General features: G+C 39.5%; 1 protein-coding gene across 2 annotated transcripts; it reads left to right on the top strand.

Annotated features, from left to right (window-relative positions):
- Positions 1-27811: 27811 nt before the first annotated feature.
- ZNRF2 (zinc and ring finger 2) lies at positions 27812-69886 on the top strand. Of its 2 annotated transcripts, none has more exons than XM_031940476.1 (5): positions 27812-28230; positions 48604-48699; positions 59886-59991; positions 62098-62173; positions 63822-69886. In XM_031940476.1, the coding sequence occupies exons 1-4, from the start codon at positions 27822-27824 to the stop codon at positions 62153-62155; spliced, it is 669 nt and encodes a 222-aa protein (XP_031796336.1). In that variant the 5' UTR covers positions 27812-27821; the 3' UTR covers positions 62156-62173; positions 63822-69886. The 2 variants fall into 2 exon arrangements, with proteins under 2 accessions (XP_031796336.1, XP_031796335.1); XM_031940475.1 differs by having other exon boundaries at positions 63801-69886.
- The last annotated feature ends 2203 nt before the right edge of the window (positions 69887-72089 follow it).

Here is a 72089-nt window from a genome sequence, read left to right as displayed (position 1 = left end):
GAGGTCCCTGAAGCTCATATTTTATAAACAGCAGTTAAAATTTTCTCCAGCAACATATAGATCAGTATTTGCTTTCAGACTAAATCAAGACATTGGATTTCCCTCCTTTTCTCACTTTTTCCTAACTCTGATTAAGCTGTCTTTCCATATGATTAATAAGGACACTGAATTTGTAGACACTGGTATAAAAAGAAATTGTTACGAAGAAAATGAACTCTTTGGGCAGATGTGATTTCAAGTCTCTCAATTATTCCCTTTTCACTGAAGGGTAATTTAATGGCTCTCTCCTTTGCCATCTCCCTTTTCAAAAGATCAAAGTGTAGGTTAACCCTATCTGAACCGAATGGACAAGTCTCAGATATCTAGGTCTCCAGATAATGGCTTGTTTTCTAGGCATGTTGTAACTATGCAGGATGGGTTTCCACTTGAAATAATGACAGGTTTCTGTGGGGAGAATGGGAAGGGCAATGGCAGGGGGAATCGCCCAAGAATCCTAATGATTCCCAAGATAGGGCCCAAACCCAAACTCTCAACTTAGGGCAGAGAATGTCAACTGGCGGCTTATCAGTCTAGAAGATATTTCGAGCCCCTTAGTGTCTGGGGACCGTCTATTGGAGCTGGATGCTGAAATGCAGACATCCAGCAGACATTCCGGATTGGGCCATTTTTATCAAGTCCAGGAGGCAGCCCCGGGGCTCTGAGATTCCTCTTACAAATGCCTTTGACCTGGCAACTTGCCAGGTATCCTGAGGCTAGCGTGTCCTGTATCATGCTTAAGCTGCCTGGGCAAGCCTTGTCTTGAAGAGTGAAGACGGGAGAGACGAGATGGGAAGGCAGCTGTGCTCACTCTGAGGATGCCTACGGGACCAGGTGGCAGGAGAGGAAAGCTGGGAAATTAGGGGTGGGAATGCTAGAATCTCAGATCTAATTGAGGAAAGCAGGACAGGCTGTCGCTCTCAGCAGATACCATTCTGCATTCTCCAAAGCCAGTGCGACCTTGAATGGCTATTTCTGCACCAGACATAGCTCCCATCTTTTTTCACACAGACAGATACGCCCAACTGCAAAGTCTTCCATTGCTCCAATGGGGATATACTAATTACTGGCTTTGAGGCTTGCAGGCCCTCACAACAACCCTGTGAAGGAGACTTAAAGGAGAAAAGGTATTTTTCTATTGTCACAAAACTAAGTGTCAGAGACTGAGATTTGAACTTAGGTCCCTTGGGACAGCAGGTTCAACATGCTTATCTATTATACCAATATTCTCCAAACTTTTTGTGTCTATGTGGGAGAGAATACTCCTATCAAAAAAAATGAAGGAAAGAAAATCCTGGTTGATACATATATATCAAGAGTGGGGAAGGTTTTCCCAAGGATACCTATACAGGTACTATGATCTGGGATATAACTACCTGATTAGCCAATGTCTAGTTCAGAAGAGGGAATGTTGAGTGGAGTTGAAGAGAATGGGATTGTAACTATCAAGGGGTAGGTATGGTTGTGTTGGAGAAAAGTCCCATGATTAGCTATCTCACCCTTCAATTGTCTGATCATATACTTTTTGTTGTTGTTGTTGTTGTTGTTGTTGTTGTTGAGGCGTTTGGGGTTAAGTGATTTGCCCAGGGTCACACAGCTAGGAAATATTACGTGTCTGAGGCCAGATTTTAACTCAGCTTCTCCTGACTTCAAGGCTGGTACTCTATCCACCTAGCAGCCCCTCACATACTCTCTAGAATCAAACATGGACCACCCAGATCCAAATAGGACCATTAAGTCAGACAGTTATATTGTACCATGCTCTCCTGTGGGGGAAACTGTGGGAGACTCATAGAATCACAGAACATCAAAGAAACCTTAGAATTCATCAAATCCAAGTGTCAGATAGATGGGAGAGAATAGGAAAAATAGGTAAGTAGATGTTAGGTAAAGATATAAATGCTAGATAAAGAGAATAGGTTAATAGATAGGTGATAGATCTGTAGAGAGATTTGGGGACAGCGAGGTAGCACAGTGGATAGAGCTCCAAGACTGAAATTAAGAAGATCTGAATCAAATCCAGTCTCAGATACAAACTACGTGATTCTAAGCAAATCACTTAACTCTGGTTGTCTTAGTTTCCCTATCTGTAAAATGATCTGGAGAAAGAAATGGCAAATCTCTCCAGTATCTTTGCCAAGAAAACCCTAAATGAAAACAGGAAGATTCAGATATGACTAAACAATAGCAGGTGATAGATAGAATGATAGGGGCTCTATACTATATGCCAAGCACTGTATTAAGTGCTTTGCAAATATTATCTCCTTTGGTCTTCCCAATAATCCCTTGCAGCTTCTACCTTCAGGCTAACTGAGTTAAATCACTCGGCTTTAAGGTTCTACTTGGAGCCACCCTGACTCATGAATGAGTGCAAACTCACCTAGCCTGCTCTATCTAGCCAATCTCAAGTCATGCTTTCATACCTTCCCAACCATTCACCAAGACACACCAGGATCTACTCAATATGAACCCCCTGTCATCCATCTGGCTATTAGCTGTAGACCATCCCACTCCTGTTCACTTTCTTCTCCTGCTCTGGGAACAATAACTAAACCAACTCTGTCTTTGCTTCCAGAAAGGCTGGGAACAATCATCTGCTCTCTGGCTCAGTTCATCTTCCCAACAACCAATTGGTGTTGTCTATCCCATCTGAAGGCAGGAACTGTCTTCCCCTGTATCTTGTATCCCCAGTATTGACACTTAGTGGGTTGAGATACTTGGCTGTTTCCTAGCCTAGACCTCTGGGACTAGAACAAACAGCAATTCCCTGAAAGATGTGCTAGTACTTTGGGGAGGGAACTCTCAGTTTTCAAGTAACTCTGTTTTGTTAGTGATTAAAAAAAAAAAAAATCCGAACTAGGGAAGTCTCCCAAATGTGATTTTGTAACAGATGCCCAGCAAGTGACTCGTAATCAATTGTCATCCTCAAATCTTCTGGAGTGGGACATTGCCTTGGCAGGATTTACGACACCTGTCATGGAGCCTCGTGCAGCCAACAGGGTAGAATGATATGCATTAAGACTGTGTCATTACCATATTTTCAGTAGGTACTAAATTTTCCAGAGGGGTGGGGAGAAGGGGGAAAGCTGTACAGGACTGCTTCTGACTCTGGAAGGTAGATGATGGAACCTAACTTCCCCTTCCTGGTTGAGAAGTGGTGGCCTATAGGTGCAGAATGAGGCACACACTCTCAGACAAGGTCATCGTGTTCCTTTGTTTTCATTAGTTACAAAGTAGGTTCAATTAGATGCAGGGTATTCGGAAATGTCAGTGATGTGAAAAAATTAATAAAAGGTTGTTTGTTAAGAAAGCAAGCTGTTGGCATATGAAGGTAATAGAATATTATTGTTTTATTTAAAAAATGAACAAGCTGATTATAGAAAGGCCTGGAAAGATTTACATGAACTGATGTCAAGCAAAACTAACAGAACCAGAAGTGCATTGTACCCAATAACAGCAATTATGAAAGACTTGGTTCTTCTCAGTGGTTCATTGATCCAACGCAATCCCAATAGACTGGACAGAAAATGCCATCTGCATCCAGAAAAAGTATTATGGAGATTGAATGTAAATCAATACATACTATGTTCACTTCTTTTTTTCTGTTTTTTTTTTATCTTTTTCATGATTTTTCCTATTTGCTCTGATTTTTCTCTCCCAACATAATTCATAATATAACAATGTGAATTAAAAATAAACTTTAAAAAAAAAGAAATCTTACCTTTCTCCCCCACAAAATTTTTTTTTAATTTAAAATTTTGTAAAATTTTTCTAATTTAAAAAAATTAGAAAAAAAAGAAGAAAAACAATAAAAAAAGATAAAAGAAAGCTGTACTATATTATGGTTAATAATATTCTTAATGTCAAGAAAAATTTAAGCTCTTAGCACTGTGATGATCTTCAAGGAAGACAAGAATTGTCCAGGTAGATAGGTATAAATGAATAACTGAAGGGAAGCTCTATTGTGAGATCACAGACCCATTGGAAACTTAGACATTCTCATCTGCAAAGAGTTGGATGATAAACTTTAGTTTTGCTCTTTAGTGATTTGACTCCTTCCCCTCCCCTGTTTTTTTAATCACTTTTCTCCTTTAAGAATTTGAGGTTCCTTTCCTGCAATTCAGGACACATGTCCATTTTTTTAAGTTCTCAAAGTAGGAGAAACTCATGGTGAGCGATTGCAAGTACTCATTGTTAGAGTGACTGACTACCAAAAATGAGTCATGCTCTTGGTGTTCTTCATTATTTTCTGCGGTTGAGGACTGCTGCTGTCAGATCCTCCTCTAAACGAATGCAACCATAAGGTTTCTGATCTGGAAGGACCTCAGAGATCACTTAATTCAATCCAGACCTAAAGAAGAATCATTCCACATCATGGCCAGCAAGTCATTCCAGCCTTTGATCAAAGATCTCTAGGACTCACTTTTTTTCCCGTTCCACTTTTGGAGATAGCTCTCTTATTAATCTAGAAGCACTTATTTAGCACCAATTAAGAACCCAGCCCTACAGATAAAAAGACAAAAATAAAAGGTTTCTATCCTCAAGGAGCTCATATTCTAGCAGAATATGAAAGTTTTTCCTGATATTAGAGAATCTTTTTTTAAATTTACTCTTTTCAGAGCTCTGGTGACACATTAAAAAAATTGTAGAATATAAAACTTGGAGTGATCCATTTGTATTTGAAAAAATCAAAGTTTTAGATGCCCATCAATTGGAGAATGGTTGGGTAAATTGTGGTATATGAATGTTATGGAACATTATTGTTCTGTAAGAAATGACCAGCAGGATGAATACAGAGAGGCTTGGAGAGACTTACAGGAACTGATGCTAAGTGAAATGAGCAGAACCAGGAGATCAATATATACCTCAACAACGATACTGTATGAAGATGTATTTGGATGGAAGTGGATTTCTTCAACAAAAAGAAGATCTAACTCAGTTTCAATTGATCAAGGATGGACAGAAGCAGCTGCACCCAAAGAAAGAACAATGGGAAATGAATGTAAACTGTTTGCATTTTTGTTTTTCTTCCCAGGTTATTTTTTACCTTCTGAATCCAATTCTTCCTGCAAGTGAATGTGGTCAGACCATAGATCCCACTGCAACCTACCTACTCCAGAAGAAAGCTGTTGTGTTAAGGAACATGGGAGCCAGTGATGATGGTACATGGGTTTTGTTTTTACTTTTTTTCATTTGTGATGGAAACATTTTCCTAAAATTTTGAATGGTAAAGTCTATCTTTACATTATAGCAATGGAGGAAATGAGCACTTAAATTACACTTAAATATATTGATATTTTTAAATATATTGATTCTGATATCCATGCTATCATTAAGAAGGAAATTACTAAATTACTGGAGGGAAGAGGAACTGTCAGGAAATTTTCCACTTGGCCACAAGAACTGAACCAGGAACAAAGAGTGAAAATTACATAGTGGTCCATTTAAGATGACTATCAGGAAGAACTTCTAACAAGTAGGGCTGTCCCAAAGCACAATAGATGGCCCTGGAGATAGTGATTCCCCTCCACTGGAGAGCCCCAGGGTAAGGTCAGATAACCACTTGTTTGTTGCATAATAGAGAGCTTCTTTAGGAACTGGTCTGACTTCCCTCTGAGTTCCCTTTCATTACTGCTATTTTGTGGTGTTACTTATTTAGGGTGGTAGAATTCAAATGAATTCTTCCTTAAGAAACCCTTGAGATTCCTGCTTCAGTCGAGATTTAAATTCAAATTCTGCCTTCATCTTGTTCTAGCTTCAGGAACCTGGACAAGTCACAACCTCTCTGGGATAAATGACCTCAAAGGTCCCTCCTAGCTCTCCCAACAATGATCCCATTCTCAAGAAGAGAAATGTGTCTCACGTGGTTATGCTGAGGATCAGATGAGGTCATTCACAGTAAAATGCTTTGCCCTCTTCCAAGTGCTGTAATTCCTAACTCCTATCAGGTATTCCATCAGTGGATTTTCATTTTCCAGCTAAGTTACACAGCCCCCAGAGGGCATTGCCCAGTGCCTCAGTCAATCGGAACAGAATTCTTCTGGTACCAAGAAAGGACATCTTCATAGCTAGCCAACAATGGGTGCTCTCACCTTATAAATGTTATCAGGTGGCAGCTCATGCTTATTTTAAATGGAGTGGGGTCATTGTTTAGGATAATCTCATTTACTAGAGGATGCAAAGTGAGCAAGATAGTCTCACTCCCTCAAGGAGTTTATATTCTAATAAGGAAAAATAAATACTATTATTATTAATGGAATCATAGGACTATTGATACCAGGAATGGTAGTGCTCGTTTGATCCAAGTACTTCCTTCCTTCCTTCCTTCCTTCCTTCCTTCCTTCCTTCCTTCCTTCCTTCCTTCCTTCCTTCCTTCCTTCCTTCCTTCCTTCCTTCCTTCCTTTCGTCCTTCCTTCCTTCCTTCCTTCTTTCCTTGCTTTCTTCCTTCCTTCTTTCCCTCCCTCCTTCTGCATCTATGAAGTCCTAACTGCAGCTGCCCCTTTTTTCATTCATTTTTCCTAAACTTCTGATAGGTAGTTATTTTTCTCCCCCTACTTTTCCCCACACTATTCCTTTCCTCCACATCATTCCTTTCCCCCATCCTCTTTTAGGACAAAAGACTACATTTTTTTGTTTGTTTGTTTTCATTAGCAAATTAGGTTCTAGTAATGTTTATCCTAATATCTGGGTTTACATTTTTCCAGTATTTAGGTTAAAATCTCTCTGTAGGATTGATGCAACAGAAGTACGATTGAGTGACTTGGCCAAAATGATTCTAGAGCCAGCCTTGTGTAAGCAACTAATAGCCACTTCTTGGTTATCTTCAGCTGAATGGCTTGAACACTAGCTTCCACTTTCATTCAGAACTGAAGGTTCCTCTCCCTTTCCCTGGATTCCTAGCTAGCAAGTTTCCAAGGCAGGATTCTCAGCTAGACCTTCCTTTTCTCCAAGGCCAGCTCTCTCCAAGGCCACTTTACTCCATGCTGTCTGCCTCTGCATCTGTGAAGTCCTAACTGCAGCTGCCCCTTTCTCATTCATTCTTGCTTTGACAGGATCTCAGGCCTCTCTGTCCAAGTATTAGGTCCAGAGAGAGAGAAGAGAATGAGATTTATTATTAGTCTGCCATCTGCTAAGAGATATGTTGGAAATACCAGAGAAATGCACACCTAAAAGTTTTCTTGAGCTGTTAAATTTGATTAAAATGATTTCAGATCCTTTATCATCTCTACCTGGCATTTCAATGAATTGTTTATTCCAATATATTCCCTTCCCTGGCTCTAAGAGCCTTTTCTTTTCCTTTCTTTCTTCCTTTCTTCCTCTTTCTTTCTATCTATATTTTTCTTTCTTCCCTCTTTCTCTTTCTGTCTTTCTGTCTTTGTCTTTCTTTTTTCTTCCTTTTTTTTCTTTCTCTTCTTCCTTCCTTCCTTTTCTTTTTTCTTTGTTTCTTCCTTCCTTTCTTTTTCTTTCTTTCTTTCTTTCTCTCCTCCCTCCCTCCCTTCTTCCTCCCTCCCTTCCTCCCTTCCTCCCTTCCTCCCTTCCTCCCTTCCTTTCTTTCTTTTTCACATTCTCACAGCAAGTAAGACACTTTGACCTCCTCTGGAAATGTTGCTACCTTTCTAGAATGAAAATCTGACAGTCAGGGCTGCTTCCTGATCAAGCTTTCTTTTGTCTTTTCTTTAACAACTATACCGAATTTAATTAGCACATTTTTATTCCCCATCTGTCTAATTTAAGATGGATCTGCACGATTTGCTTAAAGCTCATTATTGACACAACTTAAAAGGAAAGGTTGAGGATGTGCTAAGACAAATATACTTTACTGTCATCTGATGAATTTTCTTTGAAATTCTCAAGTCTGCTCTATTTTACCCAAGAGAGAGAGGAGAGGCAAGAAGGAATTGTCACTATACATTTAGTATCTTGCAATCAATCAACCAACCAATCGATCAGTCATTTAACATGTATTTATTCAGTTCCTGCTTTGTGCAAGGCATATACAATTTTAAAAGTGCTCATGGAACTGGAGCTAGGAAAAAACCAACCTCCAAATCTTTCTTATGCAACTCCCTCAATTTACAGAAGAGGAAACTCCAAGAAAAGGAAGTTGATTGATTTACTTAAAGTCATACAGGCTGTGTGACTCTGTAGCTAGAGTACCCATCCAAAGACTACAGATGTGTAAATACATAGTTTATAACAATGAGGAGGAGGAAGGACCACAAGTCTAGGAATTAGGAAAATCCTTTGAGAGAAATTTCAAGCATCAGAGATGAGAAAGAGGAGTATTTCAGGCTTGAGGAACAGCTGGAAAGAGATCAAGTGACAGGGGGCTTAATGTGAAAGATCATGGAGAAAATCAGGGATCAGTATTCACAAGAGAACTTTGGGCTCAGTAATCTATAACTCAGAATCAAATAAAAAAAAAAAAGGGGAGAACATAGAATCACTATTCCTGTCACACAAGTCACTTCTTTGAGAACCAGTTTCCTTAACATATGATTGAACTACATGACACCCAAAGACCTTCCCAGTTCTAAAACACAGGTCTGATTCTTCCATGCTTGAAAGAAAAAAAAATGGAAATGCTCTGAATTAAAAATGTTCAAGGTTTTTTTTTTTTGCCCCAAATGCTTATAATTTATTTTATTAGCATTTAACCTAAGCAAAGTCATTAAAGCATAAATAAAATTATTAATATTAGGAGCCTCAGAGGAAAAAGGATTTACATGTGCAAAAATGTTTGTAGCAGCTCTTTTTGTGGTGGCAAGGAATTGGGAATTGAATGGACACCCATCAGTTGGAAAATGCCTGAATAAGTTGTGCTATATGAATGTTATGGAATATTATTATTCTATTAGAAATGATGAACAAGCTGACTTCAGAAAAGCTTAGAGAGACTTACATGAACTGATGCTGAGTAAAGTGAGCAGAACCGGAAAAACATTATACACAATAACAGGATCAACTGTGATGGACTTGGCTTTTTTCTACAATGTGTAATCCAGGACAATTACAATAGACTTGGGATAGAAATTGCCATCTGTATCCAGAGATTGAATGATGGACAATGAATGTGGATCAAAGCATACTATTTTCACCTTTTTTGTTTGTTTTTCCTTTCTCGTGGTTTGTTTTCTCCTTTTGGTGCGATTTTTCTTTCTTTTTATTATTATAGCTTTTTATTTACAAGATATATGCATGGGTAATTTTTCAGCATTGACAATTGCAAAACCTTTTGTTCCAACTTTTCCCCTCCTTCCCCCCCCCACTTCTCCCAGATGGCAGGTTGTTGGTCTGATTTTTCTTACACAATATGACAAATAAGGCAGTATGTTTTAAAAGATTGTACATGTTTCACCTACATCAGATTGTTTACTATTAGGGAGGAGGGAATAAAAGAGAGAGCGAAAGAGAAAATTTGTAACACGAGTCTTTCAAAAGGGAATGTTGAAAACTATCTTTGCATGTAATTGGAAAAATAAAATGCTATCGAGGAAAAAAAATTAGGAGCATGGTTCTATCATATTTTAGTTTGCAAGGCAAGACCCTCTGCAAAGTTTATTCCCTATAGGTATTTTCTGGGTAGCTTTACATTGATTCTTGCTTAGGAAATAGTGTCAAAAGAATCTTTATGAGGTCTTAAGAAAACCCAAAAAGATTGAAAATATATTTATTTAATCATTAGCAGCAGAATGTGGCTACTGGAAAACAAACCTTCACTTGCAAGTTGACTTAAGTTAGAGTTGGAGCTCCACTGAGTCCCCAACTACTTCAGGGTACAGGTCTTGCGTGACTTCCCCAAATCACACTTTAGTTCCCTAAAAAGATTTAATACAAGTAAAATGTTTTTATTTCATACCAATTTTCTGCCCTTGAAAGAACAGGACATTCTCACACCTGAGTCACTTAACTATTTTTAGCCCCAAACTAGTTAAGGAGTAGGAAAGGACTAGGATTCTCTCCCATTCAGAAAGTTCTTTTGACTCAAACCCTCTTTTATCTGATCTCATGAAGTTGCTATAAATTTCTGATTAGATTAGTTACTCCATTAGATTAGATTGTGAAGTCCTTGAAGGACTGGTTCCGGTTTTATTTTGTTTTTTTCGTTCTTTTCTTTGTATCCCCAGGTTTTGCACACAGTAGGAGCTTGATAAATGCTTATTTGCTTATTATTGGCTGACTGATTACAAATGTTGAAATGGAGAAATTATTACTCAGGTGAAAAGTCAAAGACATTTGAGAGAAGAGGGACCAGGATTCCAGCTTTGTGTTAGAGGCATTGTGGCATAGTAGAAAGAACTGGTTTAGGAACTGGGTCCTGAGTTCAGATTCTAACCTTTCTATTTATTAGATGTGTGATCTTGGGCAATTGTAAAATAAAGGGCTTGGATTAGATGGTGTCTTCAAACTCTTGATGTTAGGCACCTCAGTTGGGTCTGTTACAGGGCAAAGATAACCTGGTTCCCAGTGCACAGACTACCTGGATGATTTGGGTGGGTCTCTTCTTGGGCCTCAGTCTTCCAATCTGTAAAATAAAACAAGCTGGGACTACACGGCCTCTGAGGTCTTTGTAGGGCTCTGTAAGGCAGATTTGTGAGCCACAGATTTCTCTTTGGTGATTCAGTAACAGGGACTTTAGGAATTAATGGATAATTGGTTGTTTCAGATTTGGGGTTTGGGTTTTTTTGGTTTTTCGTTCTTAGCAGTGCAATTTATCATCACTAGATGTCAGTGTGGCCTTTCTCAATAGATACCTATCTCCTGCTGGACTTGCCACAAGGCTGCCCTCTCTAAAAGTCTGGAAATCCATCCCTTCCCTTTACCACAAAGGAAACTGAGAGCTGGAGAGCTGGAGGGTCTTACTCGCTGCCACAGAGGGAGCAACATAGAGACACTTTGAACTCAGGCCTGCTGTCTCCAAATCTATCCAGGTTTACCATTGACTCGGAGCTCATCCCTTCAAACCTAGTGAGTGGCAGACTATTTGCCACCCGGGGCCCACCTCACCTGACCAGGATCTTTGCTCTGGAGGATTATGGCTCTGCTGCTTTAGCCTCCTGAAACCTTCAAGGTCATCTTTAACTCAATAAAATGAAAATGGCAGCAGCGCTGTCGTGAGGTAATGAAAGGACATTCATGATGTTGTTTACTGCCTTTTAAAAAATCAGAAAGCTCTGCAACATGGCAACAGCAGAGTGCCGAGGCAGGAGGGCACAGGATGCCAAGGGAGAACCCTGGAGGCATGGCGCAGGAGTTTAGCTCCTCTAGTGGCTGATCCCATCAATGGAAGCCCCTAAGTGGGCAACTTTTTAGTGATCATCGCATTAAAAGAGCTTATGGAATATAATGTTTGGAGGAGATGAAAGGCAGCATGGAGCAGTGCAGAGAGACGACAAGCTCAGATTCCGCCTCTGACACTAGTTTTGGGCCCCTACAACTCATATCACCTTTTGAAACTATGAATTCAATTATCTTCTCTGTACATTGATTCTCACATCTATTCATCCAGTGCTAACCTCCCTTCTAATTCCAATCTCATTTTTCCAAATGTCTATTGGAAATCTCAAATTGGAGGACCTATAAACATCTTAAACTTACTTAAAATGTCCAAACCTGAACTGATTATCTTTTCTCCAAATGCTTCCCTCTTCCTAACTTCCCTATAGCTTGCAGAGGGCATCCACTTCCTCCTCTTCTCAGTCACAGGCTCACAATAAGGCTGGTCATCCTCCTGTCTACACTTTCTCTGTGTCTGCCTTTGTTCTCTTCCCTTTTCTCCTCTCCTCCCCCCTCCTTTCTATTTTCTTCTCCCTTCTTCTGTTTCTTTGTTTCTCTCTCTTTTCTCCTCTATTTTTTCTTTTCCTCTCTTTCCTTTCCCCTCTCTTTACCTCTCTCTTCCCTCTCCCTTCTCCTTCCACACTGCCACCAACCTGGGGCAGGCCCTCATTACATCTTATACGGACCATTTCAATGGCCTGCCGGTGAGTTTCCCTGCCCAAGGTCTCTCCCTATTCCCATCTGCTCCCCATTCTGCTGCTAAAGAGATCTTTCGAAAGTCCAGGTCTGCCCATGTCACCCCTCTGCGTCCAATAACACCAGGATCCCTGTCAGCTCCAGGATCCATTACAAAGTCCTCTGTTTGACATAAAAGATCCTCCTGCCTTCCCAGCCTTCTCGTACTGATTCAGTCACTCAGCCAGCACCGGACACTAGAGGTAGAATGGCCAAGAGACAAGATTCTGCAGAATCTTCCCAAGATTCCTCCATCTTCCCACAGCAGGCCTTTTGTCTGGCTGTCCCCATACTGGTCTCTCTCTCTCCTCCTTGCTTCCCAGGCTTCCTTCAGGGCCCAGCTAAAACCCCACCCTCCCGAGGAAGCTTTTCCTGATCTCTCTCAAGGCTGGCTCTTCCCCTCTGGGACTCTCTCTAGCTTGTCCTGTCTCCAGCTTGTTTGCAGGCACCTCTCCCATTAGACTGTGAGCTCCCTCAGGGCAGGGCTGCTTTTCTCAGGATCTCCCTTGGCTTCTCCTCTCTCCTGGATGCTTGGAGCAGCTTTCTATTCAATGTCTTTGGCTTCCAGCCTCTCCTAGACCAGATCTCTCCTTGCTACAGCAGTGTGATTTTCCCAAGTGCATGTCTGCTCATGCCCCTGCCCTAATATCTGTTCTGTTGCCTCCCTATTGTCTTTAGGATTGAAAAGAAAATGCTGTTTGGCTTTTAAAGCCCTAAACAACTTGGCCCCAAACTACCTTTTCAAAATTTGTGATGCTTTTCTCCCTTCCCACAATCCTTACTCATGATACTCCCATCTCCGAACCTTTGCACTGACCATCTAACAGGCCTCCGGGTACACCCTCCTTCCTTACCTATTCCTCTTGGAATCCCTTATCTCTTTTCTTCAGCTCAAGAGCCACCTTCTACATGAAGTCTTTGTTGAACTCTCTACCCCCAAATGGCCTTGAATTTATTTATATAATGTATATACACATATATTTAACATAATATACATGTAAACACATACATGCTTATGTGTTTCTGTGTTTTCTCCCCCAAGAAACACCTCTGGAGGCAGGAGCTGGTTTGTTTTTGTCCAGCACCTAGCACATAGTAGGTACTTTGTTGACTAATTAAGAGGCAGCCAGGATTTCTCATGAGCTGTGTGACCTTGTGCCAAGTTAAGTTACAGCCTCTCTGGATCCAAGTTTCCTGGGGATGATCATAGAATTGAGCTAGAAAAAAGAGAATCTTATAGATCACCGAGTTCAGCCCTTTGGCATGGATGGGGAAACTGTGGCCACACAAGTCTTAGGAGGAAGAGCTGGGATCTGAGCCACTCACCAGTCAGAGCAGGGGTTGGCCGGGTTAATCTCTGACATTTCAGGTCTGACATTCTATGATGCTCATCTGGGATGGGAGGAGAAACATCTGCCCCACCCAGCCTTAATATTTGGTAGTGCTCCAGTCTGGCTGGGTGGGGGGCGGTTTAGTATTTCCCCAGAGCCCATCCCTCATAACCTTGAAGAATATTTGCTGCACAATTCCCTCCTCCAGCCCCTGTGGACTGTTAGCCAAGTGCAGTCTCTCCTAAGGATCTCAGCCTCGTGAAGTTTGTCAATCCAAGCCTAATGCCCAGTGGCAGAAAGGAAAATTATCTGTCCTTGAAAAGCTGACTCCTAACAAGCACTTATTAAGCACCTACTGTATACCAGAATCACAGCATTTCTGACATAGAAGGGACTCCATGACCATCCAGTCAAGCCCCCTGGGAGCTCCTTAAGAAAAGGGATTTTACCACTCTTTGTCTTTTTATCTCCAGGGCCCAAAACAGTGTTCTACCTGGACTGAGTTTGAAGAACTAGTGCTTAAAGCTTGAGATGCCCACAGACTGCCCAGCTAGAAAGATATAATTGTAATAAGAGCTAGTTTGAAGAACTAGTGCTTAAAGCTTGAGATGCCCACAGAATGCCCAGCTAGAAAGATATAATTGTAATAAGAGCTAACCTCAAGGTTTATTGTCTACTTAACATGTGTTCTTTCATTTGATCCTTACAAAAACCCTGTGAGGTAGGCTATTACCCCCACTTTACAGAGTAGGAAACAGAGGCCCAGGATCCTATTGCTAGTAAAGTACTTAGGCTGGGATTTGAACTGGGATCTTAGTGACTCCAAATCCAACACTGTCTGCTCTGCCACCCTATAGTCATAATAAATGCTTACTGACTGATTGAAGGAACAAGAATCTTTTCTTTGCCATCCCAACAAATGATCCTTTTGCTTAAAGACCTAAATAAAGTGAAGTGGTAATCTTGTACCTCCCTAAGCAACTTCTTCCACTTTTAGAAATGGAAAGTCCAGAGAGAGTCCAGAGGCTTTGGATTCTACATCCATTATTTTATAATCCTCTCACCTGGGCTCAAAACGACTTCTGATGTTTACTGCTTTATATGACCTTGACTAGGCCACCTGATTCCCCTAGGCAAGAAAATAAGGCAATTGAACTAAGTTCCCTCCCAAAGTTCTTTAGAATCAAGATTTCTATACCTTTTTTTTTGTCTTGGATCCCTTGGGTAATCAGTTTTGGGAAGCTTATTGACTCTCTTCTCAGGATAATTTTTAAATGTATAAATTAAAATATACAGGATTACAAAGAGAGCCAATTAATGTGATACAATTATGTGTATTTGTGTGTATGACACATACGTGCATTTGTATATATATGTAGGCATATAAAATGTTCCTATATCTCCAGGTTAAGAAGCCCTTCTCCAGAGCAAGGATCTTAATGATCAATGTATCCCCACAGGTTTTTTCAACCTTAAAGTTTTATAAGAAGTCAGATATTATTAGCAAACATCTCCCTTATATATCGACAAGCTCTTTTAGTGTCCTCATGCACTATACATGACTCAGGTCTACATTCTGGTCCAGACCTGGACTGCAACCAAGACAGTTGGATTGTGGTGGGCCTGTGGGACAGCCAGCTGCTCATATTTCGGTCATTTGTCATCCTAGCTTTCCAAGTCTTGGGGCCAGGAGGAGCCACATTCACATTCTTATCATTTCCACAATTGCCACAAAGGTCTCTTTGAGGTCTTACACTACGTACCCACTAATAGGAAGGAGCTGACCATCTGTGGCACTCTGGTGGCCTGAGAGAAATAATACTCATCCCGAAGTTGGGAGTAAATGCTGTTATTCTTGGTTAGCATTCATTTGTAGGACTAGCAATTTAAGTCATTGGAAATGGTAAAGGAGAAGCACATATAGAAACCAATGGATCAGACACTGGGGGGGGGGAGGAGGAGGGAGGTTTTTCTCACCCCTAACTGTTCTGTGATCTGAGGAAAACCCTTTCATGACTGGCCCATTGGAAAAGGAATCTCCACTTTTATTATTTTTATTGTTATTACATTATTCATTTTGTTATTCATTTTTATTTATATGACATAGAATATATAATTATATTAAATTTTTATTACTTTATTATAAATAATACCTAATTTGATTTGCACAATAACAATCCTATGAGATAGGGACTGTTTTTACCTCCATTTTACAGATGAGCAAACTGAGGCAAACTATGGTTAAGGCACTTGCCCAAGGTCACAGAATCAGTGTCTGTCTGATTGAATTTATCTTTCTGTCCCTCCCCCCAGGGCTCTATCCACTGTGACCTAGCCTCCTATGGCTCATTTTTCTACAAACTCTATATTCTTTTAAGTAATGGTTCCAACCTGTGGTGCACTCACACCAACCAAATCTTTCCAGAAATATGCCATTACAAGAGGATGGAATGCTTTCCACAGATCCTTGTGGGGGTTGATTTCCCTAAGAGGAAAAACGATGTGAGTGTGAATGATTTGATTTTAGGCCAGAGCTAAAACTAAGGTGAGGCAGCTGGGGGTTTGCCTCAGTGGCTGGTGAGCCACTGGCATTGAAAACATTTAACATCACTTCTGTTTCAGTAGGAGAAACAAGGGAGCTTAGCATCTATTTGTTTAGAAGAGTTAAGCAGTGGAGCTGGGCTTTCTTACACACACACACACACATATAAGCTCCTCCTAATCTGAGCTTCACCCTGCTTCCTCTCCCAGAGACCTTCCCAGCAATCATCCAGCGATGCTCCAAGGTTTTCTGTCTTCCTCTACAGAGGAATAAATTAAGGGGTTTCTTTCTCTAAAATAGACTAGTGTTCTAAGGCCTACAGTCTCTCCTTGAGATGCCCGTCTCCCTTACCCTCCAAACTCCTGAGTTAAACAGTTGATTTGTGGGTATCTTTCCCACTCCTGGCCCCTGATATAAGGAGAGCTATTTGAAATGTATCTGGGCATATTCCAAGGACTTCAGAAGATTTAAAAAATGGGAAGAGTTTGCCAAGCGGAGTGGATTTAATTGAGAGAATACAATAAGAACATTTTAGCTTTTCCTAACACCAAATCATAGCTGCTGACAAGAATTGGGCTATTTTTATTAGGAGGTGCTGACATGGTTTCTCTAAACATTTGGGAGTGAGAGATTATTCTAAGAAGGATGGGAAGAAGGTTGTGGTTCTTGATGTATGGTGATATTTTTCTTTAATAGACCAGAAGTCTTCTATTAAATAACCAGGTTAACATAGGATGCTTTTGAGGTGCACTCGGGGCCTCTTTGGGACACAGAAGCCTTCGATCAAAAAGTTCTCATGTGGATGAATTGAAATAGATGGGTAAAAAATCCTGCAATGGACAGAGTACTAGAAGCGGGGAGAGGTGCTGTCAGGAAGAACCAAGTTCAAATCCAGCCTCAGATATTTACTGGCTAGGAAAGTCACTTCACATCTGTCTGCCTGTTTCTTTTACTGTAAAATGGGTATCATAATAGCAACTGTTACTTCCTAGAGTAGTTGTGAGGACCAAATAAGATAATAAAAAGCACTTACAGTGCCTGGCACATAGTAGGGATTGAATAAATGATTGTTTCTTCCTTTCCACAACAGGGTGTGAGCTCTTTTGCTCACATTTGTATTCCCAAGCTTAGCACAATGCAGAGAGATCTGGACTTGGATCTGGAGACACTTAAGATTTTTATTCTGGCTCTGATACTAGCTAACCATGTGATCTTAATAATAAGTGATATATGAGATGGTTCCCTGGGAGGGGGATGGGAAAGATACAGTGGGAAACAAAAGCTATTGATTAAAGATCGGCTAAAAATAATAAAGGATGCTTCAATTACAAGATGAGTCAGCTGGGGTACCAGAATGCCCCCTATTGCCTGTGTCCCTCCTGGCAATTAGCCTCTCAATGTCCCAAGACACTAAGATTGTTGAAAAGCAACTGTAATATTTAATGTTTTGGACTACCTGCCATATAGGGGATGGAAGGGGTGGGGGGTAGGAGGGGAAAATTTGGAACAGAAGGTTTTGCAAGGGTCAATGTTGAAAAATTACTCATGCATATGTTTTGTAAATAAAAAGCTTTAATTAAAAAAAAAAGTAGCTGTAATGTGCATTAGTGAAGAGTGGGAGTTCTCTATGCTAATGACATCTTGGATCCAATCTATATATTTAAGTTTACTGCAAAGCACTTTCCACTAGACTATAATTTGAAACTGACAACTGTGAGAGACAGGTTTTCCGCATATTTACAGATGAGGAAACTGAGGCTTGGAAAGTTTGTGACTTGCCTGTATCTCACAGCTAGTATAAAGAGTAGTCAGGGAGAACTGGGGGATAGCATTTAACCTCAGGCCATGTGCTGTGTGACCATGGCCACTTAAATTTATGAGCCCCACTTTTCTCATTTGTTAAATGGGGACAATACTTCTCTCACTCCCCTATTTCTTTGGGTTGTTGTGAGAAAAATCCTTTATAGCCTTTTGAATTATGAGAAGGGTGAGTTATTTTTACTGTGAAGCAGCAGGGGATTTTAGTCAGTGTTTAAGCTATAACTTGTGTTCTCTGCTATGGTTGAGTTCTTTTCATTTTTGTCCTTGCATCTCCTAATACGTTAGCTCAAATTTAGCCCTGCTGACCACAGACCGAACTGCTAATGGAACCCATGAACGTAAGCAGAATGTGACCAATGGACACCCAAAATGACCATTGGATGAAGTAGGAAGTAGAGGTGTGGGGTTTCCCTGAAGTCTTCAGAAATTTGATTATAAAAGTGATTGGCAAGAAAATGTTGAGGACAGATGGCTTCTGGGATGCAAAGTGTGGCCAGCTCTGGTTGTATTTTATATGATAGCCTATGTGAATTTGCATTCACCCACTATCATTCCTGGTAGTTCAGCCCCAGAGTGGAGAGTTCCAAAGCTGAGTGGAGCGCAGTCTCTAGAGATGACAGGCCAGAGGCAGAGGGTCCTTTCAGCTAGGGAAAAAAGAGAAGGCTTCTTGGAAGAGCTGGCATTTGAGCTGGACCCTGGACAAGTAGGATTTCTCTTCCTGGTTCAATTCTCTTCCTGGTTCTCTGCCTGCTACATGTGACCTTTTCTGATACCCCATTTGTCAGAGCAGTAGGTAAACAGAGTTTCCACCCTACAGTGATAAGATCACAGGTTCAGATTCAAAATGCACATGTTTAAGTAGAAATTATAGAACTGAGATGCAATTTTTTTTCCCCTCAAGTGACAGTTTGCCATATCTTATAAGCATTGATTTCTATGTTCTATTGAGGGGGGAGAGCAACACATACATGGAGGCTAGCCAGGGAAAATGTCAGGAAGTCAGGAGATGGAGAGAGAGATGGAGCCTTGAATTTAGAATGAACTAGGTTGGAGCTGATGGTCACTAAGGAAGGTTATAAATATGAAGTCATTCTGTGTATCTGTATTTCCTCATCTATAAAATCAGATAACTGGGAGAAATTTGAATCCAATTCACGTGATTTTCCTACAGCCCAGATCAGATCACAAGACTCTTGTTCAACAAACTCCAGGGCCTATTACCTCCAGCACCAAATTTAAAGTCTTGTTTGGCATTTAAAGCTTTTTTCCTACTGGTCCCTTCCTCCTGCCTTTCCAGAATTCTGATCTCTCCACTCAAGTCTAAATCAATCAGCCCAGCTACTGGCCTACTTAATGTTCCTAGGAGGAGACATTCTGAGATTGAGGTCCAGCACCCAAATGATGAGATTCAGAAGAGCAATTTGCACCAAATAATGAGATTGGTGTAGGCACCAAATGTTGGGGTGTGGTCATGTGATGAAGTCACAATGGCCTTTCTCTTTGCCAAAAGTTAGCTTTATTTGTGGAAATATGTTTAGAAGAATTGCACATGTTTAACCTATATTGAATTACCTGCTGTTTGGGAAGAGGGGTGAATGTTGAAAACTATCTTTGCATGTGTTTTTTAAATTTTAAAAAACCCTATTTTTTAAAAGAATGGAAAAAATACATTTATTTATGAGAAGAGATGAAATGAAGAGATACGACATCAGGAATGCTAAGTGTGAAATAGATTTGGGAGAGCAGATAGTTAGCAAGGGAAAGGGTTTTAACAATTTAACAATGAAAAAGACAAATCCCCCAGTGGAATTAACAATTAACCAGGAGAAAAGGATGGGAGGTGGGAATATGCCATGAACTGGCAGGCTAAATCCATAGAAGAGTTTAGCACCTTAAAGGAGTTGGCTATAAGAAGGAAAAAAACATCATGAGATATGGGTGAGAGATGACAGATATTGTGAGGCATGGGGAAGAGAGGAGGAGAAAGACTTCGAGGCAGAATCCAAGTAGAGCTAACCCAAAAAGGGTTCAGCAAAGATGGTGTAAGCCATGGACAGATTTATAGAGGAAATTTAACTTCAGGGTCTGACATCATAACTTGGCTTTCTGTGGAGGTCTTGGGTAATTCCACCTTACTGATTCTAATCAGGACTGGAAGGTTGAGCTGATCCCCATCAGTGTCATTCCCTATTTGCCTCAGGGAGTAATCTTATCAGCAGTGCAGGCTTTTTCTGCCAACCACACCCTATGATCCAGGCTCATCAATTCCATTTCCTACTTTCTTGTACTGACCTTCCCCCACACCAGGAGTGCTTTTCTTGCCAGCCTTTTCACTTGCCTGGCTCAAGATAGCTCAACTCTTTGGAGGCCTTTTCCTACCAGCTGCCAATGTCTTCCACTGAGATTGCTTTTAAATCTCTATTTCTGTTTTGTATTACCTTGTTACTTACATCGTGTCCCCTAATTAGAATGTGACCTCCTTGATGGCAGGAACTCCAGGAGATGGAGAGATGAAGCCTTGAATTTAGAATAAACTAGGCTGGAACTCATGGTCACTAAGGAAGGTTATGGTTTCATTTTTTTGCTTCTCCCCATATCCAGCACTTCAAATTCAATGGGACAATATTTGCAGTAATACATAATAATGGACAAAATACAGTGCCTAGCCCATAGTAACTGAAATATAGAAATACTTCCTTTACCTCCCACCCTCCTCCCCCTTTTTTAGCAGAGGGTCCAGCACCAGTCAGACCTTAACAATGTTTGACAAACTAGATAACTGAAATGGCCAACTCTGTATATCTTTCCTATTGTCTTTACTTTTCCCTTGGTTCATATCTTAGTGTTACTATAACTGGGTTAGCCCAGGAAAAAGGGTCTGAGTAAAGATCTGTCATTGTCATCTGCAAGGCCAGCCCAGTTCTGCAGGAAGACCACAGGCAATGCAATGGATTGGGTTCCTAACTTCCTAAAAATCATGCAAAGGGTAGGACCAAATGGAGCCAGGTCAAGTTAAGATAATCAGACATAAGTTCTTTGTTCCGGTTTTAAAGATTTCTTTGTTACCTAGTGATTTTGATCACATCTCCAAATTAGGGCATGAAGAGATTCCTTGTCCTCTGTGGGGTAAAAGTCCCTATGTTTCACTAGGGATGTCCTATTCTTCCACTCTGTACTTCTTTGAAGCTAAAACTTTAAAAGCTAAAAAAAGCTTTGTCTTCTAATAACTCATTTGATCACTACAACCATCCAGTAAGATAGAGGCTATTATTACATCCATTTTAAAGATAAGGAAATTGAGTCTGAGAGGTCACAGAGACTTGTGTCTAAGCCAACATTCCCACTTAGGTCTTCCTGACTTCACCTATATATACCACACCACTAAGCTAAATCCACTGGTCTTCTCCTAATCTTATTTCTATCATTTAGAAGGATTATGATCTGATATATGGAGAAATGCCATCTTAGCAAAGAATCAGGAAAACAGTAAGTGCTTAATAAATGTTCAATACTGATCCAACCATTCTGGAGAACAATTTGGAACTATGTCCAAAGGGCTATAAAATTGAATATATCCTTTGACTTAGGAATGCCACTACTAGGTCTGCATCCCAAAGAGACCCCAAAACAAGGAAAACATAATAAAGATCCCCAAACAAGGTCCTATTTATACAAAAATATTTATAGCTCCTCTTTTTTTGTGGTGAATAGAACTGGAAATTAGGTTATGCCTATTGTATGAGAAATGATTGACTACCTGTACTATATGATTATGAGGAAATACTATTGTGTTATAAGAAGTGACAAGCAAGATGGTTGCAGAAAAAATAGGAAGACATATGAACTGATGCAAAATGAAATGAGCAGAACATATTGTACTCAGTAACAGCAATATTGTAATGATGATCAACTGTGAAAGGCTTAGTCACTCTGATCAAGACAATGATCCAAGACAATTCCAAAAGACCCATGATAAAAAATGCTCTCCACTAGTGAGAACTGATGATCAGAGTTCAGATTGAAGCATACTGATTTAATTTTGTTTCTGGTTTTGTTTTTTGATGCTACATGACTAATGTGGAAATACATTTTCATATGTCTAGTAATTATAGTGCTGGCCTTCTCAATGGTGGGGGGGGGGGCAAAAGGGAGAGAGATAATTTGGAACAAAATTTATTAAAGCTTTTTATTTTCAAAATATATGGATAATTTTTTAACACTGACCTTTGCAAAACCTTGTGTTCCAATTCTTTCTCCTTTCCCCTCACCTCCTACCCCAGAGGCAATCAATCCGATATATGTTAATTATAAAAATATATATTAAATCCAATATATGCATACATATAAAATTATGTTGCACACGAAAAATCTGATCAAACAGGGGAAAAATGATAAAGAAAATAAAATGCAAGCAAACAAAAAAAGTGAAAATGTTATGTTGATATCCACCCTTAGTTCCCACAATCCTCTCTCTGGGTGCAGATCTCCATCGCAAGATCACTGGAATTGACCTGAACCATCTCATTGTTGAAAAGAACCATGTCTATCAGAATTGATCATATAATTTTGTTATTGTGTACAATGACCTCCTGGTTCTGTTCATTTCACTTAGCATCGGTTCATGTAAGTCTCTCCAAGCCTCCCTGAAATCATCTTGTTGGTCATTTCTTACAGAATAATAATATTCCATAACATCTACATACCACAGTTTATTCAGCCACTCTCCAAATGATGGGTATCCACTCAGTTTCCAGTTTCTTGCCACTACAAAAAGGGCTGCCATAAACATTTTTGCACATGTAGGTCTTTTTCCCTCCTTTAAGATCTCTTTGGGATATAAAGCCAGAAGAAATACCAGAGGATCAAAAGGGTTTCATATTTTGATAGCCTTTTGGGCCTAGTTCCAAATTGCTTTCCAGAATGGTTTGATCACTTCACAACTACACCAATAATGTATTAGTCCCAGTTTTCCTCCATCCCCTCCAACATTCATCATTATCTTTTCCTGTCATCTTAGCCAATGTGAGAGGTGTGTAGTGATATCTCAGAGTTCTCTTAATTTTCATTTCTCTGATCAATAGTGATTTAGAGCACCTTTTCATTCGACTAGAAATGGTTTCAATTTCTTCTTTTGAAAATTGTCTTCATATCCTTTGACCATTTATTAATTGGAGAATGGCTTGAATTCTTATAAATTTGAGTCAATTCTCTATATATTTTAGAAATGAGGCCTTTAGCAGAACCTTTGAATTTTGTAAAAGTTTTCCCAGTTTACTGCTTCTCTTCTAATCTTGCCTACATTAGTTTTGTTTGTACAAAAACCTTTTAATTTAACATAATCAAAATTATCTACTTTATGTTCAATAATGAATTCCAGTTCTTTGGACACAAATTCCTCCCTTCTCCACAGATCTGAGAGGTAAACTCTCCTTTGATCTTCTAATTTACTTATATCATTCTTTTTTTCTAAATCATGAACCCATTTCAAGCTTATCTTATTATACGATGTTAGGTGTGGGTCAATGCCTAGTTTCTCCCATAGTAGTTTCCAATTTTCTCAGCAGTTTGTCAAATAATGAATTCTTATCCCAAAAGCAGGGGGGTCTTTGGGTTTGTCAAACACTAGATTACTATAATCATTGACTATTTTGTCCTATGAACCTAACCTATTCCACTGATTGACTGCCAGTACCCAAATGGTTTTGCATTTTTTTTTCCATTAATTTTCTTGAAATTCTTGATCTTTTGTTCTTCTAGGCGAACTTTGTTATTTCTTCTAGATCTATAAAATAATTTCTTGGGAATTTGATTGGTATGGCACTGAGTAAGTAGATTTGGATAGTATGTCATTTTTATTATATTCGCTTGGCCTACCCACGAGCACTTGATATTTTTCCAATTGCTCAGATCTATTTGTGTGGAAAGTGTTTTGTAGTTGTGTTCCTGACTTTGCCTTGGCACATAGACTCCCAAATATTTTATATCATCAACAAAATGGAATTTCTCTTTTTATCTCTTGCTGTTGGACTTTGTTGTTAATATATTAAAATGCTAACAATTTATGTGGATTTATTTTATATTCTGCAACTTTGTTAAAGTTGTGAATTGTTTCTAGTAGTTTTTTAGTTGCTTTTCTAGGGTTCTCTAGGTATATCATCATATCGTCTGCAAAGAGAGACAATTTGATTTCCTCATTACCCACTCTAATTCATTTAATCTCTTTTTCTTCTCTTATTGCCAAAGCTAACATTTCTACTACGATATAGAATAGTAATGGTGATGATGGGCAACCTTAACCTTGTTTCATTGCTGATCTTATTGGGAATGGTTCTAGTTTGTCCCCATTACATATGATGCTTGCTGATGGTTTTAAATAGAAGCTACTGATTATTTTAAGGAAAACTCATTTATTCCTTTACTCTCTAGTGTTTTAATAGGAATGGGTGTTAGCATTTTTATCAAATTTTTTTTCTGCATCTACTGGAAACAATTTTTTAAATGAACGTTAAAATAATTTTTTAATTAAGAGAACAAAAACAATGTTCATTTAAATAGGACACAGGCCAAATTATTAAGCACTAACTAGGTGCAAGGTATTGTGCTAAGTACAGGTGATATAAATATTGAAGTGAGAAAAGTCCCTTCCCTTCAAGTAGTTTGTATTCTAATGCGGATGGTAACATTCTATTTGGGAATGTGAGGCTGGGAAGAGAACTGTGGTCTGGTGAATCACCAAAACAGTGAATAGGCTTAAGTGGGAACTGTCATACCAATCAGGAAGCAGAGGTAATCTCCTAAATAAACCCCTAGGCATATTTTAAGCATTCCTTTCAGGACCACACTAAGTGCTAAGCACTTGATTAAATTACTGTTCCAAGAACCAGGGATGGACATTAGAGGTGGGCTGCTTCTGAGATGTGAAGCCTGGCCCGGGAAAACAGCTAGATAAGGTGGGCTCCTTGAGTTTACATTCCACCTCCATCCCCATCCCCACCTCCAGGTGGGTACTTTCTCTAGAACTGGTTTAGCCAACTGCTGGGATCATATGCCCCCAAACAAAATTTGTTGAATCAGGACTAGCTATTGGCAGCCACACTGAGAAACTGACCTAGATAATCTCTATATGGCACATATGTATAATCCTGTATGTACACTAAATGAAATAACCCTATAAGCCTCCAAACCATTCAGATTCCATTCAATGAGCCTCCCAGGGCCAAGTCATAACATGACACACATCAAAATGAAACAGTAGCTGCCCTTGAATACATTCATACAGGGAACAGGGCATCTGTGCAGAGAAATAAATACAGTTACTTATCCCTCGATACAAACTTTCAAAGAGAAAGCACCACCCAGTTAGGGATCAGGGATCTCAGCTGTGCCCCACAATCCGATGGAACTTGCTTCCTAGAGGAAGTGGTACATTGCAGGTGCAATGGCACCATGCAAGCAGGGAACAGTTAGCCCATAGGCTGGTTTAAGCAGAGGAGAATGTGGGAAGGCAGAGAAATAGGAAGACTGCAAAGGCAGCCCAACTTTTCAGATGAATTTCTTCACTCCTTATTCTTGTCCTAACTACTAGCTGCACTCTGCCCCCAACTAACTTAATGTCCCTTCTCCCACCTTTGTCATCATGCCTTGAATGCACTTTGGCTTTAACTTCCTTCATTTTCCTTCATCCTAGTTTTTAGACTTCTGGTTAAGATTCCTGCCCTAAGGGGAGCTTTTGCTACTCCTTAGTTAAGTGTTATCTCCCTACCTCAACTCTCTTACATTGGCTGAGTTAACCCATAGATTGTAAGCTTTTTGGGAGGGCTGTTTTAGTCTTTTTGTAGGACGTAGGGACTTGAACTTAGTGATTATTTATTAAATTGAATATATGTTCTAGAACTCATAGGCAAGCTTACAATCTATTCTAACCAGGGGTCTAAAAATTAAAATGCATTTATTAAGTGCCAATTGTGTACCAGGCACTATGCTAATAGAATCTTAGAGCTAGATGTGATTTCAGAGCCCATCTAGTCTAGTGTTCTCATTGTACAGATGAGGAAACTGGAATCTTCAAATTTAAGTGACTTGCCCAAACACAATTTTAAAGGGGCATCCCAGGATTAGAAGCTGGTGCCTCCATGCCTAATCTTGCTGCTGTGCCACTCTGGTCTAGCTTCAACCTCCCCTTTTTTTAAAGTTCACCCATATTCTCCCGGAGGGATCCCCTTTGAGCCGGAGAATTGTTCATTAGCATTTAAAGGAAACACTTTGAATAACAGCCGCGGCAGGTGGAGGCAGAGCAAACCTTTTTAAGACCTACCCAGATTAGAAGTGAGCGCTAAATCCAGCTGCTGGCCTCGATTTTTAAAAGAACATTGAAATCTGGTTGGTGACGGAGCAGGAGATCGGGCCCTAAAGAAAGGGGCAGTGCGAAGGAACTGGGATGCTCCGGAGAAGACAAAGTTGAGAAGATTAGAAAGCAGCTCCTTCCAAGTACTTGGGAGGCTTTCTTTTGAAAGAGCTTCCCTTTGTCCTGGGCCCCTAAGGGCAGCGCTAGGAGCGTGGAGTGAAAGCTGCCCGCAGGCAGATTCAGATCGCTCCGGGTGGGGCAGGCCTGCCGTCTCTGTTATCTGCGCATTGTTATTTTCATCAGTAAAATAACAGAATTTATGCATGGCCCTTAGCAAACTAGAAGAAAGCAAGGGGCCTCGCGGGTCCGCTCCCTCCCGGAACTGCCGCTGCGGAGTTGCCCGACGCAAGCTTCGGCCCGGGGTGGCAGAACGCACAGGCGTCTCGGGGCTCATGGTGCCCACGGTACCAACGCAGTTCGCGACGTGCCGGCCAGCGGGCATTCACTGGGCACTTACTCTATACCTAGCACTGCAAACCTCAGTCCCGGCCCTCAGGGAGCTCCCGGTCCTCCCGAGAGAGGAATAAACAAGCTACCGGCGGGGAGACCAAGCTGACCAAGGTCACGGGGCTACCTCCAAGCAGCTACCGGAGGGGGGGAGGGGGGAATTCCCGGTAGCCTAAATTCTATCCCCCAACACTCTCCCCAAAACATACAAAGCAATTCCCAGAAGCCGCCTCCCTACTCGGGAACCACGTGCTCACCGTGGGGGGCCTGAAGGGAGGGCGCTTCCAGTTGGGGACTGGCCTAGGACCGGTTGCGTCTATCGGCCAATCAGCGTTCGGCCCGCGGAAGAGGCGGGGCTGTGCCCGAGGACCGCTCACCTTGGAGGACAGGGGGCGGAGCCACGGAGCGTCCATCATCCCACCCTGCCCCCGGCGTGCCCTCGGGGGCGGATTGTACCTCGACTCAGCCCCGTGGGGGTGGAAAGACTGGGGAAGGGGGCGGGGCAGCACTATGCCCATCACCGCTCAGACCGCAGTAGATCCTCTTGAGCGGACTGTACCTTAGCTCAACAGAGGGGTGAAAAGTCCGAGGAGCGGAAATCAATGCGTGAAAGGAAGGGTAAAGGGGAAGCTGAACCGCGAGCCCCGAAGAAGAAGAAGAATGTCTACATCCGGCGACGGCCAGGACGGCCTGAGTTTCCCCCCGCCGTGGCTGCCCCACGTGACCCTAGCCAACGGCACCCCCCCTTCATCCTCGCCCTTGGCCCCGGCGGCGGCACGTTACTGGGGGCGCGGCGGCGGTTGCCGGGAGTCGCGGGGAGGCGGCCCTAGAGGCGGGGCGTTGCTTCGGAGGGGGCGGAGCCGGGGGCGGGGGGCAGGCGGCCCGGCGGGCGGCAGCGGCGGCGGCGGGCGGGCGGGCGCCTCCCCCCAGGCCTGGGGCGGCGGAGGCTTCACAAGGAGGAGGCGGCGGCCGCGGAGAATGGCGGCGGCGGCGGCGCTGGTGGCGGAGGCAGCAGCGGCGGCGGCGGCGGTAGCGGCAGCAGCAACAGCGGCGGTGACAGCGGGAGCAGCAGCGGAGGCGGCGGCGCTCTTGGGCCCGGTCCCAGGCGAGGAGGAGGCGGTGCCGAGGCCCGGGGAGGGGACAGCGGCCTCACCTGGCGGCGGCCCCGGCGGCTCCTGGGCGCGGCGGCTCCGGCCCACCTGAGGCTCCGGCCCGGCCCGGCCCGGCCATGGGCGCCAAGCAGAGCGCCCCCGCCGCTGCCAACGGCCGCGCCCGCGCCTACTCAGGCTCTGACCTGCCCCCGGCCGGCGGCGCCGTGCGGGGCCGCGCGCCCGCGCCCCCGACCCCGGCCGCCTCGGGCTCGGCCGCCGCCCCCGCGCAGTCCGCGGCCGCCTCGGGTTCGGGCTCGGCCTCGGCGCCCCGGGGAGGCGGCCGCTCCCTGGGCGGCGGCGGCGGCGGCGGGGGCGCCCGAGCGGCGCAGTCTGCCGTGCACATCCCCAGCAGCAGCAGCAGCAGCGGCCCGTACGGCTCGCAGGACTCGGTGAACAGCACCTCCGACGAGGGCCGCTCGGCCGCCGGCGGGCCCCGCCTCGTGATAGGCTCGCTGCCCGCGCACCTCTCCCCGCACATGTTCGGAGGTGAGTCCGCGGCGGGGTCTGTGCGCGCGCGCGCCCTTGGCCTTGACCCCCCCCCCCCCAGGTCCCCCTGCGGGGCAGCGGCGTGATTGTGACCCGGGTCTCCCCCGGAGGCCCCCCTGACGCCGCGGCCGGTGGAACTTTGGCAGCTTTGCTACCGCGTCACGTGCGGGAGGTAGACGGGGCAGGACGGGGCAGGACGGGGCTCCCGGGAGCGACCCCAGACGCGGTTCTGGGGCCTCGTTGGGTTGGGACTTCTCGCCGGGGTTTATCACCTAATGCAATTTACAGTTTAATGGGTGTTGCTTTATTTTTACCTAGAGCAAAGCACTAATTAATACAAACCTGCTCCCTTCCACCTCGCGGACGTTTTGAAAACACCTTTAGAAATCCTTTCCTTTTTACCCCTCGGTTCCTTTGATCAAGGCGCAATCTTAAAACACCCGGGAGAGTGGTTTGTGTCCAGGAAAAAAGGAAAAAAGCTTGGCAGGGCGGCCCAATCTGTCCTAAATAGGCATGGGAGTCATTTAAATTCAGGGATGATATTTTTTTGAAAAAATCCTTTGTCTGTGGCCTTTTACAGTGTCCTGCTCGGTTTCAAAACGTCAGCTATTGAAGCCAGGTTTGGAGAAACCACTGTCAGAGCAGGTTTTTGGTGTATTTAACATCACCACAAGATGATGTTAAATACAAATATGCCTTTTTGTTTTTCTTCCCGGGTTATTTTTACCTTCTGAATCCAATTCTTCCTGTGCAACAAGAGAACTGCTCGGTTCTGCACACAGATATTGTATCTAGGATATACTGTGCCATATTTAACATGTATAGGACTGCTTGCCATCGGGGGGGAGGGGGTGGGGGAGGGAGGGGAAAAGTCGGAACAGAAGTGAGTGCAAGGGATAATGTAAAAAATTACCCTGGCATAGGTTCTGGCAATAAAAAGTTAAAATTATGGAAAAAAAATACAAATATGCATAATATCTTTTTAAAAAGGTACCCCTGGAAGGGATATCGGCTAGTACACGTTTCAGATTATGGGGGGAAATAAGAAAAGAATACTTAAAACCTGTTGAATTTATTCATATATAGTATATATAGTTGGTTTTCAGTTTCAGTTTTCAAATTAGTCTTAAGTTCAAAAGGGAAGTGCTGAATTGAATTCTGTTTCTCTTTCTAAATAGAATTATAATGAATTTTCCCCTGTATAAGTAAAGTCTTGACTTCTGGGCTTTTGTAATTTTTTTTTTCTTGGGGAAAAAAAAAGCTTTTCCCATTGACCTTTACAAATATTTGTCAGGGTGGCTATTCCCATAGTTCAATTACAATAGGAAATAATGGCAGACTTATTAACATCCAGAAGGACATATCTTTCCTTTTTTTACCCTTTTTTGCCCTTTTTACCCTTTTTCTTTTTTTTTACCCCCAAACCTGGAGTTTATAGATAAGAGTAAAATTGGTAAATACTGTGTTCCTATCAAAAGTTATAGATATAAAGAAGCAGGAGTTTAAAAGGACAATAGTTTGATCAAATTGATCTTTTTTTCAAGCTTGTTGATTCTGATTAGAGGGGATTCCATTATGACAATTTCCCTGTGTAGCTAGAGTGAATGGTTTCTTTAACAGACAAATTACATTTCCAATTCAAGCTGGAAACCCGACAAAACTGGGAAATTAAAAGAGGAGCATACTGAGGACCTTCCCCTTTTCCTTCCTTTCTTATGTGGTGTTGGACTTTTGAGTAATTGGGGTTTGTTAGGCTGATTATTCTCGAATGGCTGCCTCTGAAGGGCAGAAAGAGTTGTGCCTGTAATTTTTAAGAATGATTGTTTGAAAATGAAAAGGCCCCTGAAAAAGTGATCCATCTTACTTGCTAAAGTATTATTGGTGAAACTTGGTCTGCAAAATGTTGTTCCCATGTCTTGGAATCCTCATTATAAAGGAGTCCTCCTTTAATAGTAATTTGATGGCAAAGTGGATAGAGCACCAGCCCTGCAGTCAGGAGGACCCGAGTTAAAATATGGTCTCAGACACTTACTTCCTAGCTGTGTGATCTTGGGCAAGTCACTTAACTCCAATTGCTTCAGCAAAAAAAAAAAAAAAAAAAATTAGTAATTTGATAGATTGCCATTGTAATAGTATTTGATGATAGATGATTTTTTTGCAAGGAAATTGGTGTTTGGACTCGAGGCCTACAGATTCCAGGGCTAGTATTCTATTCACTGCTCCATCTAGCTGCCTAATAGTATTTGATATAATGGAATTTTACTCATCATTTAGTTGAACTAGTAATCAGATAATCAAACACTGAGCATTTATTATAGCTCCCTTTTTATTCTTTTTAAGTTTTTATTGACTTGTTATATCACCTTAATTATCTTATCCTTCTAGGGATGCCACCCCATATGACAGTATTTTTTAAAAGAAGGAAAAAAAAGACAATACAATTGATCTGATACATTGAAAAAGTTCAAAATATTCTTAATATGTGCCATTTGTTGGACCTTACCTCTAGGAAGAGGCCTTTTTGTTAGGGAGGGGGGAAGGTCTTCTGTCTCATTCTTGCTTGATCTTTATAATTTTGTCATTTACTATTGGTATATATATACATACATATATATATACCAATAGTAAATGACAAATATGACATATATGGTTATTTTCATATTTACATTTTGTTATCACTCAGTATGTGGTTTTCTTGAATCATCAGTTCATGTAGCCCTTTCCTTGCCTCTGTAGTTATTATACATTTTATAGCACAGTACATTTCTGTTACATTCATATATGGTACTATGGTTAGCCATTCTTCAGTTGTTGAATTTTTACTTTGTTTCTAATGCTTAACTATTAGAAAAAATGCTGCTATAAATAATTTTGGAATATGAGGATTTCTCTCTCCTCACCCTGATGGCTTCCTTGGGGTATAAATAAGGCCAGTAATAGGATTTCTGGTTCAAAGGGTATGGGCATTTCAGTTAACTTTAATTGTATAATTCCAAATTGCTATTCAGTATGGTTGTGCAACTTCATGTTCTACCAATAGTATGTCTACCTTCCTACAAACCTTCCAACAGTGTCTCACTGTTGCCATTTTTGTCAGTTTTTCAGTGTGAAGTGAAAGCTCAGGTTTGTTTTGATATGTATTGTTTTGTAATTCTTTTGAGAACTTTTTATCCTTTGACATTTTTCTGTTCAGAAATAGCATATTAATTTTATACATACATTGTATACATTTATTTTTATTTGTATCTCTTGGATACCAAACTTTTATCAGAGGAATTTGAGACAGATTTTTTTCCCCAGTGGACCAGCCCTATCCCAAATGCACTAATATTGTCTGTGCAGAAGTTTTACAGTTTCAAGTAATCGGTTACCTATTTTGTCTTTTATAATTGCCTTATCTGTTTAAGAATACATCTCTCATCTCTTACCCATAGCTGTGAAAGGTATATGATCTGTTTTTCTTTCAAATTTTATGGTATAAGGTGTTGATATAACCCTCATTTCTGCCAGACTGCTTTCAGTTTTCCCAGAGCAGTTTTTCTCCCCGCTGTAGTGTAGGTGAAGAGGATTCTGATAAATGCTGTCCCATGGTGAGCTTTGCAGGCCATAAAGGGTGACCTTATGTTTGATCCTAGAGGTAGGGAGACATATGGAGTACTGCCTTCTGAGTACTGGGTCTGGAATCAGGCACTTGACTCGGTTGGCTGTTTCTTAAACTGGAAAGCAGGGTAGTAATAGCACCTTCCTAACAGGGCTATTGTGGAGGTCAAATGAAATTACATTTGTAAAGTAGTTAGTGCAGTGTCAGGCACAGTAGGTGCTATATTCCCTCCCTCCCATAAAGGAGGAAAATCATTTTGGCAGCTGTGAAAGGACAGATTGGAGAGGGGTTAACTTTTTAAATATATTTTATGCAGCAGTCAATGACTTACCAACTGCAAGTGAAAAAGGTCTTTCTGAATCAGTGAATATTGTATTAGATTATAAACAGATATTAATATGTAAAGTAAGATTAAACTTTAACTCTGGGCCCAAGAAAAAATACTCTAACAGGTGAGGAAGACCTGAATTTTTTCTAAAGATTTGAGAATTATGTAAGATATTTTGTAGCTTTGAGTTCCAAAGAAATGCAGGTTGTCTAGTTTCATGTCAAGTTCTAACACTGTTATTCCATATTAGTATCCTGCAGCAGTGGTATGGGACCTCAGTCCTACTCTGAATTTTAATAATTTTTGACCACTCCTATTAACAGGTTCTCCCTTAATCTGTTGAGCACAGAAAGAAGAATGGACATAAGACACTGAGAGAATTAGGGTTAGGGTTAGAGTCGGGAGTCGGGAGGCGCGAATTTAGGGTTAGAGTCGGGAGGCGAATTTAGGGTTAGGGTTAGAGTCGGGAGTCAGGAGGCATGAATTTAGGATCGGGTAGCTGGACCCAGTTTTGCATGGGCTCTGAGGGCAAGTGTAGACTCTCAAAACTTGGAGATGACAGAAGCTGGTTCAGCAGCTTTTCTTCCCTCACCCTTCCTGTCTTACCCAGCTGAAGTAGAGACCTGGGATTGCACAGGTTATAGCTGATTTGGATGCAATTCTCCTGCTTCAACTTGTCATGAATAATTCTGCCTGTTAGTAGATGGATGAGAGAGAGGGAGAAGACGGAGAGAAGGAGAAGGGAGAGAGAAGAGAGAGAGAGATTGGGGGATCAGAGCAGGCCCTGAACCTCAAGATGACCTAAGTTCAAGGTCTGCTTCAGGCCCTATAACTATGGACATTAGTCACTATATTTGCTGCACCTGGGATTTTACTTGGCCATGGAATTTTTAAAAGAAACATTCCAATATAATTGGTTTCCCTGGCAATCTTATTTCTGCTTTAAAAATTATTCTACATAGTGGTCCATAAGTCCAAACTGCCAGATTGATCCAGCACCCACCCAGAAAGACTAAACCAACTCCTTTAATCATTGAGAGTCATTTTTATAAGACAGTAATTTCCCATCCCATTAGTGAACTCATCACTTATGAGGGACTTCTTTGCTGGATTGACTCAGGCCTCACTCTTATGACATTCTTCTGAGAGAGTTGACTTGTACAGAGGTAGGAGAAAGCTGCTTCTTCAACATGCACTTGGGAAGGGCCTAGGAAGCCAAAATAGGGCCCATATACAAGTTCACAAGAATTCTTGTTTTTTGTTCCTCTTGATGCTTCAGCAACTCCCATAGAAAGTGCAGTTTCTGTAGCCAGTGTCCTGTCACTTCTACCCCGCTGGGGATTTTGTCATTGATCCACAGGTAGTTAATAATCCACAAGCCCTACCCTACTATGTGATAGGCATGCTGCTCAGCACTGGATCTCACTAAAAAGCGTTTCTAGAAAATGTTTTAGGTAACTTCATTTTTCATTGTTTCTATAAAGATCAGCGGTTTGCTTGCCAGATGAGATTTCAAAGTGACTTAATAGTTCAAAGAAAGTATGGAGGCATTTTTAATACAGCAAATTCTTTGGCCTAATTAACTTCATTGAGTGAGCAGTATGGACTGCTGATCTTCTTTCACAGTTGTGGAACTGCTTACAAAGGAAAGAATGTATTTTAAATATTGACTGAGGGATAGACTATCATTTTTGCATGAATTTATTGGTTAAATTTATATTTTAGAATTTCTATGTCATTCTGTACTTTAAAGCTTGCTTTCTTATGTCTTATTGTTCATCAACACATCTAACCACACTGCTTGGCTTATAAAGCCACTTAAACAGTCTTGTAGCACTTAGTCAGCAAAATTAGAGAATGTAAACAAGTCAGCCTCCTTTCCTTTGGCTAACATTTCTAGCAGCTATTGCTTTCCTCCTCCCAGGACTGGAAAGTGTAGAAAAAGCTTTGGTTGCCTTTTTTGTTTATTTTTTGGGATGTTTTTATTTCCCTCTAAGATAAATTTTATATCAATTCAGAATTTTAGCATTTTAAAAAAATGTGCTATAGAATAGCCTTTTGTAGAGTGTATATAGTGTTTTGAACAAATAGCCCTTTAAATGCTTCAAGAAATATTATCAGTCTATAATGCAGATAGAATCCTTTTTTAAACAAGCTTTTCCCATCAGCTACAGTTTGCTTTAAAAAAAAATTTGCTTAAAGGAAAAAAGCTTATTTTATTAAGATGAAGAATGTTTGGGTTATGCAGATAGTAAGAAATACAGTGTTCAATGTAGATTAATTTTGGGAGGAGAGGTTGTACAAAGATTTCCATAACCAGTGGTACTAAGAAAGCACATTTATGCTTCTGGCTTTTTGGAACAAATATATTTAAATACAATAGAAGAGACTTTAATATTTGACATTTTAAAATAGATCTTATAGTAATGGTATGGGAAAAGTAAGTGAAAAAGTTATAAACTTGTAAAACATTTTGTAAGGATGCTTCCTGACTGTATCTAGTATAGTTTCTTCTAAAATTTAAAGAAAGGTAGGTTGCAAAGTAGTTTTTGTAGTTCATCAAGAGATGGTGGTTTTGCAACTCTTTAGGACTAGGGCACTGACTTTTGCACAACTATGAATCCTGTAAAAGAATTTCAAACCCAGTGTATCTTATAATTATCTTCCTGCTTCTCTTCTGAAAGCTCACTCTGAAAAGGTCCAAAGTATTTTATCCCAGAGATATATTACCTACTTCTTTAGTAGCTGACCAATAAAATGAAATAATATATGTGTCTAATAATATTTGATAATGACATTAAAAGTAAACAGTCAACATAATAATTTCAGAGTGACTTAATAGTCCAAAGAAAGTATGTCCCCTAACAAGTGGACAGGAATCATCTCTGCAAATATTTCATGAGATTTTGAGTATCAAATTTGTGTCAGAAAAAAGTGTTATTATATTACTTGGACTCAAAATAGATACATTTGTTACATAAAGTTTTATATAGATTGGTGCTTTGTTGGGGATCATTTGCAAACTGAAGTATCCCATGTCAATTGTGTTATTCAGGTACCATAATTTCACTTAGTAATAAAGTTTTCCATCCTTTATTCTGATTTTTGAATCCACCATTTGAATGAACTCTTTGTTTCAGATTTTACCAGTGCTATCCTCAACCAACTTATATATACCTTTCGATTCTGTCCATTTCCTCTTAACTCTTCTAGGTGATTTTATTTATCTAGTTCCATTATCTCTCTCTACCAATAAGTTCAGACCTGATTTCTTCCCTGAACTCCCTGAACTCTTATTTCATAATGTTCTTCCAAACTCAACATATTCAAAATAGAGCTGATCTTCCCTTCTACCCTACCCAACCTCCCTCTTTCCTTCAAACTTACTTACTCCCTTTGAGTCACCACCACCCTTGAGGTCACCCAGATTCACAACCGTGACTCTTTGTTTCCATAATTCCCCATATCCAAACTCTCTACCATCAATCAGTGCTTCTCTCTCTTGCCACATTGGTAGATCTCTTATCACTTTTCCCCTGTCTAATGGCATTGGAATCTTCTTCTAATCCTTGCAAACACTGCTGTTCCAATTTTTTCCCTCCTTCTCTGCACCCCCTCCCCTAAATAGCAGGCAGTCCCATACATGTTAAACGTTTTAAAGTATATGTTAAGTACAATATATATGTACATATTTATACAGTTCTCTTGTTGCACAAGAAAAACTGAATTTTAGAAAGAAGGTGAAAATAACCTGGGAATAAAAACAAAAATGCAAGCAAACAAAAACAGAAAGAGTGCGAATGCTATGTTGTGGGCCACACTCATTTCTTGGTGTTCTTTCACTGGGTGTAGCTGGTTCTGTTCATGACAGATCAATTGGAACTGAATTGGATCCTCTCATTGCTGAAGAGGGCCATGTCTATCAGAATTGATCCTCATATAGTATTGTTGCTGAAGTGTATAATAATCTCCTGGTTCTGCTCATTTCGCTCAGCATCAGTTCATGTAAGTCTCTCCAGGCCTCTCTATTCATTCTGCTGGTCATTTCTTACAGAACAATAATATTCCATAACATTCATATACCATAATTTACTCATTATTATACATCACAATACAGTACCCAAAACTTTTTCTAAAGCTCTGATCTTCCCACTTTCCCTTTATAAAAACAAACAAACAAACACAAAACTAGCTCTCTAATGATAAAATACATATTCTTGTTCCAATATGTGAAGTCCTCTAAAGATAAGGTTCCATTCTTTTCAACCTTTTTTCCTGTTATTCTCACTGCAGTACCGTCCATTCCAGACAAACTTTTGTCTACTAGTTGTTCCTTGAACAACTCTGTGCTTTCATTCACCAGGCTTGGAATGCTTTCTGGGCTCACCTCCAATGAGAATTATTTCTCCTAAGTTATCAGTGCCTTCTCCCTCTGCAAGTTACTTTGTTCTTATTTAGCATCCTGCTCCCTCCCCTCCAAGCAGAGTGCAGGTTTCTTCAGGGCAGTCTGTTCCTCATTCAGCTATCTCCTTCATTTTGTACCTAGACTATTCCTTTGCATTTAGTCAACCTTTAGTAACTTTAAACATTTTGCTTTTTTTATATAACAGCACTTAGAGGTAGTTGATGGCAGAGGTATTCCCTCTTTACAAATGAGGAAACTTACCAATTTTTTTTTTCTCACCTTGAAGTTGGTAGAAGGAGCTTGAGTCTGCCATTTATCTTAACTAAAACTGGCAATATAGTAGCCTTGATAAGTATTTAATATTTTTCATTGGAGTAGTTTTTTACAGAATGATGTATTTACATACTAAATATAACGAATGCACAACTTTGCAAAATGTATAGAGCTAAAGGCATTGCTTCAGTTTTTAAATATTTAACTTTTGGTAACTCATTTTCATGATCATTAGTGTGCTGTAATATAGTGATATTTTTGTGAAGATGTTTGTAGATTGAAGTGTTTATTGAGGTATTATCTGCTGTTTGTGTCTTTAAAAAGATCTAGGCCCTGTTCCCTCAGTGAGCTGTTGGGTGCCCCACCACACTTTAAAAAAAAAAATCATTAACAATCTCTCATGATTTAATTCTAAACTATTGTGGAATAATCAAGGTTGTTAGTAGAAATATACTGGAAAAAAAAATAGAACCAAAGTGGAGTGTATAGAGACTGAAGGTGGCCCAGGAAAAAAATTCTTTCTTTCTTGTTTTTTGGCTGCTTTTTTTTGTTCTTTGCTGTATTCCAGAAACAAATAATCACATACCATAAATTGGTTCTGTGCAAACATGACATGGAGAAGTACCAAATTTCTTTCCCTAGTGACTGGTAGTCCTGGGTGTGGGTATTTGTTATGTTGTGGTACAGTTTGGTTATGATTATTAACATTGCTATTGCAAAATGACCCATATATAATGTTATTCAACATTAAAGATGTTTGGAGAATATCATAACCTATACTTGCTGCTTCTGGTTGCATATCCTCTCTGCCCTTCCCTCCTTTTTCTTCCTCTTCCTTCCCCTTTTTTTTCCCTGTTCAAAGAGGTGTAATTAAAATTTTGAACCTGATAGAATCATTATGATGATTATTGAACTGTAGCTATATGTATATAGTATTTTATGTGTGCCAGACACTGACTGAGCTAAGCATTTTACAGTTTTCATCGATGTTCAACCCTACAACAACCTTGGAGGTTGGTGCTGTTCCCAGTTTACAGTTGAGGATACTGAAGCAGGTCTTGCCCAAGGTGACATGGCTAGATAGTGTCTGAATCTGGATTTGAACTCGGGTTTTCCTGATTCTAGGGCCAGTGCTCTTAGCATACTGGGCCACCTAGCTGCCCGTAACCTTTCTGTCATATCTTACAACTAGGAATTTGATGCCCCATCCTCTTCCTCCCCTCCCCCCTTAAGCCAGTTAAACACTTTAAAAATGACAAATAAGGGATATAGCAGAATGACAAATCTAAATTCCATCCTGGCACCTCTATTTGTTTGCATTCAACATTTTAGAGCAGCTTTGAGATCCTATCTATTTATGGAGGATTCAAAGCATCTATGCTCTGGTGATTTCAGTTGGAGGATTAGGTTATTTTACACAATATAGTGTAAACAGAACCTGAGACTTCATTTTAGCCAACTGCCTTTACCCACCAAAACTTTTTATAATTTTCTTTTGGTATAATGGAAATATCCCTGGATCTGAGGAGAAAAGATCCGAATTGGAGCCTTGACTCTTAATTATTGCACTCCTGTGGACCAGAGGGAGAGTGGATAGCATTTTTGACTACCAACTTTATAGTTCCTCCTTTCCCTTTTTGCTAATTAATTCCTCTTTCTTCCTTTCTCTCTTTGTCCTCAGAGGTTCAGTTGAGAATATAAGAGAAAGATCTATGTAGTTAGAAAACTTTCTAGGAATGTAAATAGGTGTTATTCATCAATTCTCAGCTTTCACAGGAATCCTTTTCTCCTGCATCTGATTCAGATACTGCTAATAGGAAAAATACCAACAGAAGGATAAGCATGAGACTTGGATCATGAGCTCCTGGAAAATTGAAAGTTGGCTAGAAATGAAAGATTTGGAGAGCTTAAATTTGTGGCTCTTTAAAGTCCTATATTGTTTTTGTCCATGATTAAATTTTTATGAACTGTTATAGCTGTATATGCTATATGCTAGTTGGTATAACTATGAATTTCTTAAATAATAAAAAAGCAGCCTGGCAATAGTGGAAAGAACCCTGGTTTCTGAAGTCTGAGAATACCTGGGTTTAAATCCCTTCTCTAATGCACTTGTTAACTTCTCTGGGCTCCCAGGTGGAGAGGACCAAGCTTTTCTGAAGTTCCATTTAGCCCTAGAACTATGTAAACCTTGTAGGAAAAAAGACCTTAAAAAGTCCTGTCATCTCCACAGTCCTTGCTGCTCTTATCTTCAGCCCCTCTGCCTGTGTTTTCACTATGTTTTGAATATTTCACTGCCCATCTCTAGTTTGGGTAGGAAAGGTTAATTGCAAATTAATCTTTTATAAAGAAGGGGGAAAGCTGAAGTTCCAGAATTCTATAAATGTAGCTCATTCTTTCTTGCTTCCTTATCAATAAATTATTATTGAAGTAAACATTTGATCTATGTTATGAATTGTGCTTTTCAGAAAGAATTTACTCAAATTAAAAAATATATTTAATAAGATAAAACAGCTATCTACAGTTCTACTAATTAATATTTTAGATTGGTATTATGTCAAAGGCACTACACGGCATCTTGAAGTGCCCAAAGATACTTGGCTAGACAAGTCATTTGATAAACTATTGTAGCTCTTGAGATTACCAAGAAAATTAGCAGGAAGGAGAGGAATTGAGTTAGAACCCTGGAGGAACCTCAGCTATTTGTTAAGAAAACTGGAGCTCAGCTCAGAAGAGAAACCAGGAGAACATCGTCTATAAAAGCTGAGAAAATGGAGCCCAGGATTAGGATCAATTGTGGTAGGGTCTTGTTTTACAGACCAGCTGTGAGGAGGGGCTACTTGTCTTTCTGGGAATACTGAAATGAGTGTGGACCAGATGGCAAGATTCAGGGGGAATGAAATTGGGGGTTGCTTCTTCTGCTGACTAGGCCAGTTACCCTTGCTTCGCATCCTTGTAATATGTGGTGTTTAAAAGAATAATGCTGTGCAGATGATAGACATTTAGTGTTTTTGGAATTAAATGCAGACTGAATTCCAACATCAAGTACAAGAGAGTTGGGCCTTCAATATCTTGCCTTTGACAAGAATAGGTTGACCTTTCTTCGCAACTATGCTGACTAAGTATAAACTAAATACAAGACTTGTCTTTTGGGGAAGAAAGAAGTCAATTCACTAGCTCTGCCTTTAGGGACACTACCTCCATTCTTGTGGGGGGGGGGTGCTTAGGATCTCAGTCTTTTAGACTGGAATCAACACTTAAGAATTGAGTTGTTAACATTGTGTTATAGCATAAAACCATTTGGGTCTTTTTTTTTAAGGTAAATAATTTTACTTGTCAAAAACGACTAGCTAAAAGCATTCATTGCATTGAATAACTTGTAGCAAGGATCTCTGTAAAACCAAGTTAATATGTTAATTATCTTGGCCATCTAACCTATCAATTTCCCAACTATAGTAAACCAATTTGCTCTGTAAGAAGAAGTTATAGTTCCTATTTTCAAAGTATGATTCATTTGCAAATTGTAAAAGTGATTTGTTTTTACTCAAAAAAAGGGTTGCAATTTTAAGTAGAAACAACCTTTTGGTTTGTAAAAATGGGGTTGTGCCCTTGTAGTATGAAAGTCAAATCTATTCCTTAAAACTGTCCAGATTGAAATTGTATCTTTAAAAAAAAAAAATGATTTAAAGTCATTCATAGCACGAGAAGCTGTTAAATGTAGACAGTAATTATTAAAAGATAATTAAAAATTAATGGAGACTTAAAATAACCTGGCATCATTCAGACCTCACATAGAAGAGAAAAACCCACATTCCAAGAAAGTGACTTCCTTTTTGTTGCTGCTTCTGATCCTCCTCTCTGGCATGTCTGAGGCCTTTGGGTGTTACCCGCCTTTTTTCTTTGTGGGTGGGTCAATAATCAGTTGCTTTCACAACCATCGATCCTTAGGGAAAAGATTAAGGGCCAAGTATATTGGAACACAATTTAGTAGGGAAGTTTATTAGAAAAAGCCCAAAGAGTAAAGTCTGGCCATCTCAGCTTTATTTTAAAAGGTCCCTCAGGAAAAAGGGAAAAACATTTATACACACTACATTTTGATGAGATGATGACTAAAGAAATCAAAAGCATTTCTGTGAGGTTTGTGGTTCAGTTTTTGCTAATGAGATTCTTCTAGAGTCTTAAAATAAGATTTGCTATTTATAGGACTCCTATGGGGAATATAGCCAGCCCTTATTTTGTAAATCTGGACTTGTATGGGATTTACCTAAAGTGTTGGCATATCCCTGAAGTTTTTAACCTTAGTTGAGAAAATTCTGTTTATGGGTTCATTCTTACTACACTATTAAAAGGATAAGTTTATCCTGGCTTGTTTTATCTTAATTTAAAACTTGACACATCATTTATTCACAAGATAGGTTTCTTGTGTAGGTTTTTAGTGAGAGTGAAATAGGAAAATATCTTCAGCTCAAATCTGAATTCTTTTATTAGACTTACTCATTACTTTGAAAAGTATCTGTTAAACAATAATTGTCTTTGGTGTCTCTCTCCCTCCTCCTCACCTTCTAGTTACAGAATTTTCAGTGGAAAAAGTTAGCCACATATGTGTATATTCCTTACTTAGTAATTCTGAAACAAAGCTTTTTCTAAGTGACATTCAGGGAAATACGGAACAATGAACCAATTAATATGCGGTCAACTCTCAGCTGGTTGGGGGACTCCTTGGTACCAATTCAGCTAAAATAAAGGACTTGCAGAAACTATTTGAACATATTTCCCCTCCATACCTAATACAGTTCCATTTTTATGGTATTAGAAACAAGTGACAAGACTTCCTAGAGTGAATTTTGAGCATACGAGGGACCAAAGGCAGCCTGAGAGCAGAAATAGGAGTAGGTTCTTAACTGCCAGGAGTGGAGCTCCACAACCATTACCAGGGTATGGGGTTAATGAAACCCCACCATCACTTTGCATTGATTTGGTTTTCTTCTTTTTTTCCTACTATTGCTACCTATATTCCTTCCGGAGCCTATAGTTTTATGGTAAGTATATCAAGCAAATCCGATTTTAAAAGTTTTTGGCCTCATGCCGGTGCTTTTAACCTCTTATAGCTTGGTAAAAACTTCTTAGAGACTACACCCTCCATGGTTTTCTAGGTATTCACTTGGCTTTGTGTGCGTCTGGCTATGTGTCTTGTGTGTCCAATTAACTCCCTGCCCAGAGGTGAAGCTTGTGTGTGTGCCAGCCTCTCCCCTCCTTCTTCCCTCTTTTCCCCCCAAGTATCCCTGTGTCACCCAGATATCTTTACCTTCAACTAGTCTTTCTGCTGTTTTCCTGCATTTTTTATAATGAAGCAGGAGGTGTCTCCAGACTCTTCCTCCACATTTAAAGTCTTTCCAATTTTTTTTTTTGACCAGCTTGTTTATTAGATATGACTATTCACCTTTTTCCTCCCCTCCTTGAAGAGCCATGGATTATTCCTCCTCAGCATGGTGCTACTATTTTCATTTTATTTGTCCTCAATTCTATGTTTCCTTGATTTGTGTTGCTTTATTTCTTGTTTCAAGTCTCTAGACTTTTAATATACTTTGAAGGCAGGAGGGAGACTGATTTATTAGCAAACTCTGATCTGAGCAATCCTTTGTTCCTTCAGATTTGGCAATTTTCATCACCAATGAGCCTATGTATTTCAATAATGAAAATATTAGAAGAATTGAAAGAGATAAAAGATAAGTACAGATCAAGAGTCCTGACTCATTCAAATTATACCAGAATTATTAAAAAGCAATTTTCATGAAATGTAGCTTCTGTAGTACCCACAGTTCATTTTCTGACATTGTTGAAAATTAAAAACAAAAGTTGTGTTAAACTGCTTTCCAATTAGCCTAATGTTGGTTCTATAATTTTTATCTTTCAGATTCAGGGTCTATAATGACAACATTTAAAAGTAATAGCTAATTAGTGAGAACATGAATATTTTAAATAGAGAATGAGAGGAAACCAAGTCAGACCTGAAAGAAGTGAGGACTCGGTGATCTTCAGCAGGCCAAGGAGCACATGAATTTCCTATTAAGTGTATAGGAGAAGGGTGGGGAAGGAGGTGCCACTCTACTACTGGTTTAATGATTAAAATAGTACTTTGGCTAGCCTCTGAGCCAGAAGTCCTGTATCTTTTACTCCTTTGGAAGTTTTTTGTTTTTTTTTTTTTTTTTAAACCCTTTGACCATTTTTCAAAGAAATATTTACAGAAATCAATTATATTAAATACATTCAGGAAATGTATTAAAAAGAATTTGATTTAATTTATAAATCATGTAGTATAAGAATAGTTCATTATTTAGTGGTTTGAGTTAATTTTGCAGTCAAAAAAAAAAAGGCAGTGCTAGCCCGCTTTAATTTATTGGTTTATTTAATTAAATAGAAGCACAAGTATTGCCCTCTGATCCTCCCTCCCCGGTCTTGTCACAGTCACGTGCTTATCCCTGGATAAGAGCAGCACAAGTACTTCTATATCTTTGGTCCCACTATCTGACCTTGTAGAATCATATGACTTAGAGCCTTCGAGATCATCTAATCAAACACCTTCCTTTGATGGATGAGGAGAGATTGACTTATCCCTCAGAGACGGAATCTACACCTAGGTTCACAGTCTTGCCTTATTGCTACGCAACCCTTTGCATCTAAAATGTTCCCATGGTATGAGACATTGACATACTTAATCCCAGAAAACTTAATCTTTATACTTGTAAACAGTTTGATTATCATAGGGAAGGTGCAGCTAACAAGCCCTCAGTGGGTCCCAGAAGAATTCCCAGCTCACAGTCTCAGATTCCAGGGAGTGGTTGGTTCCCTTTAAATCCTCCACCTGGGGTCTGTCCCCTGTGATTGGGGCCCTAGGTTTAGGGACATTCCTTTCTTGCTCGGTTTGTGATAAGGTCTAGAAAAAGGCTTGTTTGTTTTCTACTAATTACTTTACATGTTCTATATATACTTGTGACTTGTCTCCTGACGACTGCAACTTTTTGTTTTCCTATCAGCTGTGCCTACGGCAGTGCTTGACTCATAATTGAGGAATTGATTTGCTGATACTTTGTTCTCCCCCCCCCCCCTAATTTGCAATTCACCCTAGACTGTCATCCATTTATCCTCCTCATTTGCTCTTTTGGGCAAAGTTATGTGTCAGGAGAAAGGATATTTGACATCAAAGGCCTTGGAGTCCAACTGATGGTGCTACTTCCTAAGTGGCCTTGGGAGTTTGGGCTTCACCTCCTCAATGTCTCCTGTCTAACCCAGTGATCAATCTCATTTGCTCCTATTTATAAGACTAGAAGCAAGAGAAGAGACAGTTACAGTAACATAGAGTAGAATAAGGTGGAAATTCTAAGTGCTGATCTTGAATCTTGAATCCACAGAAAAGAGGAAACAATATTTTCCTCTTGGCCAAAAATATATATATGGAGGTATGGTTAATTTTTAGGTTGGATTTTTTTCAGCTTGTTGCAAGAAAAGCTAAATTTTGGTGATAGGATTTTACTCAGAATATTAATATCATGTTTATTAATAGTCATAAAGGTTGATAATATTAAGGAGAACAAATACTGGGCCAGAGTATTTGGGGTTTTTTATGAGTTGAAATAAATAAAATAATCCAACCTAAGGTCCTAGAGATAGAGAAGGAAAGTGGGTACCAAGTTTCCCATGTTTATCCGAAATTCAAAAATATTGTTCCTTATGGCACAACAATCTGTTACGTTAATATAATTGCAGGTTTTTAGTTTTGTTCCCCAGTTAGTAGATCACATTATAACTTTTTGCCACCCCAAATAGTGCTGCTGTATTTTGTTGGTGGGTGTGGTTGTCGGGGTCTGTATGATCTTTTTGTCAATGGCATCCAAGTAAAGTTAAAAAAAAAAGTTCCTAGGGAAGATGGCTGTTTTTACTTTACCTTGTACCTTTGAGCAAAGACTTCACCTTCTGCCTTTTGCATAATGATTTAGCCAGTCAAACCGGACAAAACGAATTAAAGCCTGTCTTCCCGAAATTAAGTGAGCTATTGTAGAACAGTTGACAGAACGAACTCGTCTGTGTAGCAACACAGTGAGATGATTTTACAATAGAGGTGAAAAGCCTATCGAACTTAATGATAGCTGGTTGTCCAAGAAATGAATTTAAGTTCGACTTTAAATTTAACCTAAGTACTTACAAACATTATTTAAATTTAAATGTTAAATGAGATGCTGACCAGGGTTCAGTAATTGGGGTCCTGAAATGGCCTAAAGAAGTGAATGGTCAGACTGAGGACCAATCCAGGAACTGAATAGCCAGCAATGATGATACAAGGATAAAATTCATCTATCTCAAGCTTGGGACCATAAATCACTTTCTGGAGGGGGTTGTGAGGGAAGAGTGGACCAGAACTTGTGATGAGGGATGGGGCACTCCCTTCCTTCCTGGCTGCCATTGGCCTAGAACTTCCCTTCTGTGCCTGGGGCTCAGGGCAAGTGATCAAACTTCTGAGGTCTTTCTGACCCCTTCCCTTCCTCCTTTCTGTGCTACAGTTCAGCTCAAGTCCAGGTGATTTATTTAAACTAATTATAATGGAACTTTCAGTAGTTCGATGCAAATCCCAGTTCTGTTAGACAAAAATGCATTAATTTTCTTGAAATTATTTTATTTTTCCAAATTCATATAAAGATAATTCTCAACATTCACTTTTGTAAGAGTTTTGAGTTTCACATTTTTCTCCCTCCCTCTTATTTCCCCCCCCCCAAGACAGTAAGCAATCTGATATTTTACACACACACACACACACACACACACATTCACATTGTTGAAACATTCCCATAGTTGTCATGTAATGCAAGAAAAATCAGACCAAAAGGAAAAAAATCACAAAGAAAATGCAGACCAAAAAAAGGTACAAATAGTATGCTTCAATCCACATTCAGTCTCCATAGTTCTCTATGCAGATGGCACAGTATAACATTTATTGCCTTTTTTGTGCATGGTGCCAATAAGCTATAGAAAAGGGTGTGTTTGCAAACAAGTCTAGTCTAAGGTAGACTAGGACCTGGCAGATAAAGTCCTGTAAACATTGAAAAAGCAACTCTCTGGGAAAGGGAAGAAAAAGAAGGATGACCATTGGACACACTTGGGAGTCCACCAGAGCTTCTTCCCGCATGAAGGGTGTCCTTTCAGTTCCATCCTGTACAGGAAACTTCCTTTCGGTTTTAACATTCCCCCCTCCCCCTTCTCTCATTTGCTTTCTATCCTGTCCATGGTTTGTTGCCTCTCTCACTTTTACTGAGCAGTTCAAGGGCAGGGGCTGTCCTTTCCCTCTTCAGGTATCCCCAGCCCTTAGTGCATAGTAGGTTTGTTGACTTCTTGGTGTTTATTGACCCGAATGTGGCAGGACAGAGTAGCTGGGGCTGGCCTTTGCCTCTTTGTATCCCCCGTGCTTCTCTCCTGGTATACATAGTAGGCCCTGTGGGGTTTCACTGATTGGGGAGTTTTTCTTTAGAAAAAAATGTAAAAATGTGTCTTTTGTTTATAATAGGAATTCATAAATTCCTATTTGGTGTGTGAGGTGGTGACTGAATTTCCAGTTTGTTGAATGAGCTAAAATCCAGTTTGAGTTTTGGTTTGTGTTCCTTGTATTAGTGGTTTGGAGTATTCTCTCCTGGAGTTGTCAGTAGGTGATAATTCTGAGAATTGTCTAAACATCCAACATGGGGGCTTCTTCTCCAGGCAACTTTTCTTGCCCCATATCTACTCTTCACTGAACTCCCCTGGCTTCTGGTGCCCCTAGGAGTGATTTCAAGGAAACTTGCCGTCCTGCCCTCTGCCATGAGCCTCTAGCTCCGTGTCCCCAGCCAGGACTTTCTCAGTCCCACCACCTCTTATTTAACTCAGTTGTGTTGGGTCAGCATTCATGATAACTTAGTCCTTGGGGCAGCTAGGGGGTACCATAGAACATAGACTGCCCAGCCTAGAGTCAGGAAACTCATCTCCCTGAGCTGTGTGACCTGGACAAGTCACCAGTTTGGAAAATGGACTGAAAAAGACTGACAGTAAGAGAATAGTATGATACATGATTTGAGTTTCTTGAAAGTTTCTTAGTTTTTGTTTAAAACTCTCCACCTAGCACCAAATTAAGTGCCTGACCTGCCTTTATTATTGAAGCAGGAGAGGACTGGCTAGGGCAGGCTGTTATCAGGGAACAGCTAGCAAGTCCCTGTTATCTGTAATCAAGGGAAGTGAAAAGGGGGGGGGTGGGTATCATGTGAAACAAAGATTGAAAAAGTAGATTGGGTCATTGTGGGATCATTTTTTAGGCAATGGGGAGTCAGTGTCATAAGTATTGTAAGTTTATTTTTATTGTACATTGCTTTATGAATCATTTTAGGAGAGAAAATAACCAGAGCAAAAGAGAAAAATCATGGGAGAGGGGGAAAAAAGTGAACACAGCATGTGTGGATTTATGTTCAGTCTGAGTTCTTTTTCTGGATGCAGATGGCATTTTCTGTCCAAAGTCTATTGGGATTGCTTTGGATCACTGAACCACTGAAAAGAACCAAGTCTTTCATAGTTGATCAGATCTCATTCCTGCTGTTATTGTGTACAATGTATTCCTGATTCTGCTTGTTTTGCTCAGCATCAGTACGTGTAAATCTTTCCAGGCCTTTCTATAATCAGCTTGTTCATCATTTTTTATAGAACAATAATAATACTCCATTACCTCAGTGAGGCATTTTTAACAGAAGAGTGAGATTGTCACACTGATTGTATTTATTACTGTCTTGTAATAATGACCATTAATAAGCACTTTTAAAAAGGGATTTTATAATAAGTGCAGAATATGTTTTAAAAATTTTTTACAAATTTATGTGGGTGCCAAAGGAAACAAGCTAATAGAGAAAGGTAACAGTGAGGGCTACAGTGAGACAGTGGGGTATCTTTTTTTTTTTTTTTTTTTTTTTTTTTTTAACAGAAAGGCTTTGAGGGATGGCCTTGTGCTGGCTGAGGTTTTGAGAATCCAAAATCTCCCCTACCCCCATCCTGCATGAAATGTCCAGATAGAACTTTGAAGGTTGCCAATAAATATATCAATATACAGTTTCTTTTTAAAAATTATTTTCATGGTAGATGTTTTGCTTGATTTTGATAACATACTATTTTTAAATTTTTTACTTTTTATAAACCTGACATTCCATTTGACTTTCTGCCTTCTGGGCCTTTATTTGCTGCATCACTGTCTGCTTGCGCTTTGCAGAGAAGGTAATAAGGTTAATAAGAGGACTACAGATCTGGGGGGTATTTAAGACTTGAAGGGAACTGAAAGGTAGCTGTGGAAACCTAGGTCCAAAGTAGTATTCAGGGATGGGGCTATACCTGTTAACAAGTGATTGCCATAGTGTCCCCAAAGGACTGGTAGCCTGAGGAACTTGGGATGGAGCAAGTGCAGGTTTTTAGGGAAATGTAGAGATGGTTTTCAACATTCAATTTTGTAAAACTTTTTTTTTTTCTCTCCCCTCCCCAAGATATAGCAAGCAATCTGATAGATTAAATATGTGCAACCTTTTTAAACAAATATTATGCTTCCAAACATACTGACTCTCCATAGTTCTCTCTCAGTACAATTTTTACATCCCAAATCTATTGTGTATCCACAATCCACACCACCATCTCCTAGGGAGTAGTTATCAGAGTTAAATTGGGATTCAGAAAAGTAAAAAGACAAATGGTTCTCCTATTTATTTATTTTTTTTTTAGGTTTCAAGTGCCCGGTGTGCTCCAAATTTGTACCTTCAGATGAAATGGATTTGCATCTTGTGATGTGTTTAACAAAGCCACGGATAACCTATAATGGTGAGTTACCAGTGTTGGGCTTGGTCACTCAGTGCTTTAATGAAATTTCACTATCCAGAACTGATCCTCACAAAAGGATTGAGAATCGTTATTTAAAAAAAAAAAAAATCCAAGTGCCATTAAGAGAAAAATCAACTTATCTCTGAGTGTGCAACCACCTCTCTCCTTCCCCTTCTTTCCCCAACCCATCCCCAAGACTAGCCAGCACCATTTGGTGCTATAGCCACTGGAAGCAAGGGAAGGCAGAGACTGAATCACAATGCTTCTATTGCCTCTCAGCAGTTTGCTTTACTACCCTGCCTACCAGGGCTGTGTTCTTCAGAGTCATTTCTTAGATTTTTTTTGATTGGCTACTTCTACTAACAGGAAATATTTTTGATGCCTCAACTAGCCAGATTACTTGAAAAAAGGCCAGCTGAGAAGTGTTTCTCACACTAATAAGTTGTAGGTCAGTTAGCCACCTTCCCCGAAGGATAACTGGACTGTGGGATATGGTAGAAAGCTAGCTTGACCCCAGCTTATAGAAAATTGGATATTGTCTTTTCAAGAATAGGTCATGAAAAAAACTAACATGACTAATTTGTGATGTAACAGTACTTTCAAAACAAAAAATTCAGTATCGACTCAGAGCTAGGGAAAGGGTGTTTGTAAAAATAAGTCAGCTTTTTAATAAACTTTGGCTTATGATTTCTGAAATGTAAATATTAGCATTACTGTGAAAAGGGGAGAGTAGGTGAGAACTCAATCTCTACCCACATAACTAAGCCAAGTTTCATTGGACAAATTTTCCTGGTTTTACATTTAATAGAAGATCCATCACTGAGGAAAAATCACTTACTAGAATTAGTGAAAATAAAGCTTTATAGAATCTTTGTGAATGGTCACAGTGTGGGAGCATAGAATTACAGGCTTTAGAGGCACATATCTTTTCATTTTAAAAAAATGGCATCAAAAAAGTGAAGTAAAAAATTAGAAAGGGAAGAATTCTATAATTCTATACTTAGGTCATTTACAATTAAGAAAAGAGGATCTGAACCATCTTTAAAAGGGACATTGTAGATTGCAGTTGTCTGATTTTACTGAAGTTTGGAGAAGAAAGTTGATTTAAATAGTTGTACATTTAAAATTTTGGCATTTTTTAAGTAGAGGAGGAAACATTAGAACATTTTAAGAAATCCTTGTTATGAACAATAACAAGAACTCAGTAAAACAGGTGAGTAACTTTATGATACATAATTTTAGTTTCCTTTGAATTGATTTTTGGTGCAACATAAGATTTTATGGAGGAAAAATTTTTTTATCCTCGAAATGATTCTCTTTATAATTGCATCTTAAATCCTAGAATCTGGGATATGTGTGGAGGGAGGAGGAAGTATTTGTGGTTTTTTAAATATGCTGACCAGCTTTTGGGGTCATTGACTTTTCTCAACATTTACAGAATAATTTGCTTTGAAGTATTTGACTACCAACAAATATTGTCACTACATCCATGTTGGACTGAACCTGACTGCAGCTTAAAACTCCAGAACTTCTCATCTTCAGTTTCCCCATTTCTCCCCCTTCCCTCTTCACACACACTAAGCAGGGATTACTAGTACCTTCCACTTGTGAACCACACATATCTAAAGAGGCTGAGAACTTCAGAATGTTAAAGCAACCAACAAACATTAAGAGCTATTATGCCCCAAGTATTGAGAAAGATGGAAACAAACACAAGAGCATCATCTCAAAGAGATTGGATGGAATGGGAAGAGACAATATATTCTGTATAGAAATGTGAGGTGGGGAAGGCTGAGGAAGGAAGGCTCTCTAGGATCTTGCTCAGGGTCACACAGGTAGCATCTAGGCTGGATTGGAACTGGGCCTTCTTACTGATTTCAGGCCTATCTGGAGTTAATGACACCCCTAGGCCTAATGCTCTATTCACTTGACCCCACCTTTCCTTTGTTGCATGGTGTTGGCTCTCAAAGGGTGAAAAAGGGATTGGGTCACAGAAGGGAGGTTTGGAATGGCCAATCTGGTGGCCTAGGAAGTGTCCATATTCGAGAGTATGGAGAGGGAAATGATGTCCAACAGATTGGAAAGGGGAGTTGTGTTTGATCTTGAAGGCCATGATAGAGAGCTTCTCCAGTCATGGCCAAGAGGGTCAATCTCTTTGCTGGTGGTGCCCAAATGGAAGAGAGGGAGGATCGGACAGAGTTTGAGAAAGTGTGAGAGAGCTTGTCTGGTGGTAGACACTGACTTCACTTAGTTCTACTTCTGAGTGGTATTTATTAGTGTAGTTGGGCATGTCTGTGCTTCTTGCTTGATAGAATTGAATATCCAGTGGATATTCACAAGTTGTACAGTGATGCTTCTGTTTTAGGGCATGGCATTTCCCACCATTTTTAAATTGGCTGCTGGAGGGAACACCAATCAAATTGGTAGATATTATTTGAAAATTGATTCTAAATTTGGCTGGTATTTTTGATTGTTTAAGGAACCATGTGGCTAAGCTTATGTTCCTGGATGTAAATCCCACATACAAATGTATGCTCTTGACATTTTAACTTTTTTTTTTATTTAATAATAGCTTTTTATTTTCAAAATACATGCAAAGATTGTTTTCAACATTCACCCCTCCCTGCAAAAAACCTTGTGTTACAAAGTTTTCTCCTTCTCTTCTCCCACCTCCCTCCCTTGGACAGCAAGCAAATCAACATTGCACACAGGTGTAATTTATTGTATTCAAAAGAAAAATAAGACTAAAAGGGGGAAAATGAGAAAAAAAAATCACTCAACCAACAATAAAGATAAAAATACAATGTTTGATCCACACTCAGTTTCCACAGTCTCTCTGCGTGTAGATGGCTCTCTTTGTCACAAGATCACTGGAACTGGCCTGAATCATCTCATTGTTTAAGAGAGCCACGTCCATCACAATTGATCATTGTATAATCCTGTTGCTGTGCACAGTGATCTCCTGGTTCTGCTCATTTCACTTAGCATCAGTTCATGTAAGTCTCTCCAGGCCTCTCCTAAATCCTCCTGCTGGTCATTTCTTACAGAACAATAATATTCCATAACATTCATATACCATAACTTGCTCAGCCATTCTCCAACTGATAGGCATCCATTTAGTCTCCAATTCCTCGCCACCACAAAAAGGGCTGTTACAAACATTTTGCATATGTGGGTCTTTTGCCCACTTTTATGATCTCTTTGGGATATAAGCCCAGCATAGTTCCAAATTGCTCTCTGGAATGGATGGACCAGTCCACAACTCCACCAACAACATATTAGTGTCCCAGTTTTCCCACATCCCCTCCAACATTTATCTTTTTCTTGTCATCTTAGCCAATCTGAGAGGTATGTAGTTGTACCTCAGAGTTGTCTTACTTTTCATTTCTTTAATCAATAGTGATTTAGAGCATTTTTCATATGATTAGAAATAGCTTTAATTCCTTCATCTGAAAATTGTCAGTTTACATCCTTTGACCATTTATCAGTTGAACAATGGTTATGTTGTAAATTTGAGTCAGTTCTCTATATACTTTGGAAATGAGGCCTTTATTGGACACCTTGAATGTAAATTTTTTCCCAGTTTTCTATATTTCCTTCTAATCTTAGCTGCATTGGTTTTTGTTCATACTTTTTTTTTTAATATAATCAGTTATCCATTTTGTATTTCATAATGTTCTATAGTTCTTCTTTGGCCATAAATTACTTCCTTCTCCACAGATCTGAGAAGTAGACTAAAGCCTTGTCCTCCTTATTTGCTTGTAGTATCGCCCTTTATGTCCAAATAATGAACCTATTTCGATCTTATCTTGATATAGGGTGTTAGGTATCAATGCCTATTTTCTGCCACACCATTTTCCGGTTTTCCCAGACATCTTCAAATTTCATTTTTTTTCTTTTTGTGTTGTAGTTAATACTTTCTGTGATTACTACAAAAAAGAGCAGTGGTTTGATAGAAATAAAAAGAAAGTGCAGCCTCCTGAATTTGTCTGAATGAGAAAAAGGCTTCTGGGAGCAAAAAGAACAGGAATGGAGGAAGCTGGTGAAATGATTTGTCTGGCAGTAATGTGCTGGGCGCAAACATCTATCTGGGAGCAGTGATTCATCCTTTGCCCTCCCATCACTGGCCTATTATTTCTTCCAGTGTGATAATGTCTTTTGCACCTGTCTGTTTCCATTCTTAGAAACATCACCCTAGTTCACCAATCTGGATAATTGTTTCTTTGTATGTGCCTTCATTAGTGGTCTCCCTGCTGCTCTTTCTCCTGCCTAGCCCTGAGGAGCCTCCAGCCTCTCCCTTTTCAGTGGACGCCACGTGTCCCTCTCTACCTTAAAACTCTTAATGGTCTTCTGTGCTGTGTCTCAGCCCCTGCTCAGGACTGAAGATGTCAAGGGAGAAGGCAGGATCCTGGAAGAGTCTTTGGATTCAGAGGTCTTTGTGTACACCTAGAAATTCACCTGAAACCAATCCATATTGTGGTTGGGGAAATTGGGGAAATCTTTATATATGGAAGAGGGGTGGTTAAGCAGAACTTTGAAGCAAGCCAGCCATTCTCAGAGGTGTGAAAGTGAGGGAGAACATTGTAGAACTTGTACAAACCTGGAGGAGAAATGAGGAGGCCACTTGGTGAATCATGGCTGTATGAGAAGTGAACAAGTCTGGCAAGGGTTTTCAATACTAAATTGGGGGAGGGGGGGTTTCATCTTTGTGCAAAGTGGTTGTCACTGAATACTCTTTTTGAGTGAGTTTTAGGTTCTCATTAGGGATGTAAGGGGCCAAAGAAGAGAAAAAAACTCCAAGGCACTTTGGGTCATCTATAAACTTGGATGGTTAATTTAAATTTTATAGTGGGCAATTTTATTGTACAATCCTTAATGACTTAAACTTTGGAAAAATCAAATGATAGAATTTATACCTGACTTAACTACTTTTCAGACATTACTATATTACCGGCTATTTCCCACCACAGTGAGGTTCCTATCTTGGGACCAGAATTTGACAGCTATATTTCAGTATATATAACTGGACATGATTCTGAGAAGAAAGTCCATTAAAAAGCTTCTGAGGCAACGAATATTGGTTCTTTCCAACTAGTCTGACTGTTATGCCTCCTCTGCCTTAAGTCAGATCCTTGTAAAGGCCAAAGCAGATACCTGAAGCCTGCCATTGGAGACTTTATTCCAATGTGACCTTGAGTCATTGACTAATACTTTTTTATATACTCTTTGGATTCAACAAGAAATGCCTCAATGAATGCTTTGCTACAGTCTAGGTGAACTTAAGCTAGCATCTATGACCTCTGGGTGGTCACTGCTTCCTTTCCAGTATTCCCTAAGTAATTTCTAGAATTTTTGTTCCAGAAGGACTTGCTGTAGGTTACATTTTTGTAAATTTTATAGCTTTCCAATGCTACAAGGTGTCTTTCCCTTTCCCTCCACCGATTTTTCTGATAGCTGGTGGAGAGAAGCGCATATCAGTTTCATAGTGGGAAAATACTAGATATGATAGGCTTTCTAGGAATCTTCAAAAGTTTTTAATTTTCAGGCACAGAATTATAGATTTAGAGCTCATCACTTCTAACACCCATAGCCCCCTCAGCTTTACAGACCAGGAAGACTAAGTGACTTTGGCCAGTGTCTTTGAAATTCCACTTACTCAAAACTCCATTCCTCCTCCCACCCCAAATCCATCCCTACTCCAGATTTCTGTATTTTGAGACCTCAATCTCATTTACCCAGGTTCTCATCCTTAGAATAATTCTTGACTCTTATTGACCTTCTCCACGTGTAATCAGCTGCCAGCCTAGGAAAATATAAGCTCCTTGAGGAAGCATAGGGATTACTAGATATATATAGTAGCATCCCCTATGTCTTTCTTGAACTTGGTCTGATTTTCTCACCTGTCCTCAGAACTATTAAGGTATTATTACTGAAAAAGCCTGGTCTCTAATCCACTTTCCCCAAAGCTGCCAAATGAATATTTCTGAGACAAAGGCCAGACTGTTTCCTTGTTCAGTAACTTTGATTGGTTCATTCCTGGCAGGCTGAGATACAAATATCTCTGGCATTTATAGACCAAGTCCATCTCCAGTCAACCCTTCCTGTCTGTATTACAGCCAGATCTCTATCCTGAAGGCCCAGTGCAGCTCTTAAATGCTTTCCTGAACTTTTCATGTGATGACTTGCTATAAATCTTCACTCCCTACCCCTTTTCCAGTTGACCCTTCTTGAAAAGCCTTGGGGGAATCTTCACATCTCTGTTCTTGATCAAATTGAATTCAAATAGAGGCTCAATCAAATCATTCTCTAATAGAGAATTTTGCTTTGAAGTTTGCAAAGTTTTTTATAGATCTTAACTTGTTTATGCTTTGTCAACCTTTGAGATAGATGCCTACTTTGTAGAGGAAGTGATTTTACCACTGTCATTTCTAGTTAGTATCTGAGATGAGAGTAAAACCTAGTGTTCCGATACACAATAACATGCAGTACCAGGCTGGGGATCTTAGATTCAGATGGAATGCATGTAGTGATTCATTCTAGCCCTGAGCAGACTTCCATAGAGCTCCTGAATCAGATAGGAAGCCTCACACATCTGACTAGCTCTCTTAGCCTGGCTCTAACCTTTTCCCAAAAACCCATCTTTGAGGCAAGGGATCACGTTGTGGTGGGCTTGAGCTAAGAAAACTATAAACTAAAATACATGGAAATCATTTAACCTCTCTCTGCTTCAATTTTCTTAATTGCAAAAGACAGTAGTATGTCCCTACAAGTCTTGCCTTTTGTTCTAAGGATTAAATGAGATTTGTAAAGTGCTTATCCTGCACATCGGTGCTCCAATGCTTGGTTTGAGGGCCTCCTAACCTAGTGTCATTATCCCGTGGCAGTGTGAAGCTTTAGGTCCCCTGTCTAGATATCAGAAATTTTTTAAAAAGCCAAGTCTTAACCCTGACCAAAAGAGAACAAGATTGGTTGGTTTGTCCTCTAGTATCCCAGCTCTCTGTTTATAGTCCCCTCAAGTAGTTCCATGAATTACAGTTTAAGAAAACCCACCTTTGGGAATACCAAGCCCAATTTCTCTCTTAAAGGATGGATTAAAAACAAAAAAGCCAGAGAAAATGATTTATTGAATTTTGAAGCACTTACTGTGTGCTCTCAAGTACCTCACACTCTACTGGGAACGACAGCATGTCAAAACAGACTCCTGAATTGTCTTTTGTCTGTCTTAATTTGGAGGGGAAATGGTTTGAGTTCTAGAACTCTCTTGTTACATGCAATTAAACAATTCATCTTTTGCAGATGAGTAGCAACACAGGGTTCCAGATAGGAAAAAATATGTTAAAATAGTTATTCTGCTGCTGCCTATTTCTTACAGTAAAATCTAGGGTTATCTGGATAAGGAATTTCCTTTAAAAATACAGTGTTTACATTTCTCTTGAGCCCCCAGTTTTCTTTATATAATTGCTTCTTACTAATGATGTAAACTTATTTTAATTCTTGGTTTTTCTAGGAAATGTTTCACATTTCAGCTGCTTTTGTTTTCTACTGCTATCATTGAGGGTTCAAGATCAAAAAATAAATCTTCAGGTAAAATGCCTGATGTTAATCCAGATTTATAGTGCTTGTTTGTTTGTTTGTTTTATATTGCAGAAGAGCTCATTGATGTGTTGGGGTGTTTGAGCTTAAATTTCACGATGGTTATGAAATTACGCATGGGGTTTTCTTGGCTGCCTCTTAATTTTCAGACTTTTGGCTCTTGGCTTTCTTCTGTGTTGCCTTGATCTGCAGTAACAATATAGGCATTTGCTTGGACGTGCTAAACACTTTTAATTTTGCATATTGGCTGTTTTGAATTAAGTATTTTGGGCTTCAAGTAATTTAACAGTGAGAACAAAATTAAAGTAGGTCATGTTTATGAATCTTTATTGACAAAAACATAGGTTTTTGTATATAGAGTGCAGTTTTTAAAAGTAGAATCAATCTTTTTTTTTTTCCTAAAGATCAAGTAGAAACAAAATTGTTCATCAATCTTGGTGAATTTTCAAACGTGGCGATGTGAGTCTTGAAATTTAGAAGTCATTATTAATGAGCATGTTTCCACTGTATTAAGGTGATATTCAAGTTTTAGAGTCATCAATCTTTAATTCTAAAGACTAGGACCCAATTTATCTTTCGATAGTGATTTCTATCTGGGACCAGTGCTGTCTTTGCTCTGTTGCATAAAGATTTAGTTGTCTCCTTTCTCTGAAGGATTCTAACTTAAAAACATATAGTGTGCAGTAGCAGGGAGAGCCCTGAGTGTCGGTATAAATCCTGGCTGCTAACCACCCAGCTGGTTCTAGATTACATTCCTAACCACCTCCAGCTTTGATCTTAGGGCTATTGTTGAAAACTTTTCTTGATGCATTTCAACTATAGCAGAAGTGCTGTAAGCATTCAGTTGAAATAACATCTGTTCAATTTTTTGTAACATATACATATATAAACCATCTACACTCTTTTTACACTTCATCTGTATAGTGTTTCAAAAGAAATTTGAGAAGTGAGTTTGGAATAACTTTAATTTTTAGATTTTTATATAGAGCTAGGTGAGAAAAAAGCATAATCCAAGTATATTCTCTATCCTCTTTTGACGTAAGATGAAGAAAGCACCAAAAGGAAGTGGAGGAGCCAACGTTAGAAGCTATTTGGGCTTAATAATTAAGTTCTTCCAAGGGGCTTAATACTGCTAAGTGTCTTAATAACAATATTTGAAGCTTATCGAGAGAATTTAGTAAAAGATTCTTGCTGTTTGAATTTAAGAATGCCAAATAAATGGCTTGTTTTCCACAAGAACAATTCATGTAAAGAATATGCCCCCAAAATTGAAGGCTTGAAGTCATAGAAAGGATCCAACTGAATTCCATTTGCTCCCAGAGAGCATCGTTTAATGGAAGCTGTATTTGGTTAGTAGAAAGAGCTGTCCAGAAATGAAGTGCTAGGGGTCAGGTCTTGGGTCTTGAAGGATCACTGTCAGGTACATGGTAGGAGGGAGGAATGCGTCACAACTATTGCATTATTTCATGTCTTCAAGCTTCTTTTTTCTTCATAAAATGAGGTCGTTAAATTAACTAGGCCATCCAGGCCCTGAGTCTGAGATGACCATCCAAAAAAATGATTGAGTTTGAGATGAGTTACCATCTAAATATGAATTTCTGTGATAAGAGTATCTGCTTATTGTATTGGAAAGTAAGAGATAGGATGAACCTGTGTGCTTAATATGTGTCTTGGCAATCACATTGAATGGAGCTCTTGGAATACAGGAAGAAATGGACAATAATCTCAGGAAAAGATGTGAATGTTTTGGCAGTCTGCATTTTTATAGGGAATTACCTACATGGATGAAGTGTCCAAAGCAAAAGAAGGAAGCAATTTATTAAAAGCCATTGGTGTGCTAAGGACTGCATTAGGAATTAAGAAGTCCCTGCCTTCAAGAAGCTTTTATTCTATTGAGGGAAACAACTCTAATACAAAGGTAAATTGGGGTTGAGGGGAGCCAGAGTGAGGCATATGTTTAAGAAAGGCCTCCTAGCACAGTGGATAGAGTACCAACCCTGAAGTCAGGAAGACCTAAGTTCAAATCTGGCCTCAGACACTTAACACTTTCTAGCTATGTGACCCTGGGCAAGTCACTTAATCCCAATTGCCTCAGGAAAAAGAAAGCTGGGGATTCCCTGGAGAATCCCCTCCTCAGAGGCAGACTGTGCTGAAGGCACCAAGAGCAAAATGATAGTCCTGTGCAGTTTTGACTGGGTCATAGAAAGGAAGTTGGAGCCAGACTGGGCAAGGAGCTTGTGTGCTGGACATTGGAGTTACTTTAGAGGCAGCAGGAGAGTAGTCAGACCTATAATTTAGGAAAGGCAGGATTACAGTGGTCCAAGTGATGTGGCCTAAACTAGAAAAGTGGCTGTAAGGGGACAGGTATAGAAAATAGAATTGACAATTGAATGGATATATGAAGTGGGAGAAAATGAAGATTTAAGGGTGATTTAGATTATAAACCTAGGAGAATAAAAGGATAGGGATAATGTGGAAAGGGATTCTGAGACATCTGCTTCAGAATGTTCAGCCAGCAACTGGTGAATGCTGCATTGGTACTCAGGAGAATGATGAGGCAGTGGCTGTGTAGATCTGGGAATCATTTGGGTGGAGATAATTGAACCCAGAAGAGTTAATAAGATCACTGAAAGTTCATTACATCTTGTTTTCCCTACTAAAACAGCAGCTCTCCTCTGCTGGTGGCCTATGAAGGGTTTTCTTCCTTCCTTGCTCCTAACTTGGGCAGTCTGTGGGATGTGTACATACACTTCAGCTTCTATTTTTTTTCTTAAATGACTTCAGGAAGAGAATAAGCTCTCTTCCTTTCAAAGAAGGACTAATTCAGGCTCAAGGATTTTTAAAAAGTACTAGTGACACAGCTTTACCAAGGGAAAGGAAAACTATTTTTTGAAATTAATTAGATTATAAAAACTGGTTTCACTGATTTCAAAGTGCCTACAAGATCCTTTCAGAATTCCCCTAAGAGGTTTCCATCTGTCTCTTATCATGACTGTTTGGCACAGGCACTTAAAATAAATGTCCAATTTTAATTTTCTATTTGTATTTTTGTTCCATTGTAACAATGATTACTGTTTCTTTTGTTTTCATTGCAAATGTACAACTTGTCAGCTAAATTATGGATTAAAGTGTGGCCATCATGGTATCCTTGGGTAATAGGAGACCTTGGAGTTCCCTCTGACATTTGCTTGCTCTGTGGCCTTGGGTGACCCTAGACATGTCATTTAACATAACAGCCTGAGGTGTCAGTCAGTCTCTATTAGTGAAGTTTCCTTATTTGAAAGTTCTTATACCAATAAAATCACAGATCCAGTCCTTGTCCCATGGGAAGGAACCTTACCACCATTTGTGCAGGGACGTGACTAACCAATGACATAGTTTTTAAGTTCAGACTTAATTATTGATTCATTAAATCTTAATGTCTTGAAGATGACTTCCTACCTGACGTTGATGGGGCATTGTGCTCTGGGAGCAGGTATGCCCAGAATGGCTTAGTTTGGGGCTTCTTGGGACATTGTTAGTATTATTATCCCACAATGCAGACTGTACTGTAAATTACATTTTCTAAATTCCTTTACTCTTTCTCTCTATAGAGGATGTGCTAAGTAAAGATGCTGGAGAATGTGCAATATGTCTGGAAGAACTGCTGCAAGGAGACACGATAGCAAGACTGCCTTGTCTGTGCATTTATCATAAAAGGTAGGTGCCTTGTCACTAGGAAACAAGCTGACATTAGTCTCTTGATCTCCCAAATTGTCAGAATTCAAACCTCATCACTTTTCAAGAAAATTCATTAAAATTTTGCAACTTCATTTTATCACATATTCATGGATATTTTATCTCAAAATGGTTGTGAATGTCTTGTTTCCATCAAAGAAGTGTCCAAAATCCAAGTTCTTCCCCTCAGACCCACCTTTTTGCTGCTTCATATGTGCTGTGCGCACGCTATGATTCCCAGGCTTCAGCACCGTGCAGTTCTTCCTCCTCTCATTGCTACCATCCTAATCCAGACTGGCATCTCATGACAGGCTTCTCCCATGTTTCTTGGATGGATCCTGCCAGCTGGATCAACCAGCCAGTCATTGCACTTAACATCTACCATTAAAATCCTTACAGAGCACATGCACCTTTGATTAGCTTACATTGCTCCTACTTTTGCATTGGATTTTGTCAAATACTCTACTAAAATCTAGATAAATTATATTTATTGTATTCTCTCCTTTATGATATCCCCCCCCCAAGAATGAGAAATAAGATTAAACTAGTACTAGTTTATATATGTGTGTGTGTATAGTTTTATTTTCTCCCCAATTACATGTAAAAATAATTAATTTTAAAAAGTTTTTTGACAAAAACTTTATCCTTCTCCTAACCCCTTCCCAAGATGGCAAACAATCTGATATAAATTATATATGTGTAACCATGTAAAACAGATTTCTCTAAGTTATTTTGTAGAAGAAATCTTTAAGAAACAAATAGTATACTTCAGCCTGCGTTCAGACTCTCCATTCTTTGGAGATGGATAGCAATTTTCATCCCAAGTCCTTTGGAATACCTTGAATCATTGTATTGCTGATGTTATCAGCCAAGTTATTCACAATTCTTCAAACAATGTTGTTACTCTGTACAATATTCTCCTAGTTCTGCCCACTTCACTTTGCGTTAGTTCCTGGAAGTCTTTCCATGTTTTTCTGAAATCTGCCTGCTTCATCATTCCTTATGTCACAATAATATGTTACAGCTTTTTCAGCGATTCCCCAATGAATGGGCATCCCCTCAATTTTCGCCTGTTAACCTCCAGAAAAAGCAGCTATAAATGTCCTCTTACAAATAGGGTTATGGCTGGTTTTTGACAAAGACATGTTAGGTCTTAAAAGTGATCACCATTCCCTATCCTAGGTGTTCAGTTAGCCCTTTTAAGACCACTTAGGGTTTTTCCAGGAATTGAAATCAGGTGCTTTCCTCTTTTTTTTTTTTTTTTTTTTAAAGCCTTTTATTGTCCACAGTTTTTCTCATGCTTTTTAGCTCTCTAGCTACTCTGATGGTAATGGGCCATGATTTTCTTTATTCTCCTCTAACATGCACATCTTCCTTTTTCTTTTTTCTATCACAATCGAACAGATTGGTCAAACAAACACCCTTTACCCTCCCCCATGACCATTATTTTCAGGCCAGCAAAAAAATCCTTGTTGGTGACAATCAGACCTGGAATAAGAGCTTCTTTCTTTGCTTATTTGAAGTGTGTCCTTTTATAGCCCTAAGGGGTCCTAAGTCAATCCATGTGGTTTAGTTGAAAGAACCTGAACTAAAGTCATTCCTTTCATCCAGTATTCTGCCCAAATTTGATAAGCAAATTTACTGTGTACTCCCGTGTTCACTTAAGTTTTCACTTCATGTTACAGCATTGCATATATAATTAGAGATCTTTCATCAAGTTTTTAGGGATCCACTAACCTGTACTCTTTGGAGTCAGTCATATAGATGGGAATGTCTCTGTTATATTCCTGTTAGGGACTGTTAGGAGATAATCCACCTGGTGATTCCCTTAATAACCAGTATAGATCTTTTTACTAAAAGAAAACATAAAAATTCTCATGGAGAATGCTTAAAGCTACATTAACTTACCATGACATCTACCCAGAGAAAAAAACAGAAATGTATTTGCCATAAACTTGTAAAACTTTAAAATGAAAATGTCAATAAACCTTTCTACTGTAGTCATATTTAAAAGAAAAATATTTGTGAATATTGGTCATAGTTTAGATGCATGAGATCTCATTGATTCTGTTTTGTCTTTTTTTTCAGCTGCATAGACGAATGGTTTGAAGTCAATAGGTCTTGTCCTGAGCACCCTTCAGATTAAGCGTCTGATTCCTGTTTTGTATGTAATTTTTTTCTATCTACTGTTTTAGTTTTTTTTCTAAAAATAAGCTATAGTAGAATTTTCCATTTTAATTTTTTTGTGTCATTAAAAAAATCCCAATTCTCGTTTATCCACATCTTTGACAATTTATCAAACTTGAACCAACTGAATCTGTTCAGTTCTGATCCACATCCCTGCTAAGCATGTACAGAAACACAAAATAATTTCTACACTAAATATTACAATTTGTCTGTCACTGCTCTTTCATTAGCAGGGCTAATTGTCTTGTTTTGTGGCCCTTCTCAGTAAACATTGAGTTAGGGAGTAGTAGGGGCTCTTTCCCCCTTCTGATGTGAGAAAATTAAATTGGGATTTTAAATTTACACAACTTCACTGCTTACACAGTCCATTGGGCTTTATGAAATGGGTTGCTGACTGGTGCTGTGAGGAGCTCCTTTTTATTCTTAGAGGACACAGGCTCCCCTTCTAAGGGAGGGGTTTATAAAGGCCGCTTGGCTGCTAGAGTTGACAATAGGTAGAGAGCCAAATTCTTGTGATTCCTCACCTGGAGTCCAGCTCTAAAAAGTGAATATCTTTTCTGTTTGAATATAATATTTTCCTTTGCAAATATTATTCCGATGAGGGATTTGTAGACTGTCCCAAATTGGCCCCGGGCACCAAGAAGCAGAACCTCTTTTAGTCTAGGACTAGACAAGGGAACAAGCTACTGGATCAGTTTCCTCATTTATAAAATGAAAGCATTGGCCTGGAAGTTTATGTTCCTTCCAGCCTCTTACAAATGTCTGAGATGTCGAAGACTTTCTAGCTCTGTGCATCTGCCCTGCTTAACATCTGGCAACCATTCATTGCTTTGAATCTGGACGTTTATAGTTAATGAGCCAGCCAGCAAATTAGATTGATTAGAAAATTGATTGAGGTTATAACAAGTATTTTCATAGCAACAACTATCTGGTAGATTAGAAATGAGAACTCCCAAGTTAGCATCTATGTAGAGAGAACTGCAGAGGGAGAAATGGAAGAAGCTTGAGGACTTGATTGACACTAATTTTAAAAAGCCTACCATACTGACAAAATAATTGCTTAAAATGAAGACGGGGAGTTTTTATTTCCCGTTATTTTATTTTAATACAAGTTGCTTTTAAGTAGAAAAAAGTGGGAAGACTATGAAATTTTTAACTTTTTTCTCTTAAACTTTATCTAGCAACTAAACTTTTAAAAAACTTTCTTTTTGAAACTTTGCCCTCTAAACTTTATCCAGCAAACATTTTTAAAAGTACCTGTTAGGTTCAAGATAATCTGTCTCTCACTTATGGAAGGAAGGAAATTATAAAGGTATAGTGGTCCAAAATGATAATAGCACCCACTGGGCCAGTCCTGTGCAATACAAGGCTTAGTTAGTGTTGGAAAATTAAGCCTCAGAAACTATTTCTTGTATATTCAGTAAAATACTAGCTTTATCTGAAATTCTGGAGATAGGAAAGCAAAATGTTTGCAGGATGTGGTGCTCATCTCAGAGGCCGTCAGTAACAATCCTATGCTCTTAGCTTGAATGACACATATCAGGGACTGCTCTAAATTAAGCATGCCCGGCTTGTTTTTGTTTTTGTTTTTGTTTTTAAAACAGGTTTTCTTATGTCTTTTCAAGATGTTTGGAAAACATAAGAGAATATGAGGACCTGTCTCTGGGGAAAAAACATATGCAGCCAGAAACCTGAGTTCTATGGGACTGATCACATAGAGATGGACAATCAGAGAGACGAGGACACTTCCTCACCCAGAGCTGGGTGTACCGAGGGTGCCCAGAAAAGGACGCCCCGCAGGGACTCTGAACATGCTGCACAGCCCTCAGTCTTCGTCTACCCATAGTTACTGTTGGTAAACGTTTTGTATTCAGACGCCAAAGTTAACTAATTTCATAGTGGATTTACTTCTTCCTAAGTTCCCTAGAGCTGTAAATGGATTTAGGGGTTTGGGGTTTTTCTCTTTTCCTCCCAACTTGGAAGTTTTTGCATTCTCAGATTCTAAAGTAAAGATGACCTCAAACTTTCTTCTTGGGGATTAACACCTCAAACTAGGTGATGGAGCAGCAGTCAAACCTTTTTTCCTGAATGCAGACCATGATCTCACGTTCTTCCAGACACCTCCAAAGGAAAAGTGAAAAGCCCTATGTGGCTCAAAGAGCCTAGTGAAATTTGGGATTGATTCCCTTAGACCTGCTCAATCTGGATGGCTTCCTTCCTTGTTAGGGAGAAGCCCCTGCCCATCAATGTGGTGGCAGCTCCGTGCAGCTATGCAACTTCCTAAGGAAGGACCAGTTTTAAGTGCTGCCGGGAATGGGAATTTCTTTTAACGGGTATTTTTGTTTTTTCAGGTAATTATTTTTCTGTACTTTCATCTCCAGGCTGCCTCTCCAAGTGGGGGCAAAATATGAAAACTTAAAGAATAACTGCTGAAATGTGGGGAGAGAAGTTTTCCAAGTTCCTAAGATTAAGTTTGGATGGAGCTCAGAATAATTTGCAGAACATTTTATAGATTTTTTTTTTTTAAAAATCAAATTTAATTTGCATGGCAGATTCATAGCAATTTGCATCTTTCATTTTCCAGATAATCTGGAGATTAGCATTTGATAATTTTTTAAAACAAGTATGGAGATTTTGTTAATTTATAATTTATTAATGTATTGTTACTGTGCTGCATATGTATGTTAATTTACAGAGGCTTTTAAACAGTCCTGTAGGGGAAATGTACTGAGGAAAATTATGTGAATAAATAAATAATAGTTCCCACAAAATACATCTGAATGGTTTAAACTGAGGAGAAATCAGGGCTATTTAAGCGAATGTCTTCTATCAATACAATAAGTAATTTCTGCATTTTCAACACAAAGGGGAAAAAGTTAGCGTGAAGATTCTGACATGTACTTGCTGGAGCTCAGAAGGAAGCCATCCAGGCCAGTTTCTGAGCAGATGGAATGTTTCCTCCTCTTCCTTGCTGCTGTCTGGGCTCCCACACTCTTGCCCTCTCCCGCCGCACCCGGGACGACGTGTTCACCCCTGCGACCCCTCTGATTGCTTGCTGTGAGAGCCTAATCTTAGATCACATTTCCCCTGAAACTCTGCTGTGAAATGCCTTGTGTGATGCTGCACACGATTGTAGATTCCAAAGCTACTCCTGTATCATCCGACCACAGTGTCCTGGTGCTCCTGAACCGATTCAGGACAAGATTCCTCCCTCAGATGCTGGCTCTTCGAAGCTGCTTTATGGTTTCAGTTTTGTGAATCATTCCCTCATCACCTACCAACCAATTAGACTGTGAAGGATGTTTCTTTCTACACTCTGGAGACTCCGTGGCGGGCAGAACTCCTGGGGTTCCCTATGAGAAACTGATTCTAGTGGGGGTGGCTCACTGACCATGTTCTCCTACAGGCTGATTTTTTCAAGGTGATTATTTTTTACATTTTCCTTTCTGACAGTAGGTGTCAAACCCACATTGACCTGAGTCCTTTCTGACTGTGTGTCCTGCAATAAGACATCCTTGGGCCTCATTGCCTCTTTTAGTCTTGCTCTCTGCAGAACTGAAGTGTTCTAGTTCTGCTGGGCCAGGACCAGTTCCAGATATCACTGGAAAAGGTTTACCGAATTAAAAATAAGCCTAACTTGGTGTTGGTTTGTGGTTTTCTAAGTCGATTGTGGAGCCAGCAGGGTTTCATTACTAATCTAGAGCAGTTTCTATTGAAATCTGAGGACCAGCCTGGTTTAAAAACAAAACAACAAACAAAAACAGAAACTGCCATTTTTACTTTAAATTTAGACTTCCTGTAATATTAATGTGCAAATTAAAAAAAAATTACTCAAATCTAAATAGTTCAGAATTTTAGCTCCAAACAGTTAAACTCTGAAAAACATCCCAAGGAAAATGCTTGACATTTGTAAATGGTCTAGAGGTGCTAGGTCTTAGAGACCTAGCTCTCTCCCCACCAGCCCTGCTGGCTAAAATGGAGGGAGAGCTGAAAGCCCAAATGAGCAAAATGTCTCGCCCTTCCCCACATGTTGCACATGTTCTGTCATAGTGTCTGTCCCTCCTGGCTCCATAGTGTGTTGATTGCCAGTTTTTACCACACGGCACACATCGCTCCCCAGTCTTTTTCCTGGACCTATTTCTTGCTTAAATGTGCAAGAAAAACTAGATCTTCTTAAAAACTCAGGTTTTACCATTAAATGAGCTGTTTTGTCAAATCGTCAAACAGACCAGTAAACATAATATATTCTGAAGGGCATATTTTTTAAATTTGGGCACAAGCTGGAGCATAGATTGTATTTTACAAAAAGTGATTGCATTTCCTGCCATAACTCGGATAAAATCAAACAGCAGCTGCTGGTGGTAAAAGGACACCTTGAGCTAGAGGTGCCTCAGGGCCCTCTCCCCAGGGCAGATGCCCAGTTAATTTTTTGAGTTCCTTTCATGAGAATGTCTAAGATTGGCTTTAAATGTTCCCATCACCAATCAAGATTCACAGATTCTGTGATATGGGATAGACAGGTTTGGTGAAAGTGCTTGTAAATCCTAGTGCTTTATGTGAAACAAGTGAAGACTTGTTTTGCCACCTTATAAAAGACTAAATTACAGATAAATGTCACTTATACTTACTGTTCCTAATCAAGGAGTGTGGAAGGCATAACAACAAGTGAGATTGTAAGGCGAAGTATATTGTAAACTCTGGGTTTTTCAAACAGAATAATTGAATTTAACTGGCCATTGGCATTCCCCCACTACACTGACATTTTTTTGACATCAACTTTTGCATCTAAATAAAATAAGCACATGCTAGGAGTAAATCAAAACAAATGAGTAGTTCCTGCTGGATCTCAATCCCTCTTAGGTGTTTGATCTAAAATTTTGAAATAAGAAGCCTTTTATGTGACAGCAATTGAAAGAGACTAGCACCAGTGGCAGAGAAACTGAGGTTTCCACATTTCTAGGCAATGTCAGGCTCCAACCCCTACATCCCCTTTCCTGTAGTGTATAACTACTGACTGCTGCGTTTTGTGCATAACACTGGCTGATTATCAGGTTGTTGGTTTTCCCCCCTCATTTTCTTTTCTATCCTGATAGGTTACTGCTTGCTAGTTTCTAAAGGGAACTGCCATCCAAATTTCTTTGTGGTCCTTGCCTGGCAACAGCAGGTTAGTTTGCTTTGCTCAGACAAAACAATCCCCAGCTTGAAGCTCTGAGTGAACATCTTTACCCGGAATGTTGCCTAACCACATGGTCTCTATTTGAAACAAAGAATGACTGTATTTATTAGGAAATATGTCCCCTCCCTAGCCAACTCGGCTTGCTAATAGCTTCTAGCACCAAAGGTAATCAGGTGCATTAATCTTTGGTTTTGTCATTGGGAACAAGTGTGTTAATGGTCTTAAAGCCATCTTACCTCAACCAGTAGCCATCACAATGGTTCTGAGAGGATGCCAGAAATAAGGGACTGGATGGCACGTGTGTGCTGGAACCCTGGCCAACAGACCTGGCTGCTGACATGTGCTAGCTTTGCCTAGGCTGCCGGGCGTCCCTCAGATCCCCGGTGTGTGTGCATAGGATGTGATAAACTCCAGAAGGAGCCCTCTGACCACCCCATACCAGGCTTTTATGGGCATTGCCCTTTTAACTTTGAGATTCACATCTTCCCTCCTAGTTTCTGATCTGAAGACGTCTTGCTGGGTCTTGATGGTTTGTATCGAAAATTAGGTAACCACTTCACATAGAGGCACTAGGAAAGTAGTTAACAGTCTAAAATAAAGTTTTTATTAACTAGCATTTGTTGTGTAGCCATCACATACACATTGTATTAGGCCTTTATTATCTCCCGTGGCCTCTTGCTACCACACTGAGCACTCAGGAGGCGGGGGTGGGGGGTGGGGGGGGTGGTTTGCCCTTGGACATAGTTGCATGACGCTTTCCAATTGGATTTAGGAGAATAAATCCCACTATTTCTCTAGAAATAATTTGCCATGAGTATCATTGTTTGAAAATAAAGGAAATGTGTGATCATGACTTCATTTCTGTTGGTAATGTTCCCTGCCATTTCCTTTTAGCTCTTCTGAATTTACTAGAGTAATACTGTTAAGGGAGCATAAGGTTTCCATTATTAAAAGTAGCAAATTAACTCGTATCTCCTGAGTTCCAACTAAAATAGGGCATCCACTTTAGGCGTTTGAATACGTTATTCTTTTAGTGATTTTGCCAAAGTGTCAAAATATTTTAAGGTAGAAAGAGGAGAGAAGACTTTTGAGGGAATATATTTTTAACTTGTCTCTAGATTGTGTCCCAAAACACCATTAATACAGAACTGGAAAAGTTTGGGACACTGAGCCCCTTAGCATTAATGTTACATGATAATATGAGTATTTGATTTTGCACACTTAACCCAACAAATATACTGACAGGTATTAGATAAAACTGTAAATCACTTAAAAAATAATTGTTATTTTAGTGGTGATGGTCTTCCTTCATTACCTTAAATTTAAACAAATGTAACATTTGAATTGTTGAATGTAGTGCCTGCTTCTAGATTTTGTGATTGAAACATGATTTGAAGGCTTAAGATGGTGGGGATTTTTGACAGTCTGCCAACACAATCATAAAATATTTTTTGATTTTAGGTTGTATGTTTAATAACATTCCATTATGTAAAGAAAATGTAATAAATCTTTTGAAGCACAATTTGCAATGACAGGTATGTTACGAGTTCTCAAGGTTTCTTTCTTATGGAGGTGTGTTTAGCCCATTTTAGTTTTAATTGGATTTCCAATTGAATTTGTTCAATGTAAGCAAACTTGTTATGTAGTAGAAAGAATCAGGTTCTGGGATCTAGTTTCAATTCTGTAGGTAAATCTGATTGCATGACCTTGAGCAGATGACTTTTTTGTTCATTTTAGCTACCTATGTGCTGGGCGCTGGGCTAAGCACTTTATTTTAAGCTGTCTTATTTGATCCTTATAATGCTTCTACGATCTAGATATTATTCCTATTTTACAGTTTTATAAACAGGAAGATAGGCCAAGTGATTTGGCCAGGATGAACACAGCTTATAAATGTAACTTTTGAAGACACAAACAATGCCATTGAGGAGAAGAGCTGTCTAAGAAGATGATGGGAAGCCAGTATGTATTAAAGAGCAAAGCAGGAACCAGGGCACGGGAGCATGGGAACACAATTTAAGAATGAGAAAACAAGGACAAAATTAGGTTTTTAAGTAGTGATAGCAAGAGGCAATCAAAGTTGATCACTTGTCAGGGCATTTTTATTCTTCTTTGGATTTGGACCAAGAGAACCTCTTGAGATCCCTTCCACTTCCAGAATTCCCTGACCATTCTAGTATGAGCTTTAGTAAAATGTGGCCCCTGGAAGATTACTTTTCAGATTCTCTCCCCCCCCAATCTGTGTTGGAAGATAAGAGCAGATGGGAGAAGGGCATGCATCCTCTAGGAAGCCATGGTGAGCCTACAGTATACTGGCAGCAGCAGGGACTGTGTGGAATGGACAAAGCTTAGGTCATCACTGTCATGCACACCAAGAATGGGGGAGCTCCAAGTGGAAAGGTGCTACTGAATTGAGATGTGGAATCATAATCGATTGTCGAATTTTAAATTGACGCTCTACACTTTTTTACTTTTGTTTCAAAAGTTTCAGAGAAATAAAAATTTTGCTTTCTACTTAATTTTTTCTTTGTCCTTTTTTCATTAGGTTTGATACCATTCCACTGAATTCATTTCTTTTCTTGTCAACCATCCCATATTAGAAACTGGATAACCGTAATTCATATATATGAACAAAAATGGCAGGCTTTGATATAAGACTAGAAGGTGACAATCCTTAACTTTGAATAGAAACTCCATTAGGTTTCCTAGATGTTATCTAATTAAAGTCATTGTGCTTAACCCATAAATTGCAAGTATTATTCCCGCAGGTTGGATACTTTGCTTTCAGAACACCTTCATTAGGATTAATCTGCAGTAAATATGGTAATTGCCAGATTTGGTGAAAAACGCTTTACCTCACCTTCAGAGTTTATTAAGCAGATCTCAGAAAGTGACTTGGTTTTCAAACATCGACTCTTTAAAGCAAGCCATTTCAAGTGCATCACACTCATTTAGTTTGGTTAACCTTCATTCTTAAAGAGGATCAAATGATATCACTGTTAGTCACACTTATTTGCAGAAAAATGAATACCCATTTGAAGCTATTATGGCCTGGTATGAAATAACATGGGCCCCATGGACTCTGTGTGTGTGTGTGTGTATGTGTGCGCACGCGCACATGTTAAGACACAAAGACAAAGGTAACATTTCAATGCCCTTAGGTTTCAGGATAATACAATTACACAAAATCTCTTAGACCTACCATGATTTAAAATGGTCCCATAGGTTTCCTGTGTTCTTTTCAGTGCTTAAAGTTATGATTTCTATGTGAGGCTTTTGCATATAGTCATATGGGAGGTTAAAGGGGTGTCAATGGTACTGAAGGATATTTAAATCTATACAGCATCTTCTGGGCCTTCCACAAAGGTGATGATCAAAATAGTATTATATATGTAAAGTGTTGTAGCTCTGAAAGTAGTATTTTTATATATCATAATGGAGTTATTTTGTATCAACAAAAAATATTTTGTGTAAGGGAATTGGGAGAGTTAGTCAATAAATATTAAACTCTCCATGTACCAGATCAAAGGGGAAACAGTTTAGGGGCCCAACAAGATCAGATGGTACTAATCCACTATTAGAACAAGTTCATCCAATTTCTAAAGATATTCTCTCTCACCTTCTGTATGACCTTATGTAGGGTGAACAAATAACTTGTCCTCTCCAAGGCACATTTTCCTCTAAAAAGGGGTACTATGAGTTTTGAGTCCTCTAGATTTAGGTTTCTTTAAGAAAATTGCCTGGTAAAGCATATGGATGACTTCTCAGAATGTCTTTAAATGCATAAAATAAAATACATAAGACTACCAAAGTGAAAAAGAGAGGAAAAACTGCCTGCCTGGAGAAATCAGAAAGGAGCAATTCCCCTAAATGCAGCCTGGGACTCAGCAGGTGCGAATGAGATGGCTGGTTAGAAGAGTAATCAGGGAGGAGCATTTAAAGACCTTTGACCTGCCTGCACTCTAAGGTGAAGGCAGGTAGAATTTCCTTTTCTCCTCAAAAGAATGGTTTTCTGAAAGCTGGGGAGTGAAAAAGTAAGGATATATTTTATTTTGCAATATAGCCGAGGACAAATTTAAAGGGAGGATGTAGAACCTAGAGTTATAAGTTCTTTCAAATTCCTTGTGAATCAGCAGGGTTTCATTTAGAGATCATGATGAACTATAGAAAGAAGTGGGACTTTTCATAAAACATTAGAATTAAAAAACTTTGGAGATCATTTTAATGCAGTTCCCTCTGTTTTACCAATGAGGAAAAAAACTGACAAGTTTTTGGAGTCACAATGTACCTTTTGGTTACAGAACTGGCTCCCTTTCAGTCATATTACACTTCTCTTCCACATTATTACACACACACACACACACACACACGTGAGATTTTCATTTTAAGTCTGCTACTTTTCATTCTGTTCTTTTGCTTGGCAATATCCTGGCCAACCCAGCCAGTGAACTCTTGATTATTGGGCTTTCCTTAGGTAAAAGACGGGTAGCTTTCCTCCAAAGCACCACCTGAGTTTGGGCACCCATAGAGACCTTCTGGATCCTTTTACCAAGTTATGCTTAGTTGTAATTTTTTTTTTTAAAGATAATCTTTATTTTAAAAAAATTATAAAGCCTTTTTTTTTTCTTCCTGTCTCCCTTCCCTTTCCCCTTGTCCCCACAAGAAAAAGGGAATACAAAGCTCTAGTGCCAAATAATAAACATAATTAAGTAAAAGT

Source organism: Sarcophilus harrisii, chromosome 5 (genome assembly GCF_902635505.1).
Source record: "Sarcophilus harrisii chromosome 5, mSarHar1.11, whole genome shotgun sequence".
In the NCBI taxonomy this organism is placed as follows: domain Eukaryota; kingdom Metazoa; phylum Chordata; class Mammalia; order Dasyuromorphia; family Dasyuridae; genus Sarcophilus; species Sarcophilus harrisii.
Note: the sequence above shows the minus strand (reverse complement) of the source record. Positions and strands in the feature narration are given on the sequence as shown.

Coding starts and splice junctions, on each gene's coding strand:
- ZNRF2 (XM_031940476.1), top strand. CDS start 27,822: ATGGGCGCCAAGCAGAGCGCCCCCGCCGCTGCCAACGGCCGCGCCCGC. Junction 28,231..48,603: donor CTCCCCGCACATGTTCGGAG/GTGAGTCCGCGG, acceptor TTTTTTTTTTAG/GTTTCAAGTGCCCGGTGTGC. Junction 59,992..62,097: donor CTGTGCATTTATCATAAAAG/GTAGGTGCCTTG, acceptor CTTTTTTTTCAG/CTGCATAGACGAATGGTTTG.